The sequence below is a fragment of the Helianthus annuus genome, chromosome 4, assembly GCF_002127325.2.
Source record: "Helianthus annuus cultivar XRQ/B chromosome 4, HanXRQr2.0-SUNRISE, whole genome shotgun sequence".
NCBI lineage: Eukaryota > Viridiplantae > Streptophyta > Magnoliopsida > Asterales > Asteraceae > Helianthus > Helianthus annuus.
Window position 1 is genome coordinate 21,194,552 of NC_035436.2, and position 60,070 is coordinate 21,254,621.

A 60,070-nucleotide genomic window follows, 5' to 3' on the forward strand; every position below is an offset into this window, starting at 1 on the left:
TAGATTAAGCGGAGACCGGGATAGAATGTGATTTATACCCGACAAGCTTGGATACTTGTATAATATGGGTAAACTAAATACATTCTGGAAAATGAGAAACAAATGATAAGGTTAAGCCCGTTTCAGTTATTTCACGTAAACTAGTCACGTAGACCGATCCGAACGCGTAAATGCGTAACGGGTAACCAATTAAATTATATACAAGTCTTAATACTCATTATGCTCAAAATATGTTAATATATCAGTAAGATATTAACATGTATGACCAAAAAGTAATTTAAACCAAAATAAGTCCCATAAGGGCATTTTGGTAATTTTAATGCTTATAAAAGGGTTTATTTATAAAACTGAGTTCCAGGTCTGATTAAATTAGTAGAAACATGTATTTTAATAGGTTACATCAGTAGGATGCTTAACATATGAGAAATATACCTTTTATAACCAACTATGCACCGAAAGGGCATTTTGGTAATTTTACATAAGCTTTTAAAGGTCAAAATAGACTTCTGAGTTTAAAAACTTTAGCTTACTGTAATATTACATATATTAGTTTAAAACATCAGTAGGTAATGGGTTTTATAAGCCAAATATAGTTTTGACCCATACTAGGCGCTAAAAACGCTTAAAAACCGATTTAAAGGGCTATTTGGGTAAAAATAGGAAATCTGAGTTTTTGATCAGTTTATAAGATTTAAAATATTATATTTATCATATAAAATCAGTAGCAAAAAGTTTGGCATTAAAATGTTATGTAAAACTCATTTTATGTATGAAAAGGGTAAAACCGACAATAACCGAAATTAGGCTATAATCCTATGTTATGCTCAGCCTAAAAATAAATAAAAATCTTTAAAAATCCCAAAATATTATTTAACATCAGTAGGTAGAAGGTTTGGTGTCAAAAATCGGGTTTAGATAGGCTTTATGTTAATTACGCCTTTTAATTACTAAGAAGCTCCTTAATTACGCTATTGGGCATAACTCCCATTCTAGACCTCAAACTGATATCAAATTTTCGGCAAATATCTAAATATCAGTAGCGAAGGTGTTAGTCCATTCATATTGCTAAAAATCTCGGTTTTATCCAAAAAGGGTGTTTTAGGCATTATTAAGCATAATCACGATCAAGTGCATATAATTCAAACTATTAGGCACCATGCAATATAACTCCAAAGGGTCATACTACTATGTATTGTGGTCCTAATGGAAGCTTAAAACGTGGAAGAATTAAGCTTGAACGGGTCAGAACTGAAAGTCAAAGCAAAAGTCAAGCTTTTGCGACTTTCGGTTATAAACTGACTTTAGACTATTAATTGTCGGATTGGGACTGATAAAACATGATTAAATATTAATTACCAAGTCATTAGAAAGTTAAAATATAATTTAGAATCCCTGGTTTATTAATTTTAATTAAATTTGCAATTTCAGTCCAGTTTGACTTTTTGTCAAACGACTTTGACCCGACAATTAACTGGTCAAACGAGATAATTAGGAGACACCCTTTTAAGGGTTAATCACCTATACTAATGTGGTTCTATAACCACTTTCAATTTGATCAGTGGTTAAGCCACATGTAATTAAAACGAAAGTCAAACTGATTTTATAAAAAGTTTGACTTTATAGTAATTAAGCTAAATTAAACAACTAAGCAAGTAATTAAAGGCTTACTAATGGTCCTTAGCTGTCTTTTCTACACTTGATATCCTCTTCTTACTGATGTAAGCTCCAGAGCAAGTCCCTTAAGTGAAATTGTTGCAAGTGTGTTTATGAACACAAGAGGAGGCTCACTTAAATAGCAATTCTCATGAATCTTGATCACTTCCAGGTGTATTTGGGGGCCCTAGGATCACCCCAGGTGTCCTAGCTAGTTAATTAAACTGACGTATAGCTCCAAGGGTCGTCACAAACTAGGTAAAGGCGGTGGAACAGGCCAAACCCGCACCTGGCACAACTTTTCTGTTACTGGCACTCTCTCGCGGGCCGCGTAAGCCATAGAGAAGGCTTACGCGGGCCGTCAGGACCGGCTTAACTGACAAAACAAGTTTCCTTGTTGGCAGATTCAGTCCCTGAACGTTTTTAACCCCTTTTTACCTTATTTTTGACACATAAGGCCCTTGTAGTTAGTTTGATAAAGCTCTAGGATGAATAACCAAACTTCGTTAGGCTCGGTTTCGTTAAATATCTTCATGTTCGCAAGTTTCATCAAGTTGACCCTTTTATCCTAAAGTTTGGAAAACATGCTTAACGATCTCGGAATCACGTGAAATTTTTACCACTTATTCTCGGGAGTATATTTGAATATTTCGAAGCCTTGGTTTCGTTAAAAGGTCACTCAGAGGTCAGAATTGACATATTGACACTTTTAACCCTTGTAATTTATAATCTCTTGATTATTTTCACAAACGGCTTCTTATACCCAATCAATCACCCATTTAAAAATATTTTCTTCACATGTGGTCATTCAGAGGCCCATGTTTGGCATGTTGACACTTTTAGTCCTTCTGTAAGCATAGTTTCACTGTTTGTCCACTTTAGTCCTTCAAACTCAATCTTTCTCACAATTAAAGTTTAGGACACGTGTCTATACATAATTGGACACGTTTTTACGTGGTGTTACATCCTCACCCCCTTAAAAGAAATCTCGTCCCCGAGATTTACTGGAACAAGTGAGGGTACTTCTGTTTCACAGTGGACTCGACTTCCCAAGTATATTCGGGACCTCTACGAGCGTCCCATTTAACCTTTACAATAGGTACATACTTTCTTCGGAGCTTTTTTACTTGTCGATCCTCGATTGATATAGGCTTCTCAATGAACCTCAAGCTTTTATCAACCTGCACGTCTTTATGAGACATAGCTAGAGATTCATCGGCTAAGCATTTCTTGAGATTACAAACGTGGAACACATCATGAATTCCACTCAGCTCCTCAGGCAATCTTAGCTTATATGCTACACTGCCGACACATTCGATGATCTCGAATGGTCCGATATATCTAGGGCTCAGCTTGCCCATTTAACCAAAGCGCATCACACCTTTCCAGGGTGACACTTTTAATAAAACTTTATCGCCTACTTCAAACTTTAGAGGTTTTCGCCTCTTGTCAGCATAACTTTTCTGCCTATCTCTGGCAGCTTTTAGGCGATCACGAATCTGGACAATCTTGTCCGTAGTTTCAAGGACTATATCAGGTCTTGATATCTGGGCTTCTCCTACTTCTGCCCAACAGAGAGGCGTTCTGCATTTCCTACCATATAATGCCTCAAAAGGCGCATCCTGAATGCTAGTATGATAACTATTGTTATAGGAGAAGTCGATCAATGGCAGGTGGTCATCCCAACTACCACCCAAATCAATAACACATGCACGAAGCATGTCTTCCAAGGTTTGAATGGTACGCTCACTCTGTCCGTCAGTCTGAGGATGGTAAGCAGTACTAAAATTCAAACGAGTGCCTAAAGATTGTTGGAAACTTTTCCAAAATGAGAGGTATATCTAGTATCTCTATCCGAGATGATAGCTACCGGTACACCATGAAGAGCTACAATCTTATCAACATACAACTGGGCTAACTTATCGGAGCTGTGAGTCTCCTTAATGGGTAAGAAATGTGCTGACTTCGTCAGTCTATCAACAATAACCCATATGGTATCATTTCCATGCCTTGTTTTAGGTAACTTGGTTATGAAATCCATGGTTACCATCTCCCATTTCCACGTAGGGAGTTCTGGATGTTGTAGAAGACCTGATAGCTTTTGATGTTCAGCTTTAATCTGAGCACACGTCAGGCACTTAGCTACATGGGTGGCAATAGATTTCTTCAAACCTATCCACCAATAATTAGCCTTCAAATCTTGATACATCTTGTCACCTCCAGGGTGAACCGAATACTTAGAGTTGTGGGCTTCCTGAAGGATCACATCTCGAAGTCCTCCTTGAATAGGAACCCAAATTCTTCCATTCATTTTGAGGATTCCATCCTTCCCAGGTGTTAACTGTTCAGCAGTCACACCTAGCTTTTCATTTGGAAAATTAACTTCCAAAATAGCATCTTTTTGTGCAGCTAATAGTCTTTCATTCAGACTATTCTTCAACTCAATACTCTTGGCATTGATCCTAATTGGTTTAACTCTTTCCTTTCGGCTTAGAGCGTCAGCAACCACATTCGCCTTACCCGGACGGTAGCGAATTTCGCAATCATAATCATTCAAAGTTTCCATCCAACGGTGTTGTCTCATATTGAGCTCTTTTTGGTTGAACAGATGTTGGAGACTTTTGTGGTCCGAGTAGATTACACATTTTGTTCCATACAAATAGTGTCTCCACAACTTTAGTGCGAATACAACGACACCCAATTCCAAATCATGGGTGGTGTAATTCTTTTCGTGCACCTTTAGTTGTCGCGATGCATAGGCAATTACTTTGCCCTGCTGCATAAGTACACACCCCATGCCAGTGTGTGATGCATCGCAGTATACAACAAACTCTTCAATTCCTTCTGGTAAGGATAAAACCGGAGCATTGCTCAATCTTTGCTTTAGAGTCTCGAAAGATTCCTGCTGCTTGGGACCCCAGACAAATTTTACATTCTTGCGGGTTAAGGAGGTTAATGGTGCAGCTATTCTTGAGAAGTTCTCAATGAACCTTCTATAATATCCTGCTAAACCCAGAAAGCTGCGAATTTCTGTAGGTGTCTTAGGTGCTTCCCAATTCATAACAGCCTCTACCTTGGCAGGATCTACTTGAATACCTTGTTCACTGACAACATGTCCAAGGAACTAGACCTTACGAAGCCAAAATTCACACTTGGAGAATTTGGCATACAACTTCTCCTATCGAAGCAGTCCTAAAATACACCGAAGGTGCTTTTCATGCTCCACTTGGCTACGTGAGTAAATAAGTATGTCGTCGATAAAGACAATGACAAACTTATCTAAATATGGCTTGCAGACTCTATTCATGAGGTCCATAAATGCTGCAGGCGCATTAGTGAGCCCAAAAGGCATCACTAAGAACTCGAAGTGTCTATACCTTGTTCTGAATGCCGTATTTGGAACATCTTCAATTCGAACCTTGAGTTGATGATACCCAGACCTCAAATCAATCTTTGAGAAATAACTTGCTCCTTGGAGTTGATCAAAGAAGTCATCGATCCTGGGTAAAGGATAACGATTCTTAATCATTACCTTATTCAGTTCGCGGTAATCAATGCATAAGCGCATTGATCCGTCCTTTTTTTTCACAAACAGAATAGGAGCTCCCCAAGGCGAAGAGCTGGGCTGAATGAAACCTTTTTCCAATAAATTATCCAGTTGAGTTCTGAGCTCTTTCATTTCGGTAGGCGCTAGACGATACGGAGCTCGTGCAATAGGCGCAGATCCAGGGAGGATGTCTATCCTGAATTCTACTTGCCTCTCAGGAGGTAATCCAGGTAACTCGTCAGGAAAGACATCAGGATACTCTGAAATGATTGGAATGTCTTCAATCTTCGGCTTTGGATCATTCACTGTCACCTGTGCCATGTAAATGACACATCCATTTTTCAAGCACTGAGATACTTTGAGAATAGACACATTGCTGGGTAATCCGTACTGTGTATCTCCTTGAATAGTGACTGATTCACCAGAAGGGGTTTTGATAATGACAAGCTTTTTATCGCAGGCAATTTGGGCTTGGTTATGCGACAACTAATCCATGCCTAAAATTATATCAAAACCAGCTAATTTCATTGGCAGAAGGGATAGTGGAATAGAATAATTCTTAATGGATATGGAACACCCATCAAGAAGAGTTGAGGCTGATTCTAAGGTACCATCGGCAAGTTCTACCTCATACTTTATGTCTAGAGTCTTAATAGGCAAATTCAATAACTTACAGAACTTATGGTCTACAAAGGACTTATCAGCACCGAAATCAAATAAGACTCTAGCATAAATATTATTGATGAGGAAGGTACCTGTTATGACGTTCTCGTCATTCACCGCTTCCCTTGCCTGCATCTGGAACACTCTGGCGTTGTTCTTCTTAGCCTCCTCAGGCTTCTTCGCATTCTTAGGGCAGTTGGTTTTGATGTGCCCCTTTTCATTGCAACCGTAACAGGTTGCATCCTTAATATTCCGGCACTCGACAGACTTGTGCCCCTTTTTCTTACAGATCCCACATGGTTTGGCCTGTGGGTCTCGGTTGCACTTACCAAAATGCCTTTTGTGGCAAGTTTTGCACCTGGGCTTATCGCCAGATTGCCCCTTCTTGGAACCAGAGTTCCCTTTACCTTTCTTGTTTGACTGAGAAGACTGATCATCCTCTCTCTTCCTCTTCCCTTCTTCAGAAGTCTTCCTCGCCCGACTCCTCACAACATCCAATGTGAGGGACAATGATAGATCTACAGCGGATCTATAGGTGGCTGGCTTAGAAGCCTTTACATTCCCCTTCACTTCAGGGGCCAGACCACCAATAAAACGCGCAATGCGTTTGGGCTCAGGAGTGACTAGATATGGTACAAGTCTTGACATGGAGTTGAAACTAGTCACATAGGATCTACAGTCCAGATCCTTCATCACTAGGGTGAAGAAATCGGTTTCTATACGCTCAACTTCATGCTGAGGACAATAAGTGTCCTTAACCAGATCTACAAACTTCTCCCATGAAAGATTATACAAATGAACTTTCCCGGTGGATTGTACCAGCGCTTTCCACCATGTAAGGGCATCACCCTTAAAAGATTGGGATACAAACATGACCACATCCTCCTTAGCGCAATCCGCTAATATCTATCACAGTTTCCATCTCATCTAACCACTTCATGCAGTCTATCGCCCCCTTTTCTCCTATAAAGTCTCTTGGCTTACAGGATACAAAGTACTTGTAGGTACAACCCTTGGCGTGCCTAAGGGTAGGCTCAAGAATTACCTGCTTTTTGGGTCCACTACCCTGGTTAGACGAGTGCAGGGACTCAGTCTTCTTATGAGTGTGAGGTTGAGAATGGGTTTTTGAGTGAGTTTGAGACCGAACAACACTCGACTCTTTAAACTTAGCATCTACCGCTTGAGAAACTGCCGCGGTGATTAAATCTTGCAATTCGGCACCATTAATATTAATTCTGGTGTTGCCCTCTGCTGGATGACTATTTGCTTCATCTGAGCCAGCCATTTCTGAATACTATAGCAAACAATAATAATATTCAAATTATATATATAGATTCATCGCATTGATGATCAGATGGTCATGGTATTATTTAAACCATTTAGACCATTTTAAATAGAAATTTAAAATCAAAATAGAATACACTATTATTTATGCTATTAAGCAGGGGAAGATAGAATTTCCACAACTGCAAATGTCATGAAAGACATTTTATTTATCATTAAGCTCGTCTCGAAGGACATTTAAATAGCTTAGGAAGCTTGCCACAGGGACGACTTATGATCTAATCACCGATCTCTTGGATCAATGATCTTTTAAGGGTCGAACAAAGTTCATAGCCTTATTGACAAGAAGTTTATAAATTGAATTTCGTTGTCATTATTACTCCTTAGTTTATAAGCATACATCTCCTAAGGATGTCTTGGTGTACACATCCTATTGATGTTTATTAGCCATGATTCGCATTGATCATATAGGCTATATGTAACTTGGAAGGATCCAAGTACTTTTTGGGAGCTTGTGTGGTTTCTCGTACCGCACAGCTAGGAATGTCAACATATTTTCAGATGTTAACAAAGATTTGTTATCTTAAAAAGGTTGTACCATCATAGCCAATTAATACTTTGGCTAGGTTATACCTCTAAGAGTTTTCTTTGGCGGATCAATTATAAATTGAAAAGATATATCAGGGTGTAATAAAATACACAATTAAAACCAAAGTTAAAACTTCATTAAACTGAGAACAAATACAACTGCCCTAAACGGGACTTAGAAAAGACAAACTTCCCACGCAGGGGCCTACAGAAAGGAAAATAAGTCCACGCAGGGACTCGATACATAAACCAAACAAATGTCCTCGCAGGGACACGATTACAAACAACTAAGAAAACTAACATTCTTCTACTTCTTCTTCCCTTTGATAAGGTTTGCAAGGCCTTTCATGAAGCTATTATGCTTTTCCTTGTTTTTCCTAGACTTGTGTTCAACCTTATCTAACCTCTCCAGGATTTCCTGAGTCTGATGCTGTTGCTGCTGCTGAGGAGGAGGTTGTTGGTATGGTGGGTACTGATAACCCGGTACTGGATATCCAGTTGGAAGAACTGGAGGGTAAGAAGAAGGATAAAGGTGGTGATACTGCGCAGCCGTAAGGTACGGGTCCTGAGATACATATTCCGAGGGGTACCCCGATGGGTTTTCAAAAAAATTATACCCAGAAGAACCTGGGTAGGTTGGGATTGGGTTATCAAAACCCATAGGCGGCTCAGGTGGTGCATAAGTAGCTGCCAGAGGTTCAATCTCCGGCGCCGCATTCGAGGGCCCACCCATCTGGGGGTCCTCCGGAATAGGGGGATAAGAACTCGAACCCCGGGGAGAACTGAAACATGGTCCCCCCCGTACGGACATATGCGCGTTCCTCCTTTGCCTCGGAGGCTCGGGAGGTGGCTGCGGTGGCTGCTACGGTGGCTCCTCTACCGGAAGTGGTGGCGGCGAAACAACTTGGAGTTGCGGATCAACCAAAGGTGGTTGGGCTGGAGAGTTATGGTATGATGGGGTAAAGAACCAATCATATGTGGCCATTTTCTCCTGGAACGAGTCAGGCCCATGGTAAGGTGATCCCTGAAATGCGGATCCACTCGATATGCTTATGGGGTGACCCGGCGTTCCGGTCTGCATCTCCGGATCTGGATCATCGTCTGTTTCCATCCCCTGAGAGAAGTGGTCCTTAGGGCCCAAGGGGTTGTAACCAAGAAAATCATTAACATAGTCGTTTGGGTTAAACTATCCCGGGGAGTAGAGGGAATCATAGTGATGGAACGAATGGGATTGCAAAGAGTGGTGTGAATGGTAAGACTCGTGAGAATGGTGAGATTGCTGAGAATGGTGAGAATGTTGAGGTTCATCAGGAATGAGTGGCCCAAAGGACGGGTGGAAAGAAGGCGATGAGCTTAGCGAGACTGAGTGTCTTGCCGGCTCAAAAGGTTGACCCCACATATCATGAGAGTCGGAGGTGGAAAAGGACGCCGATGGAGTGCGTCTATGAGATGGTCCTGCTGACGACGGTCCCCCACGCATGGGACCCTTGCCTCGACCTCTTACTCTTGGAGGCATGTTGATGATTCCTGTTAAAACAAGGAAACAAAATGAAATAAAACATAATAATAGCAAAGGAAGTAAGAGCTATATCCTAGGTCATTTGCCTAGACTCGAGAGTCTAAGGAATGTGCTTATTGTGTCATTGAGATTAAACACAAAAGGTTAGTGTTTAATTCACTCAATGTTGGCTCTGATACGAAGCTGTCACACCCCAATATTCCACGTATTACCGGTGGGCCCGGCGGGGAGTATCGTGACGTAGTTGATATCATCATAGTCAATACACACAATAACATAGCACAGCGGAAGGCTGGGTAAAATAAACTATTACAAACCATAACGTCTGAGCGTTCGAGTTTATGAATGTACAGACAGGAATGTAATAAGATCCACAGGCGGATCATAATGTACAAAGAAACAAAAACTACAGACTCCGGGTATCTATTGGATTTGCAAGATCCTCTATAACACCCTACAGCTCCAGCCTATTTCGGGAAGTACCTGTCAATCAATCTTTAGGAAAATACGTCAGTTTACACTGTTAAATACAATTTAACTGACTCGATTTGAAAACATTTAAGAAAATTGATTTAGGTGCACAAGGCACAAATCATTTATAACTTGGGACAATTTTAATAAAATCTTGTATACAGTTTTACATGCTTGTCATACATGTGGGGCCGGTTTGTAAGTCGGACATGATTAACTGACTCACCACTTATATAACCCACAAAGGAGTTATCCCCAACTTGTGGGTAATTAAATATTTAGCATTTGCATCTGTCGGGTGCATGCCTGCACCCCGTGCATAGGTCGTGGCCATTAATAACTTAAATGAGCCGAGGATATCCAGGACACGGTCGTTAACCCCCAAATGTTTATGTTATCAAACAATACAGATTAAAACGGGTTATGCGGATTTATTAAATCACAATCCGACAAAATAATCCCATACCCGACCAAGCGGTATCATTATACCGTATCCCAAGCCCGTATAAGGAAAATAAGTTAAAAGTATTTACCTGGTGATAGCAGTAAATTCCTAAGGTTCTTGAAAGGCACTTTTTACCGGAAGCTATTAATCTGTATAGAAGGTTTAATTAGCCTATAAGGATGCTAACGGGTCTTTAATTAGTCAAGGACTTAGACCGGCTAGCTAGAAGGAAACCTTACGGTTCTAAATGCTAGATTAAGCGGAGACCGGGATAGAATGTGATTTAGACCCGACAAGCTTGGATACTTGTATAATATGGGTAAACTAAATACATTCTGGAAAATGAGAAACAAATGATAAGGTTAAGCCCGTTTCAGTTATTTCACGTAAACTAGTCACGTAGACCGATCCGAACGCGTAAATGCGTAACGGGTAACCAATTAAATTATATACAAGTCTTAATCCTCATTATGCTCAAAATATGTTAATATATCAGTAACATATTAACATGTATGACCAAAAAGTAATTTAAACCAAAATAAGTCCCATAAGGGCATTTTGGTAATTTTAATGCTTATAAAAGAGTTTATTTATAAAACTGAGTTCCAGGTCTGATTAAATTAGTAGAAACATGTATTTTAATAGGTTACATCAGTAGGATGCTTAACATATGAGAAATATACCTTTTATAACCAACTATGCACCGAAAGGGCATTTTGGTAATTTTACATAAGCTTTTAAAGGTCAAAATAGACTTCTGAGTTTAAAAACTTTAGCTTACTGTAATATTACATATATTAGTTTAAAGCATCAGTAGGTAATGTGTTTTATAAGCCAAATATAGTTTTGACCCATACTAGGCGCTAAAAACGCTTAAAAACCGATTTAAAGGGCTATTTGGGTAAAAATAGGAAATCTGAGTTTTTGATCAGTTTATAAGGTTTAAAATATTATATTTATCATATAAAATCAGTAGCAAAAAGTTTGGCATTAAAATGTTATGTAAAACTCATTTTATGTATGAAAAGGGTAAAACCGACAATAACCGAAATTAGGCTATAATCCTATGTTATGCTCAGCCTAAAAATAAATAAAAATCTTTAAAAATCCTAAAATATTATTTAACATCGGTAGGTAAAAGGTTTGGTGTCAAAAATCGGGTTTAGATAGGCTTTATGTTAATTACGCCTTTTAATTACTAAGAAGCTCCTTAATTACGCTATTGGGCATAACTCCCATTCTAGACCTCAAACTGATATCAAATTTTCGGGACATGTCTAAATATCAGTAGCGAAGGTGTTAGTCCATTCATATTGCTAAAAATCTCGGTTTTATACAAAAAGGGCGTTTTAGGCATTATTAAGCATAATCACGATCAAGTGCATATAATTCAAACTATTAGGCATCATGCAATATAACTCCAAAGGGTCATACTACTAAGTATTTTGGTCCTAATGGAAGCTTAAAACGTGGAAGAATTAAGCTTGAACGGGTCAGAACTGAAAGTCAAAGCAAAAGTCAAGCTTTTGCGAATTTCGGTTATAAACTGACCTTAGACTATTAATTGTCGGATTGGGACTGATAAAACATGATTAAATATTAATTACCAAGTCATTAGAAAGTTAAAATATAATTTAGAATCCCTGGTTTATTAATTTTAATTAAATTTGCAATTTCAGTCCAGTTTGACTTTTTGTCAAACGACTTTGACCCGACAATTAACTGGTCAAACGAGATAATTAGGAGACACCCTTTTAAGGGTTAATCACCTATACTAATGTGGTTCTATAACCACTTTCAATTTGATCAGTGGTTAAGCCACATGTAATTAAAACGAAAGTCAAACTGATTTTATAAAAAGTTTGACTTTATAGTAATTAAGCTAAATTAAACAACTAAGCAAGTAACTAAAGGCTTACTAATGGTCCTTAGCTGTCTTTTCTACACTTGATATCCTCTTCTTACTGATGTAAGCTCCAGAGCAAGTCCCTTAAGTGAAATTGTTGCAAGTGTGTTTATGAACACAAGAGGAGGCTCACTTAAATAGCAATTCTCATGAATCTTGATCACTTCTAGGTGTATTTGGGGGCCCTGGGATCACCCCAGGTGTCCTAGCTAGTTAATTAAACCGACGTATAGCTCCAAGGGTCGTCACAAACTAGGTAAAGGCGGTGGAACAGGCAAAACCCGCACCTGGCACAACTTTTCAGTTACTGGCACTCTCTCGCGGGCCGCGTAAGCCATAGAGAAGGCTTACGCGGGCCGCCTGGACCGACTTAACTCGCAAAACAAGTTTCCTTGTTGGCAGATTCAGTCCCTGAACGTTTTTAACCCCTTTTTACCTTATTTTTGACACATAAGGCCCTTGTAGTTAGTTTGATAAAGCTCTAGGATGAATAACCAAACTTCATTAGGCTCGGTTTCGTTAAATATCTTCATGTACGCAAGTTTCATCAAGTTGACGCTTTTATCCCAAAGTTTGGAAAACATGCTTAACGATCTCGGAATCACGTGAAATTTTTACCACTTATTCTCAGGAGTATATTTGAATATTTCGAAGCCTTGGTTTCGTTAAAAGGTCACTCAGAGGTCAGAATTGACATATTGACACTTTTAACCCTTGTAATTTATAATCTCTTGATTATTTTCACAAACGGTTTCTTATACCCAATCAATCACCCATTTAAGAATATTTTCTTCACGTGTGGTCATTCAGAGGCCCAAGTTTGCCATGTTGACACTTTTAGTCCTTCTGTAAGCATAGTTCCACTGTTTGTCCACTTTAGTCCTTCAAACTCAATCTTTCTCACAATTAAAGTTTAGGACACGTGTCTATACATAATTGGACACGTTTTTACGTGGTGTTATATCAGAGTTAGATGAAATAGATTGCTCATTACACATAACGCTAAAACTGTGACAAGTATTTAAATAATGAATTTCATTTCATTGTTAAAGAGTCAATTACATCGATTGAAATCAAATACAACAACTTGAAACAAAGAATTACATTACATTAAGTATACAAATTTTAAAATGTGTTTCTAGGCATCTTACTACGTTCCATGCATCATCAACATCATCGTTAAACCTGCAACATGTTTTGAAAGCATAGTTTAATACAAACGTATTGGCGAGTACACTAGTTTTAGACACATGACATAAGTATAAAAAGTATTTCTCAAATCCAACATGGCGATTTGGTATAAAAGGTTAAACTAGCGTGCATAACTAAAAGTCAGACCCAAGTGTCCACAAGAATTATAAGTGTCCACATGGCGATGTGGGGTAGAGGTGAGGAGTGGTGGCAGCGGTTGTGAGAGAAGGGAAGGGATGGGCGACTGTTGTGAGAGGAGGAGAGGGAGGATCCGGTTGTGGGAGGAGATGATGGGTGAGAGCAGATGGGGTGAGAGAAAAGAAGGGGTGGAGGTCGCCAACGACAAGAGGAGGAGAGGGGAGGAGCAGGCTGCGGGAAGAGAGGACGGGTGAGAGGCGACGGGTTGACGGGTAGAGAATTCTAGGGTTTGAAGTGGTTAGAAGTGGGAAGTCCACATCTGCTGGAATAAGACGACGCGCATATGTTTTTAAATGAAATGTATTCTAAAAAAACAAACGCTATGCAGAACACAACGTCAGCGCGTGGTCTGCGCGACGCATACAAAAGAGGTCAGAAAGATCTTTTAAATAAAAACAAACATGTATGATTAGGACTTTAAAAGGTGTGTGAGTTAGTTGGAGGTTTATCAACCGGGTTCAAACTCTAAAACAATTCGAGTTATACTGGTTTGGGTTGGTCGGCAAAAAGACAAACTACATTGAGTTTTAAAACCGGTTTGGGTTTTGCCGGGTTTTAGCAGTTTGACCGATTTATTTACAGGTTAGGTTCAGGATAACCAATTTCAAATGAGAGGATTATAAACCAGTTAGAAACCTACGAGTTGTACCGGTTTCGTTTCCGCTTCGATTATGGTTCAAATAAAGGTTTTTTTAAAAAAGAATCAAAGTATAACTAGGACAGGGTCGACCCAAGCTCAAGTTAAACAAAGCTAGGGTTTTTTGGCCCCCAATACATCAGGGCCTCATTTTTTTAATTATATGTGAAATATGGGCTTATCATCACGGTATATGAACAATTGAACAAAGGGGTGACTATTTAATGGAATACTTAATACCATATTTGCGTTGCAATTTACAAGAAATTGAGAGATATAGAGAGTCCCATGATGCCATGATGAGAGAAGTAGAGATTATAGAACACTAACATCGAGTGATGCTACATAGACTATAGATATATAGCCTGACAAACAAAAAGACTTTAGTATATGTGAATATAACCCTTAAGACCGGTGAGTATGAGAAGGATAGTCTCTTTAGAGACTACCTGTCACGTAGGCGCCACGTAATTACGGGAGGAGGATAGTCTCTTTGGGGACTACCCAAGGGTGTGGGGACTAGCCAAGACTACCAAACCATTAATAATATATTAATATATATATATATATATATATATATATATATATATATATATATATAGGGTGGAGTTATTGTAAAAAGACCAAAAGTGTGAGAAAAGGTAAGAAAGAATCTCAACCATTAGATCTAAATTAATTGAAAATGTTATGATTGTAAATGCATTAACAAATTCAAATATGATAATCCTTGATTTAAGGATTTGGAGAGAGAAAATCCTTGATTTAAAGAATTATAACCGTCCATAACATCATTCATTTTAATTTTTTTTGCATCATTCACAGAATCAGAGCCATGTTCATGACATGGTGTTTTAAAAAAATTCATAGTTCAATTCATGGTGTTTTTACGAAATAATATAACACCATTCAGTAAACAAAAATATAACACCATTCAGTACACAAAATAACACAATTCAGTACAAGATATAACACCATTCAGTAAACAAAAAATAACACCATTCAGAAACAAAATAACACCATTCAGAAACAAAATAACACCATTCAGAAACAAAAACAAAACCATCCAGTAAACAAAAAATACCATCATTCAGTAAACAAAATAACACCATTCAGTAAATAATATAACACCATTCAGTACAAGAATATAATACCATTCAGTAAATAAATATAACACCATTCAGAAAAAGAAAATAACACCATTCAGAAACAAAATAACACCATTCAGAAAAGAAAATAACACCATTCAGAAAAGAAAAAATAACACCATTCAGAAAAGAAAAAAAAAACACCATTCATAAAAGAAAAAAACACCATTAATGAAATAATATAACACCTCTGTATCATCTTCTCCACTTCCGGCGCCGTTCGATGTAGATAGAAAGAGATCGCATGACCACCACCACTGCCAATTCCGGCACCACCACCGCCGCACCACCACTGTCGATCCAGCACCACCACCGCCGCTGCCACTCGCACCAGCAGCACCGCCGCTGTCGCTCGCACCACCACCGCCGTTGCCGCTCGCACCACCACCGCCGCCGCTGCCGCTGTCGTGTTTGATCTTCCGATTGGCCGCTGTCGTGTTTCTTCTTCAGATTGATTATGAGAGAGATCTTTGATCGTAGATGGAGATCATCTGGAGAGAGAGAGATATTGTAGGGATTTTGATTTACAGTTTCCATTTTTTGAATGGATATAAAGACTTTATGACCCCTAGAATTTTTAATTCAGTCCAAAAAATAAATCAAATTTTACAATTTGGTCCCTATTAATCTCAACCATTAGATCAAAGATCTAATGGTGTAGATTCTTTCTTACCCTTCTCACACTTTTAGTCTTTTTTACAGGATCCTAACTCCCTCTCTCTCTCTCTCTCTATATATATAATGTAAGTATCTATAGAAAACCCACTTTAATTTAGAAAACCCGGGAAACTCAAAGCTCCCTATGTTTTTTTTTCTTGAAAAAATTTACACATGTTATATACATGTTTTTAAGGGTTTTGGGCAAAAAAAAATCAAAAAAGCGCCGAGTAGATATTTAAAAAAAAAAAAAACAAGTTTTGGTGTAACACATGTTACAAATATGTCAGATGAATGTAACATGTGTTACACCAAAACTTGTTTATTTTTTTTAAAATATCTACTCGGCGCTTTTTTGATTTTTTTTGCCCAAAACCCTTAAAAACATGTATATAACATGTGTAAATTTTTTCAAGAAAAAAAAAACATCGGGAGCTTTGAGTTTCCCGGGTTTTCTAAATTAAAGTGAGTTTTCTATACATCCTTCCCCTATATATATATATATATAAAGGAGGAGAGAGAAGTCAGACGGGGGGCCCACCACTTAGCCCCGTCTCCATCGTCACAATTGTGACTGAAGTGCCGAGCCGGGCCCCTAGGGGGCGTTGTGCGACTGGCCTAAAGGGGGGGGGGGGGACGGCCCTGTGCCGAAGCCCATACCGAATGGTCTAACACTCATCCGCTACTAACATTACTTGAGCAATCTAACTAGCTGAAAGAAACCACAAACCATCCAACTACCCCCTTTCTCTCCATGCAATCCCACGTACATTAATGGACATATGTGTTAGGATCGCTAGGATTGAATACACACACGAAACTGAACACACACACACGAAAGCAATAAACGACACGAAGATTTAAAGTGGTGCGGTCAGCTAACCTATGTCCATTGTGCTGCAACTAGGGTTTCTTTATTATTCAGGTACTCATGGAATTACAAGTACAATGATATCAATATATAGAGACTAATATAGGGTTAGCAAACTTGATCCTCAAGTTAGGCCCAAACCCACATAGAGATAACAAGAGCCAGCTAAATTAAAACCCTAATTTAATAGCCAAATAAAGACGTGTTGGCCAATCCAAAGTTATGGTCGGGATGTCCTTAAGCAACAACTTAATTACCGATTTGTTTGTCATTAGTAACACAATTTCTGTTTCTCGCCAAGTTTCTTTGATGCACAAATACTGTTGGTAGCCTAAGTTACTACCGATAGCGTTTGTTATTAATTCCACTTGTTGTTAATAGCCAAAAGTTGATGATGAGTGGTACCTGATGATCAGTTATCACTAATAATGTGTTCCGATACAACTCTCCTTCAACTATACAGGTCCAAACATATGTTAAAAAAACCATACAGGTCCAAACAACTTCCAAAGACTTCTAGCTTTGAAATTCAAATTTCAAGGGCCCAACTATTTGGAGGCCAGGGGCATCACCCCTATTAATCACGAGGTTCCTATATGCCACAAATCATAAACGAAACATGGACATACACTACACATCACCTAGCTCGTATTATTCTTTACTTAACAATGTTTCAATCTTAAACAAATATAACAACTAAATTTAAAATAAACAAGTTTCATTCATTATAGAGTTGTTGACTTGAGTGTAAACATTTTAAAATATTTAAAAAAAAACCATCACTAAGGCTCTAGGTGACCACGGATATTTAAGTTTCCTCTATGGTGGACCCGAGTGAGTTTTCCCCTCCAGGTCTCAGGTTTGAGTCTGGGTGATATGAGTTTCTCATTGAGTGGTTTAAATTGGGGATCTATTGTGCGAGAGAGCTCTCTAGCGCGAACCCGATTAAGACAACGTATGCTAGACCTCCCGACATTCGCGAATAATTCACACCTTTCTGAAAAAAAAAAACATTTTAAAATAAACAAGTTTGATTCATTAGGCTATAGGGTGTCATGAGTCATGACCACCATGACCTTCCACGTCAGTACCATGTCACCCACCTCTAATCCACCATCCAAAACCAATACCCTAAGGGGACCGGGGGTGGGAAGCTTTTTTAGCGTGATGGAGAAGTTCAACGAGTGATGGGAGGAAAGGAACCACCGCCACCAACATATTCAACGCGTGGAAGTTTGGATCCCGTGATAAAATCAACGAGTGATGGGCTGTGAGTGATAAATGGATGTGAGGAGGTGTGAGAGTTTATTGTTGGGTGTTGTGACTGATGACCATTGCCACTACAAAAGGTTGTGAGTGATGGAATAATGGTTGATGACATGACGGAACTTGATTGGATGTTGTGAGTGATGGAATTTTTGCAAGTGATGACCACCCCCTCCCCCCTAAGCGTGTGGTCATGACCCAAACCACCATCCTCTTAATTATTTTAATTTATATTTGTCTAAAGAAAAAAGAAAATAATTAATGGAAAGGAGGACCATGGTTGCCATGATTTAATCCATGCAAACCATGGCGGTTCATGCAAGGGGTGTTGTAGCCTTCCATTCATGTTGTGGGGGCGGGAGGGGGCGGCCGACCTCCCTAACTTTTCATTTGTTAGTGGAGAGTATGTAGTTTTCGTATAGAAATTTTTGGGCATATACGTTTTTGACCCTCGGTTTTATCTACGTTTTCTACCTCTCTGTCGAAAATCTCAAACTATACCACTGCGAACCATGACCCCACATGTTCCTACGTAAACATATATATATTCGAGTGGAGTGGAAGAAAAGTGTAAAACCCTCCCTGGCATATATTCCAGAGTAGGTGGAGCTTTCCGCCATTATTCTTCACGCACATACAATCGTGCAATTCTTATGCAGAATTTTCCATTCAGTATTCGATTACCAATCGTTTTGGAAATTAGGGCACGCTAATATCAATCCTTTTACTCCCATTGTAACAGGCCAGCATTCTTCGTATACTTTTAGCTTAGATTTGGTTTTGGTTTTGGTTGTTGTTGATGTATGTATTCTGGTTGTGTAATTAATGTTAAAAATTAGTGTACATGAGGATGAGGATTGAGGTCTAGTCGCAGTTGTAGTGAGTAAAGGCTTTATTGTTGGTTTGATTGTAGCTATTGCAGGCTATTATTGTGTTTTCTAGGATATTATTGTTGCTCATGATCTGCTCTGCTCTGCTGTAGTAGTTAATTCTCAAAACTCTTTATTTTTTTTTTTATTTTTTTTTAGAATTGTGTTAAGGTTGATTTTTCACAATTGAAGATATTAAATGGATATGTAAGCAGTGAATGATTTTACATGTGAAACTAGGAAAAATGTTTTTTTTTTTAATTGAAGAGTACACTAAGTAATCTTATATGATCACATCTGTGGGAGAGATTTTTCCCATGGTAAGATTTGTATGGCAGCACGTAAGTGATTGGAACTCAATGTTTCCACTTTCCACAATCAAATGTAAGGTTCAGTTTGAATTAAATAGAAATGGAAGAGACCGACCTCACGGGTCTTTTGTGCTCTTTTTTAATGGTAAGAGATTTACATATGGAAAAAAGTTCTAACTTTTTACCTTTATATCAGCGATCATTGTCATGTTTAAGGGCATTTTGGGATGAGCGGAGGGCAGGCCAAAACTAACTTGGAAGGAGCGAATTAGGTAGGGCATGGTCAAGGATAGGACTTAGGAGTTCGTGGGACTAAGGTTAACGGCTTTTAGGAGGATGGTACCCTTTTGTATTAGATTTCTGCTTAGGAGCTGAAATTTTTAGTTTATTTTGATGCCCTGTGCATGTTATGCTTGCTTGTGTGTCTTTATGATGTGTTATCTGTCTCTAGCATTCGTTTTTAACCAATTTTCTGTTTAGTATCTTACTTATAATTCTCTCTTTTTGATATCACCACACTTGGTTTCATCACACGTATTACAGCCAATGGACTATTTATAATTTGTTTTTATATATATATCATCTCAGAGGCGTTTAAACAGCAAGACGATAAATGGCTTCCTTTCGAGCATTCCTGAACAGTCCTGTTGGGCCTAAAACTACCCATTTCTGGGGTCCTGTAGCCAACTGGGGATTTGTTGTTGCGGTGCGTTTTTTTACTACATCATTAATAATTCTATAACAGGTTTCTATGATACTTGAAATAATTTAATTTGCATTATGACAAGAATTTTCTCATTGAACTTCTTGATTTATGAAATATTGCAGGGGTTGGTAGACATGCAGAAGCCTCCAGAGATGATATCTGGCAATATGAGTGCAGGTTGGTCATCATCACTTGTTTTATAGGTGGCAATTTTGACCCCTTTACTTAAAATGTCTCTTGCGGGTCAAACAAACAAAAAAAAAAAAAGCTTAAAAGAAAACAAGTCAAATTGGTTGAACAGGTTGAAGGTGAACCAGTGTGTTTTTAGCGTACAAAATCTCATGTATAATTTAATTGAAAAGAGTAAATTGCCATTTTCATCCCTGAGGTTTGACCACTTTTGCGACTTTCGTCCAAAGGTTTGCTTTTCCGCATCTGGATCCAAAAGGTTTAAAATCTTGCCATTTTCATCCGACTCGTTAACTCTATCCAATTTTAACGTTAAGTCAGGGGTATTTTCGTCCTTTTACCTATTTGTTAATGTTTATAAGAGAAGTCATAACTAGAAAGTTAACAGAGGTGGATCTTTATTTCTTATAGTGTTTTTTATTTTAATAAAAGACGTCTAAAAAGACAGAATTACCCCTCATTTAACAGAGAAAAATGGACGGAGTTAACAAGTCAGATGAAAATGGCAAGATTTCAAACCTTTTAGATCCAAATGCGAAAAAACAAACCTTTGGACAAAAGTCGCAAAAGTGACCAAACCTCAGGGACGAAAATGGCTTTTTACTCAATTTAAAATTTTAGACTATCACTGAGATGGATTAGGTCATTAGGATCCAGATGTGAGAAGCAGACGGATTCACGAATTTTTTTATGATTCACAGTCTTACATATTTGAGCAGATTTGTGAATCTATTTTACAAAATTATCGTCTCAAGTCTGCTTTTCAATCTCTCATGTATATTTAGTTTCTTATTTCATCCTGATTCTTATTGAAATAATATAACGTTATCTAAAACACTAACTGGCAATAAAACCGTTATAATGGGTAAAAAGTGTTTCAGGTTGACCAAAAGTTTTGACCTACAAAGTTGATATTTTTGGATAAAACTTAAAAAAGTGTTGTAGGTCGACCTGACCCGTTTTAACCTGTTTTTCAGCCTGCACAACATTTTGCCACTTGACCTCAGTTAAATGAATGTGATTATTGTTAATATGATGCTCATTTACAATAACATGAGGTTAAACATAATAACCAAACTATAACCCTCTCATTTTTGGTGCAGCTATGTGTGTGTATTCTTGATTATTCATGAGGTTCGCATGGATGGTGCAGCCGCGTAATTATCTACTTCTAGCGTGTCATGCATCAAATGAAACAGTTCAGATGTATCAGTTTTCACGTTGGTTAAAGCATCAAGGGTAAGCTACTTTTGCTGCAAAAAAATAAAAATAAAAAACTATTTTTGTTTATTATTGTTATTGTTATCTTTTATAATTTTTTTCAATATGGTTGTGTGATGAAAATGCAATACTTGACTATGCTTTAAAATGCTCAAATCTAACATAGTGTTTGTTCAAGTTTAAAATAAATAAAACGGTTTGGTTTCAGTTTTTAACCAAACTATGTGGACTTAACCGAACCAAGAACCCTACTCCACATAGCTGGTAGGGGTGTAAATGATTCACAAGCCAAGCTCGAGCTCGCTTAATTTAAGACCACTCAAGATTGTAATTTTTCAAGCTTGAGATTGGCTCGGCTCGATTTATCTATCATTTGATAAGTACTTAATTATTTTATTTATATACGTATATAATTATTTTTATGTAAATTTATAATTATGATTTTATGTATAATAAACTATATTATTAAGTTATGTTATCTTATTTTCATATATAGTATTTGTGTATAAATTATATAAATAGAAATAATTATATTTATATAAATAATAGACTTGTTTCGGTTCGCGAGCCTAGTCGAGTTCTGTATATGATGCTTGGGCCCAAGCTCGTTTATCAAATGAGCTCAAATATTGGCTTGGGTTTGGGCTCGAGCTAGCTTAAGCTCAGCTATATACTAGCTTTGAGTCAATCTCAAGTAGCTCACAGGCGGGGCGGCTCGGCTACACCCCCTAATAACTGGTCTTGGTTTGGTTCTCTGGTTTTATTGGTTTGAACCGAGTTCTGTACACCTCTGCTTACATCTTTAACCTTTTTCCTTGGTTGTAGGAATCGCTAGTCGGCCGGTGGGGTGGGGTGTGGACTAGCGATTAATCGGGGATTAATCGGAATTAATTAAAATTAATCATGATTAATCGAGATTAATCAGTGATTAATCGGCGTCTAGTCGGGATTTTTACACCCATTAGTTTTTTGTTTGGTTTCACTGTAGGTATTTGCAGCAGGACGACAAGTCTGCGTCAACTTGAACCGAAGCTTTATTTTATGTGTGATAATCTTCATTTATTGTTTTATTTGCTTCTTTGAAGTTCAATATAATTGTTGATTTGAAAAACGAAGCCGGTTTAGCAGCTGCATTGTTGTCTTTCATTTTCTTATATAATAAAATTCAACATTTCTTGATTTCAAATTATAATAACTAGTGGGTTACCACCCGCGCTTCGTAGCGGGTTCAAACCATAGATAAAAAAAACAATCGCGAATGGACATTTTACGTAAAGGTAAAAACCCACATCACGATGGTATATTCGAATGTCACAAAAAATTATCGGTTCAATTCATTATGGTATCGACACTCGTTATAACCATAAAAAAGAATACTTGCGACATGTTCGAAACGTGAATAAAATAACCTACTTAAGACGGTACATACGAAAGTTAGAAAGACTTTACCTTGAGAAAAAAACTAAAAAGAAACGACAATAAATAAGTAAAAGGAAAAATATCTAAAAGTTTAGGGTCTAATCAGTAATTACAATAAAATGTAAAGGGAAAAACTAAAGTTGAGGGTCAAATAGTGATTGTAATAAAGTGTAAGGGTTGAAAATGAAAAAATCAATTATCAAGATTAAAGGCCTAAACATGTTATTACTAAAGTAGAGGGGTGGTATTTTTAAACTTATTAAAAATGAGAGGGTAAAATGAAAATTCTATTATAGTGGCATTTTTGTAATCTATATATCTATATATATTCTAAAGTTTAGTTATATGTACTATTTTAAAACCAAAATTTATGGTTGTTTTAAATGAGGTCATTTACATATATCCCCCTCCTAAGATCATTTATTACATATATACTCAACCCATAAAATCAATTACATATTTCCCCCTTTTAAACCATACATATTACATATTTACCCATTTTATTAAAATTACTCCTATTGAATTACTATTTTACCTTTAATGAACTTATTAAACGATTATTACATTTTTCCCCCTTCCTAATACCATTACTTACATATTTTATGATTTAATGTGTAATATAATTGTTTACAAATAAGATATTAACCTAATGATATGAATTCATTTTTTTTATAAGCCCTGCCTATTTTTTTATAAGCTTCTGCCTCTGTTATGTGAAAATTGAAAGTTTTGCTTATATATAATACGTCATAGCTCTTAAGCATTATTTTTTTTAAAGAGAACAGTCATGCGACCATGGTTTAAAAATTTACTTTTGCTGTAAAACAGTTTTTTCAATATTATTTTGAATGTTTTTAAAGTCAAAATTTATGATGTTATAAATTCAACACTTAAAACAATATTGATTAAAAAATATATTCCAAAATCATAATCTAAAAGTTTACAAATAATGAAATAGAGGTAAATTAGAAGTCTTTAAGTTAAAAAATATTAAATGGAATTCAAAGAGAAGTAATTTACCTATTTAACTTTAACATTAATCCCTGTTTACCCTTTTTTCTCAATAACTCCTTGAAAACTAAAGAGTTTCCTACAACTTGCAATTGCAATTGAATCGTTTACTTTTAATTAAAATTTATTTATTTATCAATTTATCAACTATTATTTACTTCCTTTTCACATTCGCATTCACATAACACTACATCTACAAAGTTAGATACATCCAGGGTTAAAGAAAGAGAGAGAGGGGGGCCTGGAGAGAGAGTGGACGGTCGCCGGCTACATTACCCGGTGATCATCTGTTACTCAGGAGATGACGACGAGGGTGATGGGGGTAACATCACCGCTCAAGGGTGACATATAGTGACGATGGTGACGGTAGTTCACCGGTGGTCAGCAGCCACATCTTTGAGTGACGACTAGGGTTCCGAAGAACGAACCGGGTGATGTGATGGGGTAACGACTTCAGTCAAGGTAAGGTAACGGAGGATCGAAGGTGGTATACGAAGTGTCATCCGCATTTTCCGCCTGCTCTTCTCCTCTACTCCTCCGGCAAGGGACTCCTTATCACTTTTCGAGGTGCGGTTGCTCTATTCCCTGCTATTTCTCTCACCTGGTATGTTTTTTTTTCTTTTGTCTTTATCTGATTTAGAGCTTCATACGTCTTTAATAATTGGATGGTTTTAAAAAAGTTTCATGCAAATATATGTATTGAATATGGTTATATGCAATTCCTTTAACTGTTTTATGTATTTTGGAATGTTACTTTGATGAGCAATTACGGACCATCTGAAAGATAAAGAAAGGGTTCCGGCCACGATTCTGACCGGATGTCGCTTATATGGAGATAGTCGTGCACGATTAGTTGGTTTGTTTGTTTAAATACTCATATACATCTCGCCTCTGATTGGGTTCAGATCGTTTTTATTCGTGTCATAGGTCTGATTGCAAGGGTTTTTTCTTTTCGTATTCTGATTTGGTTCAGGTACGTTTTTATTTCCAGTTTGTTTAGTCGCATTATTTTGAGTTTTGATATAGAAAGAGTTCGTGGAAATAATAACATATTCGGTGGTGTTACAAATGGATATTTTGCTTTCACTAAGCAATACCAGTAACCGTGTGGATACAGGTGCATTGCCTCCATTTCAGTTCAGCTATTTGAGAAATGTGAGTTTCATACTTTCATTGGTTTTCATTTTATTTGATGTATATGAAAAGAATGCATAATCATAATGTTTTAGTTACTAAATTTGTGGTCTCTTTGTTCTAATTGTGGAAGAATTGTTGTGCTCTGCTATTTCTGGTCTAATTTCTTCTTAATTAGTTGTCTTTTTCCTTGCCTGCAGAGGAAATCATTATCTGAGTTTTGGCGGGATTGTCCTATTGTGAGTATATATTTTAGCTTATTTAATGATTTGTTTATTTTGTGTTGATTTATTTCATGATTTCATCCTGTTTGTGGCCTTTTAATGAATGAGAGCTTTTTTGTTGAATGTGTTAATGAATGACAAAGAAGATTGTTACTAACAGATCTTTTCATTTTTTTGAAGCTGGCTGATAATTCAAAGGAGCATAATTGCATGCCTTATGAACATTATACCGCAACATTACTTGCAGTATGTTCATATTATCAGTATATTTGTATTCTATCTTCAAGAAATACAAGCAACTAACTTCGCTTACCATTATGTTCATCATTTGTAAACTGGCTTAAAATAATCAGCAAAAAGGCCTTGAAGGAGAACCCACAAATAGGAGTTTAACTCACACTTCATGGGTATCTCATCAAGCAAAGGTCGTGAAAGGCAAGGATGGCATCCTACGACGGCCAAATCTACAAATTTGTTGTTGCTACTCCCATTATTCATTCAATGGTCTCATTCACACTTGATCACAATAAGGTTGCAAATCATACTGCTATAGTGCTATACTATGCCAACTCTACAATATAAATTTTTTTAAGCAAATAAGATGAATAGCTTTTGGTATGTACACTTTGACACCATATATCTTTCACTCATTGTTGCATTCTAAATCTTAGGTGGTTCATGACGAGTGCCCACCTACCGAATAAAAGAAGCAAGTTAGTACACAGAGTCTTCCCTCGCCCAATTAACCTGCTTTGCTTCGCTCGCTTCCATTTTGTTTCTATACTTTATTGGTCTTATAATACCTTTTGTTTATATTCATGGTAGTTGTTGATATTTTTACTTAGCGTTAAAGTTTATGTATAAGAAATCTATGATGTTAATAATGGCAGACTGGTTGTAATCTATTTTGTTACTGTTTCATGTTTCTTTACGTGCATACTGCAGTCGCTACACTCATAAGTTAGTTCACTTAAAAATTTGTTTATGTGTGTTCATTTACCTTCATTTATCTATGTTTAAGTTCGTTTAATAGTCATTTCAAGTTTTTAGGCAGTTACAATTTAGTCTGGTTTTATTTAATTTATTGTAGCATATTGTAATATGATTTAAGGTTTTCATATGGTAGTGAGTTCTCTCAATGATTTTTATGGGTTAGTCATATATGGAGAGTCATGCGTGCACATATGTTAAGATATTTGATTTGACTAACTCATAGCCGTTGCTTATGTTTACTTGCTTAAACCTGTTGTAGACAAGAAACTACTAAGGGGAAGGGCGACTACATGGGCATGCATTAGCGGCAGAAGATTTCGTGAATTATTGAATAAACCGGAAGCTTTATGAACTCCTTTAAGTTTTTTTCCTGTAATGTATGTTTTTAGACTTGGCATACAAGTTTGTTCTTAAACACATTCCGCAAACAAAGTTTCCTGTGCTACGCACGCCTTAAATTTTGTGTGGCTGGCTTATGGTACAAGCTCTTATGACGTTTTGTATGGCTTCTCTTACATTGTCTTTTGGCTAATCACCTTTTATCCATGCATAAACATTTTTCCCGAACGCACCACAAAATGAAGGACACTAACTGTTGGTCATGCCGTGCATCGCACGGGCCTACCCTCTAGTTAAACCTAAAAGTAAGAACGTTTTGTTTACTGTAGCTAATGATGTAAATTAATATATAGTATAATAACTAAAAAGATAAATATAAACAATTAAACGAATCTAGTATAATCTTACTTACAACAGAGCTATTAATACGGTTTGAAGAGGATGTGATGAGGCTAAACCTTACCTTCATTTCAAGAGATAGAGAGTTTGCTCTCGCTTAGTCCTCCGACTCTAGAAACCTTTTTTTTCCTTTACGTCTACATATATAGCATAGTAAATTAATCTAGATAGCATAACATACAAGAATCCAAACCATGCAAGAGTACTTATAATGAAAGTTAGTAAGACCATGGTCATGGGTGTGGTTTCAGACTCCATTGTAGTGGACAATGTCATATCAACATCATATCAAATCTTATTGTCTCCATAGTTTTATAAGATCAATATACACTTCAAATGAAAACAAATACATAAAATACCAAAAAGTAGATATTTAGTCATCATCGTTGTTAGTAGTCGAAGTGCGTAAATATGTTTTATTAAAATACAAGTATGTAACACCTCGTAAATTCGTGTCGAGTTATATAATGACACGTGTCCATACTCTCAAATGAGCCTAATATTGGACGAGAGGGACTATTTTTGTCAAATATTGAAAGTATGAATGTGGAGGGACTAAAGGTGTCAACATGCAAATTTTATGCCTCTGAGTGACCCTTTACGGACCGTAAACTTTGGTGCTTACGGACCACAAACATTATTATTTTTTAGTTATAAATGTCGGATATGAACTGCAAAGACTTATGTCTTACGGTCCGTAAGGAAGATGAATCTGTGTACGCCAAGGAGGCTTACGGACCGTAAGCCTAAAGGCCATACGGTCCGCATACAATTGCCAATGGCCATTTTGTTTGCTGCCCAAGCATCTCTGCAACAATGCCACCTATTCGAAATGATGAGCCTTCTAGCTACTTGTGCCACTGTCACACCCCAACCGACGACGGAATCATCAGGGCGCGGCACTAGGCGAATCAGATTGCTCAAGAGAATCCATAACAACTATATTGCGACAGTATTTAATGCGTTCATTATCTCATACTGATAAACCATACAATCACATAAGGTATCACAGATTTCTTGTCCTCTCGAACAATACAAATCCGACAACATAGATTTTTAGGTGAGTTTCTAGACTTCCTAGCTTGATTTGATGTAGACTGTGACTAAACCTGCAACATACGTTAAAACGTCAATACAAAAGTATTGGCGAGTATACAGGTTTTGATAGAGTAGCGTAAAATCGTTAAAAGTGCTGCGAATTACCAAATACATAAACGAGATACCTCAACATACATGCATACAAGACTGATACTACCAGCTAAGTCACTCGAGCTGCGATTGCGATTGCTATTCATCCTAACTAGACCCCGTCGGGTGCTATAGTACTATACTGGTTAACGCGGGACCTCGCGAGTATAAGTCCTAACACATATGTAACTAGCATCACGTATAAATATGCATAACAATTATTCGCACGTGATAATAGTTTGATTGAATAATTCGTTTCGATATATTTGATTTAAATAGGAACGTATGTTACACCCAAAATGCGATAAAAAGGGGTTCGAGTATACTCACAGTCGGTGCTCAGCAAGCAAACACAACTTGGTTGGATTGAAGGGGGAGCGTCTGAGATTAGCCTGATTCCAGATCAATAGCGTAAGTGTTGCATAGCGCGTTAATTAGTGCAAAGTGTCAAAGGATCGGACAGTACTCCGATCGGATGGCAATTCGATCGAGTGGCCGGTCGATCGGGTGACAATCCGTTGGAACTGATGTGTGATGAGGATTTGTGAAGCGTTTAAGTGTTGAGGATCCAAAAGTCAGCCGATCAGATGGTCGTTCGATCGGACGGCAATCCGATCGGACGGCAATCCGATCGGACGGCAATCCGTTCGTTGTTCAGATCCTTGAATGTTTGAAAATTGTTTAAATCTTGACCCCAAGTGCAACCCGACCGGGTTGCAGGTCGATCGGGTGCCAGTCCGATCGGACGACAATCTGATCGGACGGTAACCCGTCCCGCAATCTTATCGTTTTACATCTTGGCTATTTCGTTAAGTTTTAGCGATTTGATTGAGACGTTACGACTACGAGCTAAACAATGGAACTCCACCAGGTCCGAGTCACCAGATCAGATGGGAATCACCCTGTCCGATCAGTTAACTGTTCTCGATGGTTATTCGTGTTTAACACGACAAGCCGGTCATCTCGTCGATAGGAACCAGTTCTCAAACCGACACTTCACTATAGGAAAAGTAGAAGGTCTGTACGAGCTCTGTTGCTACCGGTTTCGAGTGATAAGTTAGGAAAGTTTGAAGAAAAACTTAGAAAACTTATATTTGACTTAGATTTAGGTGAGATTTGTGTTTATACATCGTGGAATCTATCAGATCTGGACTGTTCTTGATGAGATGAGGTCGCACTTCATTGTTCCTAAGAACTCCATGATGACATCACCTTGGAACAGCTCAAATTCGAGGATTTAACGGTGAAAAAGTGAGATTTGATGGTGAAAAAGATGAAGGAGTTCGTGTTGATCGTCGAAGTACAAGATTTAGGGTGGAAACTTACAAGTATCGCGAGAAATCGGGCGAAAATGGCGAGAAAGCGTCTGGTCGAGAGAGAGCAGTCACATCAACTGTTGTTGATGTGACAAGTGGGGTATTTATAGGCAAAGGAGGAGAAAGGCGGTGCAGTGCATCGGATCAGATGGTTGTCCGATCGGTTGGCTGTCCGATCGGATGGCTCTCCGATCGGATAGCCATTCGATCGAAGTGCCGTTCGATCAAACGCCTCCGGCGAGCTGAGTTTTGGCGTTCCGTTTCGATTGTTAAGCGTTGCGATAGTCTGGTTACACATTCTCATCCACATTTTCATATATTTATTATAATTAGCCACGTTGGGTCGTATATACATATCCATATTTCAAAGTTGCGATACAATAACCGGGTTTCGTTTCGAATGTGCGATACTTTGCGATGCTTCACGGTCATCGAGGAGGGTAGAATAGGTCCTCTCTCAATGTCGTCGTGAACGTTAATGTGTGTGATGCGATGTGCGTTCTGAGTAATGAGTTGCACTGCGACACATCACGGCTATCAAGGAGGGTAGAAGTGGTCCTCACTCGACATCTTCGTGGTTGTCAGGAAGTACAATGTGATGTGATAGCGATAAAATATGCGATAATATGCGAAAATATTGCGATATAGCGATGTATGCGATATAGTTACATTATGATCCGAATCTTTGGTGCTAGGCTTAACGAGTATAATGAGTAGTAACAACGCACGAACGTGCGGGTTGTTACAGTCTCCCCTGCTTTAGGAAATTTCGTCTCGAAATTAATCCACAAGAAAGGTCGCGAGAGTTGATGCGAATGAGCGTAGCGATTAAAAGTGACGAGATAGCGAGCGATAGATAGAGAATTAACGCGTGAGAGCATTGCGAAGGCTAAGCGAGAGCGACAAGTTAAAGCGATTCGTATGGTCAAAGGCGATAACACACATAAGAATGCGATCCCAGAGCGTTTTAAATTTTCGAAAAGACGATTTAATTAGGAAAAACTTGTTTATGAAAATCTTCTCACGGTGCAGTGTTAACTGTATTGATGTCCATACCAGTGCTATGAGAAGTGTTTTGGTTAGGTTATGAAAAGATCTAAAAAGTGTCTCAAACTCTTTTACGAAATTTTCTCGCCCCACGGCGTTAACTTGCGTCGATTGTCACACCAGTGTTACAAGAAAATCTTGTTTTGTACAAAGGTTTTCGGAAAAAGTTTTATAGGAAAAGTTTTGTAAGAAAAATTTGTTTTCACAAAAGTTTTGATAATATCAAAATTTCAATTTAAAGTCGGCCCCGCATGGCACTTTCCCACGAAAATTCGACAATATGGCTAAAACACTTATATATAGGAAGTACCAGCGGCGTATCCACCATGTTTTAGCCATATGGCTTCCGTCCCGTGAGGCGGTGTCATGCGTGTCGACATAGTACCGATAGATTTCGATCCCCTTGGTCCAAGCGAAAGGTGGTCGGACCAAGTGTAAGAGAAGGATTAGCAAACTGAGCGATGAAGTCGTTTTCGAACTCAGTTTAGCGACACGAGCGAGTGCGAGAAGCGGTAAGCGGTACGCGATAATTGATGACGCAAACACCAAACACCAAGCGTAGTAAAATGAAGACGGCGGCGATGAGCGACAACCGTCGAGCGATAGGCGACGATCGATGCGTTGCAAGCGATAGAGATATGCGATTCGATTGAGTTGGACACACCACAAACAGTAACCCCACATGGCCTTTTTCCACGAAAGTCTGCTAATACGGTTAAAACACCACCATGTTTCAGCCCTATTAGCTTTGTCTCGTGAAGCGAGGTCGTGTGTGCTAACATAACACAGATAACACGAACAGCGATGAGCGATAGCGATAGGTGATAAGAGTATCGAAGCGATGAGGTAGGCACGAAGTGCGTTTAAGCAAAAAGCGGCGAGTGATTAGCGTTACTCGTCTAGCGATCCACGATAAGCGATCCACACCAAACGATACCCAGTAAGTGATTAGCGATAGAGCGATACAAACGTAATAAGCGATGCATAACAAGTGGTTGATCGGATTGTCGCGCTCCGGTCAAAGATAAGATTTATAAGCCCAAATTACCCTTAACAAATAGTTAGTGGTAGTAAGGGGTCGAACCACGAAGAGTATGTGGTTTGCGTATGGATTTGATCGAATTATAAAAAGGTGTCACAATTTATGAAGCTTGCTATGATATTCTTGTATTTTTGTTTTGTTGGAAGATGTGAATTTAAACTAAGTGAATTGGTTTAATTGAATAACAACTACTACTTAACAATTGCAATAAAGATTGATTACTAAACAATAATAAGAAAAAGGATTCACACCCGGTTTCGGTAATTGCCAACCTAAGGTTTCTACACGTTTTTAGATTCAACTCAATTGCATACGATTAGCGGATTTAGTGTACTGTGACTTAGGTGCCAATAACTATCAACGTCCCGAAGAACGGACAAGAATGCACTTTGTAATCAACACAAGTAAAACCTAACTATGATAATGCACAATTACATATAACCATTTCGTAAAGTCATAACTTTTAACATCGTTCGACAATTTACGAATTCGCAACAAATGTAACACTATTATCAATGGTTTCAAAAATCAAACACAATTTGTCACAAAGTTGAAGCAATAAACAATTCAAAACCCTAAATTAAACAACTACCTACGCCGGGGTGAAACCGAGATGATTAGCCGCTCATGGTTGAAGAAGCTTGATCACCGGATGATTGGAACTTGATAAAGATCATCTTGAAGCTTGAAGGATGGAGGAATGGTGGATGATTAGGGATTTGGTAAATGATGATGATGATGATGATGGAACGATTAGGGTTTGTGGATGATTGATTGGTGAATGATGATTGATGATGATCTTGATGTGATTCGGGTAATGGTGATGATCGATCGAATGGTGATGAATGGTAGGTGGTTCTTGGCTCCAAGAATCAGGTTCAAACTCTAAACAAAGTGTAACCTCCGAATTGAATGCCCCCCAGCCAATTAGACTCGTTCCCAACACCTAAAGCAATGAAATTCACGTTTCTACAAACCAGGACACGTCGCCGACGACCTTGACCCCGTCGGCGACGGCCTCTCAAAGTGTGAAAACCGGCCGACGGCCTAAACTGCTGTATACGCGCGAATGGTGACGACGGGACTTTCTAGAGCCCGTCCGGGACGGCCCTATACCCATCGCCGACGACCTCTAGTTTTTCCTGTTTCGTCCGAAACTGTTTTCTTCATAACTTCTTTGTTATAGCTCCGTTTTACTCACCGTTTTCGCCCACATACTCGTAATTCGGCGCTCTATCATGCCATCTTCCAATATATTAATTATAAATCCATTAACATTCCCAAAACACATCCAGTCTTCGTGATTAACTCGGTTTTGTTCATTTCACATCCCCGGTCGATCCGATTCACATCCCGGTGCTCCGTTTAGCTCCCGATTAGCTCCTTAAACTCTTTTAGACCTATAAAACACGAATCCCATTAAAAGTAGGCTATTCAAGATTAAAAGCTATGTAAAAACATTAGCTTAAGCACAAACGATAACCAGTTTTCGACCACGTATCACATCCCCACACTTGTCTTTTGCTTGCCCTCAAGCAAATCTGTTTTTCACGTTCACGTGGGTCGAACAAAGAATACACTCCCCATTTCCGAGACGAAGGTTAAGGTCAATTGTCATACTAAAGTTCAAACTCTTTACAAATTTCAACATATTTAACGGTGAAGTGACTAATCACAAAAAATGGTTATCCAAGATTAACCCGCCTGTAAACTAACAAGTCATGCACATCCCTCACAATGTTCTCTCCACTCGGCTTATAAATTAGCTAATGTGTATAATGTATTAGCACTTCAATCAATTAATCGCTCAAAACCGATTAGAACACGTACCCGCATAGGCTTGCAACTCAATCATTCTCCACCACCGATCACGAATACTAAGCACAAATCATAAGGTCTTTGTAAGGGTTGTAACGAGGCTAGGCTAAGGGTAGGGAATAGGATATTTTAAAGTGGCTAAGGTGATGAAAATTTGATTTTTATTACAAACGCAACTATTCTAAGCTCAAGTAAACTATAAACATCAACTATAGGGCAATGATTTTAGCCTTTTATTTCTCAAACTAAGAACATATATTTTTGTTCTTTTCACACAATTTTCTATCTTTTTCATACATTTTCTGATTTTTGATTTTTTTTCATATATGCAAACAAACAATTACAACTATACAAACTTCACTCCTATAATCGAATTTCCATCACACAGGTTTAAAAGAAAAAGGTTTTAAGGTTATGGGCTAAAGGGGTAGTCAAACGAAAGGATTAGGCTCAACATTGGCTACTAGGGGATAATTTTTGGGTAAGGATATAGAAATGGTGTAAAAGGAAAAGGTTTACCTAATGCCTTAATCATTCTCGTGCTTGTATTCGGTCTATGGTCTCGAACGTATCCAAAGTTGCAAGTTCTACAATACGCGACTAATGGTCCACTCAAACAAAAAAACATGTATATGTAAATCTATGATATAAAAGTGGCTCAAAATCTCACGTATAAGGGTATGATATGTGATATGCATAAATGCTAGTTCCTTAGGCGAATTATTCCCAAATAACCACCCGCTAAATACCCGTTATGCTTATTAATTTGAACTTGACCATGACGAAAGACCAAATGGGTTGTGCCATCCCTCGTTGACTTAGTTACTTGTGCTTTTAAGATCGCTTTTGAAACAAGAAAATTTTGAAAAATTTTTGAAATTTTCCCCCATCCCCACACTTGAGGTAGACATTGTCCTCAATGTATAGTGTTTAAATGAACAGGTCAAAATCGAAAACTTTTACTACTCCCCCATCCCCACACTTGAGGTAAACATTGTCCTCAATGTGTAAGAACTAGAGTTTGAAAACGCATAAGGGATGTGACACGGCTAACCTTCCCAAAATTTCACCCCGAAAAAATAAAGTACAAAATACAATCCACTTATTACTAAACTAAGAATCAAGGTAAAAAGGAAATGCATGCACCTGATTTTTGTCGCTTAATGCCCATATCTTCTTCTTCTCTTCATAAAAACGGTAGTCTCTCGAACATCATATACCTACAAATTCTAACCCTTGTGTAGAAGCATGCTTCTCACAACCATTGAAATTTGTTAGGTGGTTAGTTCTATCATTTTTATAAAAGTGTTACCAAATCATGCATTAAATTACCTTGATTTTTGTGGAAAAATAAGTTACAACAATAACAAGCCTAACTCACTTTCGTAGGAATCACGGTTGCATTTAGCTTATGCAACAAGCCCTTTTAAACCCCCCAATAGCTTGGGAGGACGAGAGGTCTCGTGAGGGTTATATAGGGAACACACCCACAACGTTCATTTAACTACTAAAACGAAATAACAAAATTGTACAACAACAACAATACTAACTAGACTACAGAGAAAACTAAAACGAAATGTGAAATAAAATATACAACAACAATTGACTTACCACCTCATGGTGGTCGAATGGCGTGCTTGCCGTCCACGAGCTCCTCGAAATCACCCACCCGTGATTCGTACCATTTGTTGCCAAACGGTCCAAACTTCCTCACCTCCTCTTCCTTCTTCTTTTCTAGAGGTGACTTTTTTGCCTTTTTTTCTTCTTGACCGTTTTCTTCTTTGTTTCTCCAAACCTACCAACTATAGCACACACCATTTTGTTTGGATTTATGTCCTTTTCAGGACACTTATCCTCACCGAGTGGGTTAGTAAAATTTGGAAAGACATTTAAATTTAATTCCCGGTCCCCAAACTTCATGCTTACCGTTCCTGTTGCACAATTTATTATGGCATTAGCTGTTGCAAGGAACGGTCTACCCAGTATGACTATCGGTTGGGTGTCCTCAACACATCCAGCATAATCTACTACCAAAAAGTCAACTGGGTAGTAGCAATCATCTACCTTAACAATCACATCTTCCACCATCCCTCGTGGATGCGTGGGAGTCTGATCGGCCAATACCACGGGAGTATCAAATTTTTTTAATGGACCAAAATTGTATTGGTCATACAAACTCCCGGGTAAAATGCTCACACAAGCTCCAAGATCGAGGAGCGCCCTCTCGATTTTAAATGTTCCAATTTGAATTGGAATAAGAGGGTCTCCCGGATCTTGGGCTTTTTGGGGAAAGGCACTCGATAAAACGACACTCACATGAGATATCAAATCAACCGGTTTGGGTAATTTGTTGTGTCGTTTTTTGATGCTTAACTCCTTTAAGCATTCCACATGAGCCGAAACCTTTTTAATGTCATCTAGTAACGGTAAATTAATTTTTGCTTGTTTAAAATTTTCCCACCCCTTGTCCTTCGGTGGGTACCGTTCCTCAACTTGTGATGCATTAATTGGTTTAATTTGATTTAAACAATTTTCACAAAAAGACTTTTTATTCATTTTCTCAATTTTAACTTGTGAAATCGTTTCTTGTTCATTTTTATTTTCCGACTCGTCTCTTGTATGTCCCATTACACCATCAACACATTGTGGTGGTGGAATGCTTTCAACACTACCACAAACCTCATCATTTGAAAGAAGACTTACCGTGCTAATATGCACATTCCTCACATTGCCCGTGCTTGAACTTTGATGTTTAGGGTTCACCGTGGTGTCACTTGGAAGCTTTCCCATGCTTCCCCTTATTTGAGCCATTTCCTCCGCGAGTTGGCCCACTTGCTTTGCCAAAGCCTCATGTGCTTTGTCCCGAATCTCGTTTGTCTTCTTTATCTCCTTAACGTCATTGTGAGATTCTTTTTGCATATTTAACAAAGCATCCATTTTGGCACTCAAATCATCACCACCGGTATGATTGTTCGACCCGCTTCCATTACCGCCTTGATTGTTGTAATTCCTTTGGTACCCACCTTGGTAATTGTCACACCCCTAATTTCCACGTGTCACCGGTGGGCCCGGTGGGGGAGTATCGTGACGTAGTTGATATCATCATAGTCAAACAACGCGAATTATAATGCACAGCGGAAGCATAAAGATAGATTTATTTCAACCAAACAAAGTGTAATATTTAAGTATCACATTGTAGCTGAAATAGATCCACAGGCGGATCAAATTAAAAAGGAGAAAATGTTCAACAGATAATGGCATCCAAGCTTGCAAGACTCTAACGATGCTAAGGAGTGGCCAACCTATTACGTGTAGAACCTGCACTTAATCTTTTTGGGGAAAATACGTCAGTTTACACTGGTAAATACAATTTAACTGACTCATTTTGAATACATTTTAAAAATTGATTTGAATGCACAAGGCACAAACTTTTATAATCTTGGGGATAATTAATCAAATCTAATCTTGTAAAAGAATTACATGTTCGTTATGCGTTCAGTCGCCCGGTTCGTGCCGGGTTTAAAGTTAATTGACACGCCACATAGTATAAATCCGCGGCGGGAAGCCAACGGTTATACCTTAATAAATATGGACACATTGTCGGGTGTACGCCTACACCCGCGTGTCAAGGTCATGGCCATTTCGTAAAATGATGCCAAGGATATCCGGGACATGGTCATTAAACTCCCAAAGGCGTAAAACAAACAAAACCAATTTTTAAACGGGTCACATTGATAATACCCAACTACTAATGAGTAGGGGTTAATTGCCCGACCAAGCGGTATTTTATATACCGTACCCCAAGCCCGTATAAGGGAAAATAAGTTAAAAGTATTTACCTGAGCAAGTAATAACCACAACAAGCAAGTGCAAGTATCTTTTACTGGGTCACCTATTCTGGAATGAAGGTTTATAATAACCTATTAGAATCCTAACGGGTCTTTAATATAGCCTAAGCTTAGACCGGTTAGTCTCGAAGGATAAATACGGTTTAATCGCATGGAAGGCGAAAACCGGAAGGGAATGTGATTTAGACCCAACAAGTTTGGAGACTTGTATAATATGGGTAAACTAAATACATTCTGGATTTTGAGACAAAGATGATACGGTTTGACCCGTTTCGGCTAATATGCGTAAACTAGTTACATAAGCCGATCCGAACGCGAAAGTGCGTAACGGGTAACCATATAAATCATATACAAGTTTCCTGAGATTATATGCACCAAATATGTTGTGATATCAGTAATATATGTCCAATTATGTCCCAAATGATTTTAAACTCAAATTACGCCTCATAAGGGCATTTTGGTCATTTTAAAGGGTATAAAGGAGTTGAATTAGCCATCTGAGTTATATATCTGAATAATTCAGTAAATATACTTAGTTTATCATGATATAACAGTATAGTATCAAATATATGTGAATTTTATTAACTATAGCCATCCTATGCACCGAAAGGGCATTTTGGTAAATTCACATAAGCCTAAAAGGTCAAAACTAGAAATCTGAGTTTCAAACCTTAGTTTACTGTCATAATATAAAATTTTACTGAATATATCAGTGGATATCAACTCTTATATATATATATATATATATATATATATATATATATATATATATATATATATATATATATATATATATATAAACTAGTTTTGGTATATACTATCTCGTAAAAATGCCTAAAAGGCGATTTGGAGCCATTTCCGGGTTCTTAAAGAAAAGCTGATATTTTTATAATTGCAGAAGGCTCAAAATAATATATTTATCATAACAAATCAGTAGAAAAAGGTTTGAGGTCAAAAGGATTTATAAAACTCATTTTATAGCCTAAAAAGGCCATAACCGGCAATTACCGACATAAGCTTAGAACTCTAAGTTATGCTCAGCCTAAAAATAAATAAAAATCTCTAAAATTCCTGAAATATTATTATATATCAGTGGGTATAAAGTTTTGATATAAAATTTGGTTTTAGTTAGGCTATATGCTAATTAATTACTAAGAAAGCTTCTAATTACGCTAATGAGCATAACTCTTAATCTAGACCTCCAACTGATGTCAAATTTTAGATACAAGTTTATATAATCAGTAACTAAGATGTCTACCCTTTTATATTTTCAAAAATCTCATTTCATTGACATTTGGGTATAATGGTCAACATATGGGCATTTAACGGAAACATGTATGTGAATAAGATACCTAATGAACCAAGTTGTATAATCATAGGGGAATATACTAATAGGTAAATAGGTTCAAAAGAAGCTCTAAGGCAATTCTAATCTTGACTAAAACGGGTCAGAACTGAAAGTCAAAGAGAAAGTCAAACTATGCGACTTTCGGTTCCAAACCGGGTCTAAACAGAATGTTGTCGAGTTGAACATGTTGGGACATGTTCTTACATTAGTTACCAAGTTATATTGATGATCAAATAGGTTGCATGTATCCTACATTGCTAATTATGAGTTAATTTGGATTTAAGCATTCTGTTGACTTTTTAAAGTAAGCTTTGACTCGACAATTAACATGGTTAGAGTGGGAATCTGGAAATACCCTTTTAAGGGTTTGTTACCCACATAATTACCTACTTAAAGGTATTTTTAATTCGAGATATCACTGAGTAATTATGGACTAATCTCGAAGTCAAACCTTAATTACGATAGTTTGACTTTTAGCTAATTAACTAAGCTAAAATGGATTAAGGAGCTTAAGATCAAGACATGGAAGTCTAGGATGGTTACAAGATCACCCCAGGTGTCCCTAATAGGCTAAATACTGCCTAGCAAGTCCCTTGTTTCAAAAACCATCCATTTAAGTTGGTGTAACAGGCTGAACAGGCAGCTGTCCAAAACCTGATGCCAGCGATAGCCTTACGGACCGTAAGCCTAAGCTCTTGCGGTCCGTATGCTTCTCTTGCGGACCGTATGCTGAAGCAGTTACGGTCCGTAACCGACCCTTGCTGAAATCCCCAGGTACCCTCCTTACGGACCGTAAGCCCTGGGCCTTGCGGTCCGTATCTGATGACCAGAGGACAAAAATTTTGTAAACTTTAAGCTTTTGACCATGCACCATTTTCTAATCCGAATCTCATGCACTTTCTGCAATGTAGGGACCATCTTGCTCAGCCTTTGCATGTCTAGCATGCTCTTATAACTTTGGCATCTTGTAAAGACTTAAAGTGACGGAATTACCAAGAACAAGTCTTGGATTCTCATAATTTAAGATCTTGCTTAATTATATTATTTCCAACTTCCTTTTACAAGGATTTAATTCAGGACCCTTCTTGTAGTAACATTCTTAATAATCTAATTTCCATATAAAGGATGGAATTTTATTTATTTAGAAACAACCGGTTAATATATCAGATGTTTATCAAACGATTTAAGGATCTTGGGATTTACAAATTTGGGTCGTTCAGAGGTGTTTTAATAACATGTCACCCTTGGGTCGTTCAGAGGTATTTTAATAACATGACGCCCTTTTTAAAATCCTACCATACATCTTTATATTGATTCGGGTTCCTGACACGTTTGTCCCACATGACACGTGTCTTTATTTTATTGGGCAGGAATTTTCGAGGTGTTACATCCTCACCCCCTGAAAAGAAATCTCGACCTCGAGATTTATTGAAATAATTGAGGGTATTTTTCTTTCATTGTGGATTCTAACTCCCACGTATAATCGGGACCTCTACGGTCGTCCCATTTGACCTTGACAATAGGCACATACTTCATTCGAAGCTTCTTTACCTGTCGATCCTCAATTGACACAGGTTTTTCCACAAATTTCAAGCTCTCGTCTATATGTACATCTGTGTGTGGTATGACTAGTGATTCATCAGCTAGACATTTCTTCAGATTGCAGATGTGGAACACATTGTGAATACCACTGAGCTCTTCAGGTAAGTTCAACTTATAAGCCACTGATCCTACATATTCGATGATCTCGAATGGTCCTATATATCTTGGGCTCAACTTACCTTTCTTACCAAATCGCATCACCCCCTTCCAGGGTGATACTTTGAGCAAAACTTTATCACCAACCTCGAACTTGAGGGGTTTTCGCCTTTTATCCGCATAGCTCTTCTGCCTATCTCGGGCAGCTTTCAGGGGGTCGCGAATCTGGACAATCTTGTCCGTTGTCTCAAAGACTAAATCAGGACCTGATAATTGAGTGTTTCCTACTTCTGCCCAACAGATGGGCGTTCTGCACTTTCTACCATATAGTGCCTCAAAAGGCGCAGCCTGAATGCTAGTATGGTAGCTATTGTTGTAAGAGAACTCGACCAAAGGTAGATGCCTATCCCATCTACCTCCTAAGTCAATCACACATGCACGCAGCATGTCTTCCAAAGTCTGGATAGTACGCTCACTCTGCCCATCCGTCTGAGGATGATAAGCTGTAGTAAAATTCAATTGCGTACCCAGAGACTGTTGGAAACTCTTCCAAAAATGCGAAGTGTATCTAGTATCCCTATCAGAGATAATAGACACTGGTACCCCATGCAGAGATACGATTTTATCAACATACAGTTGGGCCAACATGTCCGAACTGTAAGTTTCCTTAATGGGTAGGAAATGTGCTGACTTAGTCAGTCTATCAACTATCACCCAAATAGTGTCATTTCCCTTTTGTGTCTTAGGCAACTTGGTTATGAAATCCATCGTCACCATTTCCCATTTCCAGGTGGGAATTTCAGGCTGTTATAGCAAACCTGACGGCTTCTGATGCTCAGCCTTGACTTGAGCGCATGTCAGACACTTGGCTACATGGGCAGCTATAGACTTCTTCAAGCCTATCCACCAATAATTTGCCTTCACATCCTGGTACATCTTATCCGCACCAGGATGAACGGAATATCTGGAACTGTGGGCTTCCTGAAGGATAACGTCACGAAGACCTCCATAAAAAGGAACCCATATCCTTCCATTTAATCTCAGAATTCCGTCTTTGCCGTAGGATAACTGTTCTACAGTTACTCCTAGCTTTTCGTTAGGATAGTTAGCTTCTGACACAGCTTCCTTCTGTGCAGCTAACAATCTTTCATTCAGACCGTTCTTGATTTCAATGCTCTTGGCATTGATCCTTATTGGTTTCACTCTTTCTTTTCTGCTCAAGGCATCTGCGACTACGTTGGCCTTGCCTGGATGGTATCTTATTTCACAGTCATAATCGTTCAGAGTTTCCATCCAACGTCGCTGCCTCATATTTAAATCTTTCTGATTGAACAGATGCTGAAGGCTTTTGTGATCAGAATAGATCACACACTTAGTTCCATATAGATAATGCCTCCATAGCTTTAGTGAAAATACAACGGCACCCAACTCCAAATCATGGGTGGTGTAATTCTTTTCATGCACTTTTAACTGTCGTGAAGCATAGGCAATGACCTTGCCTTTTTGAATTAACACACAACCCATCCCGGTGTGTGATGCATCACAGTAAACTACAAATTCATCAATTCCATCAGGCAATGTCAGTACAGGAGCATTGCTCAACTTCTGCTTTAAAATATCGAAGGATTCTTGCTGCTTAGGCCCCCAGTTAAACTTGCTATTCTTGCGAGTGAGAAGAGTCAGGGGTGCTGCAATTCTTGAGAAATTCTCGATGAATCTCCTGTAATATCCTGCCAGTCCTAAGAAGCTGCGAATCTCCGTAGGCGTCTTTGGCTCCTGCCAATTCATGACAGCTTCAACCTTAGCGGGATCTACTTGGATACCACGCTCACTGACTACATGTCCAAGGAATTGGACTTCTCGTAGCCAAAATTCACATTTAGAGAATTTGGCATAGAGCTTTTCTTGATGAAGCAACTTGAGAATACATCGAAGATGCTTCTCGTGGTCAGCTTGGCTTTTCGAGTAGATGAGGATGTCATCGATGAAGACAATGACAAATTTATCCAAATAAGGCTTGCAGACACGATTCATGAGATCCATGAATGCGGCAGGTGCATTAGTGAGCCCAAAAGGCATCACTAGGAACTCGTAATGACCATAACGAGTCCTAAATGCAGTCTTGTGCACATCTTCATCCTTGACTTTCAATTGATGATAGCCTAACCTTAAATCGATCTTAGAAAAGTAGCTCGCTCCTTGAAACTGATCGAACAGATCGTCGATCCTGGGCAAAGGATACCGATTCTTTATAGTAACCTTGTTAAGCTCACGGTAATCGATGCACAAACGCATCGAACCATCTTTCTTCTTGACGAACAAGATTGGTGCTCCCCATGGAGACGAATTGGGTCTAACAAAACCTTTGGCTAGTAGATCATCTAGCTGTGTTCTCAATTCCTTCATTTCCGTTGGTGCCAATCTATATGGTGCTCTTGCAACTGGTGCAGCTCCTGGAATGACGTCGATTCTGAATTCCACTTGTCTATCTGGTGGCAACCCAGGTAGTTCCTCCAGGAAAACTTCAGGGTAGTCAGAGATGACTGGAATGTCTTCAATCCTGTGTTTTTCCTCACCAATGGTTACCTGTGCCATATAAATGACACAACCCTTCTTCAAACATCTGGATGCTTTGAGCATAGCCACCTGCTCAGGAAATCCATGCTGAGTATCTCCCTGAATGGTAAGTGGTTCACCAGACGGAGTCTTGATCACCACTTGCTTCTTGTTGCACACTATCTGAGCTTGGTTATGCGATAACCAATCCATGCCTATTACTATGTCAAAACCAGCTAGCTTAAAGGGTAACAGGGACAAAGGAAAAGAGTGGTTCCTAATGGATATGACACACCCATCTAACACAGTCGAGACTGTTTCCATAGTTCCATCAGCTAATTTTACCTCATAATTTACACTTAAAGCTTTAACAGGCAATTTTAACAACTCACAAAACTTACTATCCACAAAGGATTTATCCGCTCCAGAATCAAATAATACTCTTGCGAATACATCATTAATGAGAAACGTACCGGTTATGACGTTGTCGTTCTGGATGGCCTCTTGAACATTCATCTGAAAGACCCTGGCATTGGTCTTTTTCCCATCCTCAGCTTTCTTTGCCAGTTTTGGGCAGTTGGTCTTGATATGCCCTTTTTCATTGCAACTATAACAAGTTGCATCCTTTAGTTTCTTGCACTCAAGAGTCCTATGCTCAGAGGACTTACAGATCCCACACGCCTTCGGCTGGGATTTCTGTTCATACCTGCACCTCCCGAAATGGTGCTTCTTGCAAACCTTGCACTTGGGCTTATCGCCCGACTGTTGATCACCCTTCTTGGTCTCAGACCCCTTCTTGTGGTCACGGTTCCCCCTATGCTTCTTGCTTGACCGACGTGAATTATCATCTTCACGTTTTATTTTCTCGGTGTCAGCATTTCTCAGTGATCTCTGTCTCACTGCATCCAGAGTAAGAGACAAAGATATATCAGCTACAGATCTAAATGTAGCGGGCCGAGAGGCCTTTACGCTAGCTTTGATTTCTGGGGCCAGACCCCCAATAAAGCGCGCGATCCTTTTGGGTTTCGGGGTTACCAGGTACGGAACCAATCTGGACAGGGTGTTGAAACTTGTGAGATACGCCTGGCAATCCAGGTTCTTCATGACCAGCGATAGGAAATCAGATTCTATCTTTTCAACCTCGTGCTGAGGGCAGTAGTTTTCTTTGATAAGAGCAACAAATTGCTCCCAAGACATGTTGTACAAAGCAACTTTTCCAGAGGCTTGAACCAATGACCTCCACCACGCTAGGGCTTCACCCTTAAATGACTGGGATGCAAACTTTACCATGTCCCTCTCAGCACAACCACTAATGTCCACAACAGTGTCCATTTCATCCAGCCAAGTCATGCAGTCGACTGCCCCTTTCTCCCCAGTAAAATCCCGGGGTTTACAAGACACAAAATATTTATACGTGCAACCCTTAGCACGTGGGGCATCATCAAACACAATCTTCTTGGGGTGAACACTGTTCTCATTTGAAGAATGTCTATCATCATCCTTCTTAGACTTGGGTTGGACAGAGGGTGGCTTGCTGTGACCCCCCGAATGAGTCTTTGGCTTGGCGTGCGGTGTAGACAGAGTCCTACTGCGAGTCTCACTATACTCACTGTTCTATCGATCCAAGGCCCTTGTAACTGCATTATCCACTAATGCCTGAAGCTCCGCTCCAGTTAACTGTATTCTGGCATTTTCGTGGTTTTCCACCGGATGGCTATTCACTTCATCCGACCCAGCCATGTAGCTTCAATTGCTACATATAAATAATGGGCAAGGTTTTATATAAAGGTTTTTTACAGTATTTTATATTTTATTAACCATGGTTTTAAATTGCCATTTTAGGTTAATTTGTTAAAATTTTAGGATCTTTATTATTATTACCCTAAAATATATTAATAATAGCACATAAGGCCTAGTCACAAGGACAATTTATTTTAATTATAAACCAGGAATTTTCAAAATCCCGGTATTCAGGTTTGAATCACAGTTCATCACCTTTTATCAACAGGGAATCATAAGCTACCACTGTTTTTTTAGTCCCAGAGGACATTTAATTATTGCCCATAGGCACTTCGCCTTTAAGAGGTGGTTATATAATTAAGGGAATTTAAATTAACCCTTTTTAAAGGTTGGCCTGTGTGACTTTACTGATTCACAGTTTGCCAAGAATGTTAACACACTAACAGATGTTAACAATAATTGGAATCTATTATGTGGGTTCTACCATCTTGGCCATGTCTGCAACAACATATAGGCTAGGTTTTACCTCTAAGATTCTTTTAATAATTAACGCAGAATAGTCCTAAATTGAGATGTTAATATGGATCTTAATCTAATTATGCAACTACCATCTTGGCCTTGTTTGATGAAAACATAGGGCTAGGTCCCTGTTCTTTTTAGATTTTACCATTTTAATATAATGGCAGATCTTTTATTATTTTCATTTATTTCATGTTTTGCACACATAATTAATAATAATAATTAAAATGAAAATTAAACTAGAACATCTCATCAATTGTTTAAACAAGTACATCATTTGCCCTAAACGGGACTTCTACGAAAATAAATGCCCACGCAGGGGCGGAAAAACAAAACAAACCCACGCAGGGGTCAGCTAAAAGACATGCCCACGCAGGGGCAGAATACAAAATGACAAGCCCACGAAGGGGCTGAGCACTGAAGCAAAAAGTCCACGTAGGGACTTGATTATATAAAAATAAAATAAACAAAGGTCTTCAATGACCCCTTCTCTTGGACTTCCCTTTGAGTAGGTCCGACAGACCCTTGAAGAAGCCCTCGGTTGCTTTCCTGTACCGTTCGGATTTCCTCTTCACAGTGGTCCAATCTATCGAGGACCTATTGCTGGCGCTCCGGCGGGATCAGCTGCGGCTGCGGCGGCTGATACAGAGGTTGAGGAGGTGGCGGATGCTGGTACCCATAAGTTGGGTAACCAGTGGTCCAAAGGCCTCCATAAGGTCCCTCTGGGTGACGGGCATTGTAGTCCCATGCCTCCTGGTATGGGTCCACATTGGCGTAGTCATAATGCGTGTGAGCCGGCTGATCAAAAGGGTTGTACGCCGAAGAACCGGCGTAGGCAGGGATTGGGTTGTCAAAACCCACTGGGGGCGCCATAGGCGCAGAGTTGATCTCTTGAACGGGGTTTGATTGACCCCTTATCTGTGGTTCTTCTTCTTCCTGTAGTGGCGGATAGTGACTGCCACTCGATGGTTAGGGTGTGCTGATGCGGACACCCCCTTGCACGGACATCCGTGCGTTAGACCTTCTCCGCCTCGGTGGCTCCGGAGGCGGCTGCTGTTCCACTGGTGGTGGTGGTGGCGGAGTGACTGCCACAAATCGATGATCCTCGAAGGGATCCTGCTGCTGCTGCTACTGGTATGGGGACGAGTGCTCCGAGGGTGTGAAATACCACTCGTACTGGGCGAACCTCGCCTGGTAGCTTTTAGGACCGCAGTAAGGCGATCCGTGGAAACATGACCCATCGGAAATCTCAATGGGGTGGTTCGGTGTTCCGGACGCAGGCTCCACGGGATCCGTGTCTTCGTCCATGTCGTCCGCATGATCCCCTGAGAAATGATCCTCGGGTCCTAGTGGGTTAAAACCCACGGGTTCTTGAAAGATATTAGCCGGGTTGAACCGGCTCTGGATGACAGGTGAAGGGTCACCATAAGAATGGTGAGAGTTCGATCTTTGCAAAAGTATAAAAGAAGGTGGTTGGTTGTTGGGCTCATTCTCCGAGTGGGGCCCAAATGAATGCAAGTATGAAGGTGAAGAACTGAGGGAAACCGACCGCCTCCCGGGTTCGACGTAGATCCTCCATGGCTCCTGCGGGCTCGTACTCATGGTAATTGACGGCGTTCGCCGGTGCGATGGTCCGGCCTCGTGATCATGACCCGTAACTGGGCCTTTGCCTCGGCCTCTTAAAAATCTCGGCGGCATATTTGACCTGCAAGCATGGTTAAGATAACGACCAATATATAAATAAATAAAAGACCGAACAAATCAAAAATAAAACAGAGTTTGTCCTATGTTCGTTGTCTAGACTCGGAACTCGAGGAATGTGCAAATTCGTGCACTGAGATTAAACACAAAAGGCTAGTGTTTAAATCACTCAGTTTTGGCTCTGATACCAACCTGTCACACCCCTAATTTCCATGTGTCACCGGTGGGCCCGGTGGGGGAGTATCGTGACGTAGTTGATATCATCATAGTCAAACAACACAAATTATAATGCACAGCGGAAGCATAAAGATAGATTTATTTCAACCAAACAAAGTGTAATATTTAAGTATCACATTGTAGCTGAAATAGATCCACAGGCGGATCAAATTAAAAAGGAGAAAATGTTCAACAGATAATGGCATCCAAGCTTGCGAGACTCTAACGATGCTAAGGAGTGGCCAGCCTATTACGTGTAGAACTTGCACTTAATCTTTTTGGGGAAAATACGTCAGTTTACACTGGTAAATACAATTTAACTGACTCATTTTGAAAACATTTTAAAAATTGATTTGAATGCACAAGGCACAAACTTTTATAATCTTGGGGATAATTAATCAAATCTAATCTTGTAAAAGAATTACATGTTCGTTATGCGTTCAGTCGCCCGGTTCGTGCCGGGTTTAAGGTTAATTGACACACCACATAGTATAAATCCACGGCGGGAAGCCAACGGTTATGCCTTAATAAATATGGACACATTGTCGGGTGTACGCCTACACCCGCGTGTCAAGGTCATGGCCATTTCGTAAAATGATGCCAAGGATATCCGGGACATGGTCATTAAACTCCCAAAGGCGTAAAACAAACAAAGCCCATTTTTAAACGGGTCACATTGATAATACCCAACTACTAATGAGTAGGGGTCAATCGCCCGACCAATCGGTATTTTATATACCGTACCCCAAGCCCGTATAAGGGAAAATAAGTTAAAAGTATTTACCTGAGCAAGTAATAACCACAACAAGCAAGTGCAAGTATCTTTTACTGGGTCTCCTATTCTGGAACGAAGGTTTATAATAACCTATTAGAATCCTAACGGGTCTTTAATATAGCCTAAGCTTAGAGCGGTTAGTCTCGAAGGATAAATACGGTTTAATCGCATGGAAGGATTTTGAGACAAAGATGATACGGTTTGACCCGTAACGGGTCTTTAATCGCATGTGATTTAGAATCCTAACGGGTCTTTAATCGCATGTGATTTAGACCCAACAAGTTTGGAGACTTGTATGTTATGGGTAAACTAAATACATTCTGGATTTTGAGACAAAGATGATACGGTTTGACCCGTTTCGGCTAATATGCGTAAACTAGTTACATAAGCCGATCCGAACACGAAAGTGCGTAACGGGTAACCATATAAATCATATACAAGTTTCCTGAGATTATATGCACCAAATCTGTTGTGATATCAGTAAGATATGTCCAATTATGTCCCAAATGATTTTAAACTCAAATTACGCTTCATAAGGGCATTTTGGTCATTTTAAAGGGTATAAAGGAGTTGAATTAGCCATCTGAGTTATATATCTGAATAATTCAGTAAATATACTTAGTTTATCATGATATAACAGTATAGTATCAAATATATGTGAATTTTATTAACTATAGCCATCCTATGCACCGAAAGGGCATTTTGGTAAATTCACATAAGCCTAAAAGGTCAAAACTAGAAATCTGAGTTTCAAACCTTAGTTTACTGTCATAATATAAAATTTTACTGAATATATCAGTAGATATCAACTCTTATATATATAAACTAGTTTTGATATATACTATGTCGTAAAAATGCCTAAAAAGGCGATTTGGAGCCATTTCTGGGTTCTTAAAGAAAAGCTGATATTTTTATAATTCCAGAAGGCTCAAAATAATATATTTATCATAACAAATCAGTAGAAAAAGGTTTGAGGTCAAAAGGATTTATAAAACTCATTTTATAGCCTAAAAAGGGCATAACCGGCAATTACCAACATAAGCTTAGAACTCGAAGTTATGCTCAGCCTAAAAATAAAATAAAAATCTTTAAAATTCCCAAAATATTATTAGATATCAGTGGGTATAAAGTTTTGATATAAAATTTGGTTTTAGTTAGGCTATATGCTAATTATGCTAATTAATTACTAAGAAAGCTTCTAATTACGCTAATGAGCATAACTCTTAATCTAGACCTCCAACTGATGTCAAATTTTAGATACAAGTTTATAATTCAGTAACTAAGATGTCTACCCTTTTATATTTTCAAAAATCTCATGGACATTTGGGTATAATGGTCAACATATGGGCATTTAACGGAAACATGTATGTGAATAAGATACCTAATGAACCAAGTTGTATAATCACAGGGGAATATACTAACAGGTAAATAGGTTCAAAAGAAGCTCTAAGGAAATTCTAATCTTGACTAAAACGGGTCAGAACTGAAAGTCAAAGCGAAAGTCAAACTATGCGACTTTCGGTTCCAAACCGGGTCTAAACAGAAAATTGTCGAGTTGAACATGTTGGGACATGTTCTTAAATTAGTTACCAAGTTATATTGATGATCAAACTGGTTGCATGTATCCTACATTGCTAATTATGAGTTAATTTGGATTTAAGCATTCTGTTGACTTTTTAAAGTAAGCTTTGACTCGACAATTAACATGGTTAGAGTGGGAATCTGGAAATACCCTTTTAAGGGTTTGTTACCCACATAATTACCTACTTAAAGGTATTTTTAATTCGAGATATTACTGAGTAATTATGGACTAATCTCGAAGTCAAACCTTAATTACGATAGTTTGACTTTTAGCTAATTAACTAAGCTAAAATGGATTAAGGATGATTAGGATCACTTACAATGGTCCTAAATAGGATTAGAGACTTAATGAGATTTGCTTGCTGTCCAGAAAAGCTCCAGAGAATGCCTTGAGTGCAAATGAAAATGAACAAGTTCTTGTGTCACAACTCAAGTCCTTATATAGTGAACAAAGGAGCTTAAGATCAAGACATGGAAATCTAGGATGGTTACAAGATCACCCCAGGTGTCCCTAATAGGCTAAATACTGCCTAGCAAGTCCCTTGTTTCAAAAACCATCCATTTAAGTTGGTGTAACAGGCTGAACAGGCAGCTGTCCAAAACCTGCTGCCAGCAACAGCCTTACAGACCATAAGTCTAAGCTCTTGCGGTCCGTATGCTTCTCTTGCGGACCGTATGCTGAAGCAGTTACGGTCCGTAACCGACCCTTGCTGAAATCGCCCAGGTACCCTCCTTACGGACCGTAAGCCCTGGGCCTTGCGGTCCGTATCCGATGACCAGAGGACAAAAATTTTGTAAACTTTAAGCTTTTGACCATGCACCATTTTCTAATCCGAATCTCATGCACTTTCTGCAATGTAGGGACCATCTTGCTCAGCCTTTGCATGTCTAGCATGCTCTTATAACTTTGGCATCTTGTAAAGACTTAAAGTGACGGAATTACCAAGAACAAGTCTTGGATTCTCATAATTTAAGATCTTGCTTAATTAGATTATTTCCAACTTCCTTTTACAAGGATTTAATTCAGGATTCTTCTTGTAGTAACATTCTTAATAATCTAATTTCCATATAAAGGATGAAATTTTATTTATTTAGAAACAACCGGTTAATATATCAGATGTTTATCAAACGATTTAAGGATCTTGGGATTTATAAATTTGGGTCGTTCAGAGGTGTTTTAATTACATGTCACCCTTGGGTCGTTCAGAGGTATTTTAATAACATGACGCCCTTTTTAAAATCCTACCATACATCTTTATATTGATCCGGGTTCCTGACACGTTTGTCCCACATGACACGTGTCTTTATTTTATTGGGCAGGAATTTTCGAGGTGGTACAGTAATTGTTGTCCCGACCTTGGTACCCTTGATTGTAATTACGTTGGTAACCCCCTTGGTTACCACCTTGGCGATTTTGATATGATGACCCGCTTTGATTACCCGGTTGAAAATTTGGGTTCATTTGATTCGCGGCATTCCCATATCGGAAGTTGGGATGGTTTCTCAATCCGGGATGGTAAGTGTTCGAATTCATGTCATTATTCTTTCTATCCCCAAACACTTGATTTACTTCCTCGGTGTACTCACCCGACCCCATTGGACATTGATCGATCCTATGGCCAATATCCCCACAATCTTCACACACCGCGAATTAGACCGCATTCACCTCCTTCTTTTTCATACGAGCCATTTCCCGTTCTAAAGTGGAAATTCGATCTTTAGAATCAAGATCGGGAAGTGACCGGGAGATGGGATGTTTCTTGGCTCTATCGGCCGATTCCTTCTCCTTCGACCGCTTGCTCATTCGCTCGAGAAACTCCCAATCGTCATCTTCATGATTGCTCAAGAGAGTCCTGTTGCTTGTTGACTCGAGGCGGTTCCATGTATTGTCGTCTAGACCCCGTACAAAACACTTGACTAGCTCCCACTTCTCTATTTGATGATGTGGGCACTTTCGCATCAACTCCTTGTATCTTGTGAATGCTTCATGCAACGGCTCACCCGATAGTTGGCGAACACACCTAATTTCATCACGAGCGTCATCGGTCTTCGCCATCGAATAGTATTCATCAAGGAAGGCTTGTTGCATTTCTCCCCATGTTCGTATACTATTTGCCGGAAGTGTAAGGAACCATTGCTTCGATTTGTCCTTTAACGAAAATTGAAATAGTCAAAGCTTAACTTCCTCCAATGCGAAATTGTGCCCCCCTATTGTGTTACATATTGATGAGAACTCCGCCAAATGCGTGTATGGTTCATCATTCGACCTTCCATTGAAATGAGGGAGTATATTGATGTAATGGGGTTTACAATCAAACATCCTTCTTTCACAAACAATTGGTGAATCATTCTCGGTGACCACTGGCCTAAAACGGTCATTCACTCCCCATGGAGGTTGTTGACGGCGATGTGGACCATTAACTTCTTGATCAATCGGTCTTCGGTTGTCCCTTTTATCCCCACCTTGATTTCTACTTTGATTACCTTGTTGATTACCTCCTCCCGCGAAACGAGGAATCCAATTAGGGTTGATATTGTTGTTGTTGTTGTTGTAAAACCCGTCATTTCGGTTCCTTTGGTTGTTGTTTCTTGGTTGACGGTTGTTCTCGTAACCGTCATTTCTCCTATCCCCGTACCCATAATCATCATTCCCCACATAGTTGGCATTTTGATAGCCAAACTCCTCATCTTCATACCCTCTTGCATTGTAGATATTGCCCTGATTCACATACCCCCAATCTTCATCATCATTAACCCGATCATCATAGTAGCCCCCGTCATCCGAATTTTCCGTATGAACACTAACATGCTCCGGCAATTGATAACCGAGAACACTATGCGGTTCGTCATCGGGGATGGCGTTCCTCAAATCGTCTATGTTGAAAAATGGGTCTTCATTCGCGGGATTGCCACGATCTCGGTTGCCCCGACGGTCGGAATTGACATCCCGGTCATCAAGGTTGAGGGGTAAGGAAGTTTTTCTATGAAGATTTTGTTGTTGAGGTGTTCTTTGGGTGTTGTTGGGATTTTGGTTTTGGAAAGGTGGTGTGGGTGGTCAGGTATTGTTATTACCACCCGGTCGCTCTTGAGGTATAGGTTGAACATTTTGGGCGGGGTGAAAGGTTCCTCGGGATTGGAATTGGTTTTGATTAAGGTTTGGGTGATTGGAGTTTTGGTTTGCCATTGAATCGGTTTCAATGGATGGTGTGGATTGTGGTGTTTGGGTGACTTGGTTAGAAACAATGGTTGCTTCTAACCGGCTTGCTAAATTCCTTCTTGCGACTCTTTCAATTTCCGGTTCGTAGACTAATGGTGAAGTCCTCCCGAAATTCCTTGTATGCATACACTACCTGTAACATGCACAAGTAACACACCCGCGTAACAAGGAAAAAGACAAAGTGCAAGAAAAGAAACTATGCAACTTAAACAGATAATCACACAATTCAAACAATATCCAAACACAAAGCGCACGCACTCCCCGGCAACGACGCCAAAATTTGATCGGATTGTCGCGCTCCGGTCAAAGATAAGATTTATAAGCCCAAATTACCTTTAACAAATAGTTAGTGGTAGTAAGGGGTCGAACCACGAAGAGTATGTGGTTTGCGTATGGATTTGATCGAATTATAAAAAGGTGTCACTATTTATGAAGCTTGCTATGATATTCATGTATTTTTGTTTTGTTGGAAGATGTGAATTTAAACTAAGTGAATTGGTTTAATTGAATAACAACTACTAATTAGCAATTTCAATAAAGATTGATTACTAAACAATAATAAGAAAAAAGATTCACACCCGGTTTCGGTAATTGCCAACCTAAGGTTTCTACACGTTTTTAGATTCAACTCAATTGCATACGATTAGCGGATTTAGTGTACCGTGACTTAGGTGCCAATAACTATCAACGTCCCGAAGAACGGACAAGAATGCACTTTGTAATCAACACAAGTAAAACCTAACCATGATAATGCACAATTACATATAACCATTTCGTAAAGTCATAAATTTTAACATCGTTCGATAGTTTACGAATTCGCAACAAATGTAACACTATTATCAATGGTTTCAAAAATCAAACACAATTTGTCACAAAGTTGAAGCAATAAACAATTCGAAACCCTAAATTAAACAACTACCTACGCCGGAGTGAAACCGAGATGATTAGCCGCTCATGGTTGAAGAAGCTTGATCACCGGATGATTGGAACTTGATAAAGATCATCTTGAAGCTTGAAGGATGGAGGAATGGTGGATGATTAGGGTTTTGGTAAATGATGATGATGATGGAAGGATTAGGGTTTGTGGATGATTGATTGGTGAATGATGATTGATGATGATCTTGATGTGATTCGGGTAATGGTGATGATCGATCGAATGGTGATGAATGGTAGGTGGTTCTTGGCTCCAAGAATTAGGTTCAAACTCTAAACAAAGTGTAACCTCCGAATTGAATGCCCCCCAGCCTATTAGAATCGTTCCCAACACCTAAAGCAACGAAATTCGCGTTTCTACAAACCAGGACCCGTCGCCGACGGCCCTGACCCCGTCGGCGACGGCCTCAAAGTGTGAAAACCGGCCGACGGCCTAAACTGCTGTATACGCGTGAATGGTGACGACGGGACTTTCTAGAGCCCGTCCGGGACGGACCTATACCCGTCGCCGACGACCTCTAGTTTTTCCTGTTTCGTACGAAACTGTTTTCTTCATAACTTCTTCGTTATAGCTCCGTTTTACTCACCGTTTTCGCCCACATACTCGTAATTCGGCGCTCTATCATGCCATCTTCCAATATATTAATTTTAAATCTATTAACATTCCCAAAACACATCCAGTCTTCGTGATTAACTCGGTTTTGTTCATTTCACATCCCAGGTCGATCCGATTCACGTCCCGGTGCTCCGTTTAGCTCCCGATTAGCTCCTTAAACTCTTTTAGACTTGTAAAACACGAATCCCATTAAAAGTAGGCTATTCAAGATTAAAAGCTATGTAAAAACATTAGCTTAAGCACAAACGATAACCAGTTTTCGACCACATATCAGTGGTACACACACATAAGCGATTAAGAGAGAACACACCAAAAGCGATAGCGATTCACACAATAAGCGATAACCAGCGGTAGAGATTGCGAGATACGCACAATATGCTATTGCGATTTCGAGCCACATAATAAGCGATTTAGATTGCGAGATAGATTTCAGTGACAATGCGATTGCGAGCGTGTTGACTTATGAAGAGTCTTTGCGAGTACACGCTTGAGTTGCGATTAGATTGTTATGCCTTGCGATGTAGTATAGTGTGTCGAAAATAACCACAATAATATGATATGTCTATGTTCCAACTCCACATGGCACTTTCTTCACAAAACCTTGGTTAGCATAGCGAAACACCGTCATGTTTCAACCATACGCCTCTGTTCCGTGAATAGGTGTCACACTTTGTCAGACATGGTCAAGACGCTTATATATAGGAAGTACCAGTGGCATATCCACCACACTTAACCATGCCCTGAACGTTAAGGCATCATTGAACCTCACTACGATCTCCGTGCACTAACCGAAATAATCCCGTGTGCACCCGTGATTAATTTGATTCTTGCACGTTTATCGTACCGTATCTCAAGAATGCATAGTAGGGGTAAAATACATTATATAGTACATAGTGCTAGCGTTAGATTGTGCGCAAGTATAAGAGAGAAATAGAATCCACATGCGTCGAGAGATAGAATAAGTTCAACACATAAAAGAAATTAACGGCGAAAGTCGTGGCATTACAACAATATTGGAAACAAAATAACGTTGCTGTGGAGGATTTCTGCGGAGACTGCGGTTGTTGCTGAAAATCCTCAAGGCTGCGGTCCTGTGCGACAGTGCTGCGTAAGATGACCGTACCAGTTGCAATTCGCGCAATAGTGACAGTTAGCTTCTGGCGGGTGATGCTACGTACACGTATAACACAGGGGATGAGTTCCGTTGTAGGCGCGTTTCAAGTGAACTGGAGCTGCTTGGAGAGGTTCTGGTTGTAACAGTCCAGTTGTTGAAGAGTCTGGGCTCATGGTCTTTCGTTTACGGCTGGGCTGAGCTTCCTGAGATGATGCGGTGTCGTCGGCGGATTCGTCTGATGATTCGCTGGAGATATCGTCGGAGGAATCTTCAGAAGAATCGTTGGTAGATTCATTGGAAGAATCTTCAGAAGAATTGATGATTGCTTGATGAGCTTGTTTGACAGGATTCTTGGAGAAGAATCCGTCCAAGACTCGTTTGTCGTTGATCTCTACGGCCAAGCGGTAGGTTTCTTCGATAGTAGCAGGTCTTGCAGCTTCGACAAAATCACCCACACACTCAGGCAAGCCGCAAATGTACTTCGTTATGACTTTTTCTGAAGTGTTAACTTGACTTGGGCAGATTATGCTAAGCTGTTTGAACCTTGCGGTGTAGCCAGGATTGTCACCTTCGACTTGCTTGATTTTCCAAAATTCGTCTTCGAGTTTCTGGACTTCGTGGGGAGGGCAGTACTCTTTCTTCATGAGCTCTTTCAGCTCATCCCAAGAGAGAGCGTAGGCTGCGGAGATCCCGCGTTTGTTACGTTCGGCTGTCCACCAGTCGAGTGCTCGCAATTGAAATACTCCGGTAGCGCAAGTAGTACGAAATCCATCGAGACACCCACTCTGACGAAGGGTAACTTCGATAGAATCGAACCACTGGAGTAGTTGGGAAACACCTCCTTCACCTGTGAACTCCATCGGGTCACAGGCTTTGAAGTGTTTGTAGAGGAAAACAGATTGCGGCGCTTCCGTCTTAGAGCCTTCCGGGGTTCGAGAGTTGCTTAGAGAGTGCACTTGAGCGACAATTTGAAGAATGACCTTGGCCACTTCCTTGGTTACAAGCGAGGCAATCCTCTTCTCGATGCTTCGTTTGGCTCGTCTCCTAGCTGTTCGTCTCGAGGTAGCATTGTTGGAAGACATCTAGACAGAGAGAGATTTGGAGTGAGATTCGATCATAATGATTTTTTAGTTTTGCGATGCGATTGAGCGCGATCAAAACTTGTAGCGAGTAATATAATAGATTTCACATAGGAGCCACATAGGAGACACGAGATTCCTAAGTTCTCATACAATTGATTCGTTTTATACATATAAATAGTTGTAGTTTATGCTTACCCACATACATATCGGTGTAGATTGCGCGAGGACGCGGTGAAGGGAGAGGGAGCGAGAGCGAGCAATTAGACATTAGTTTTGTTGCGAACATTCGGTTTTCGTTTTAGATTGTGATGGCTGTGCGACTTGTGCGTTTTACAAAACCAGGGAGCGAAAATCGATAATTCGAGTAACCGATAAAGCCTAAAGTTTTAAATTGTAAACGCATAAGCGTAAATAGGTTCCATAAAGCGTAAAATCGGCGAGTCGTATGCTAGAAAAATAGTTAGAGTGCCTCGGGTGTTTAGGCGTCGACTACCCAAGGTAACCCATCTATACCCAACAAGTTCGTGCACGCGCGTGGACCTAGAAGACTTATGCTTCCACTGGGATGCAGCTCATGGCACTCATCCTCCTAGTCATCGCGTGGCTCGAGTCGTCGTTATAGTCCGGTCCTTGGTGAGAGCTTTTTGAAAACTATTTTAAAGAGTGGAACGGATTATTAAGATTCGGGTTTCACCCCTAACTTAACGGCTTCGTTCCTAATTGTGGTTGTGCTCATCGAATAAATCCGAAAGTTCCACTAGAATTTCGAAATGGAGACCTTTGTCGAGATATGGATGTCACTCCTAACTCAACGAAGGGTTCTCGTGCCAGAAAATGCGCTGAGTGAGTAATCTTATCGAGAGTTCTTGGTTTTCACACCTAGTCTAAACAAGATTACTCGGTTGTGATATGCGAGTATTTTCGAAAACGTGTGTATTGTGTCAGCCTTAGGAAAGGCTAAGTAGTATTTCGGCCTTAGGAAAGGCTTCTTCGTGTGAAGCTGTAATACGCGGTGTTCACACAAAGTTGTAGTTTTTAGCAATTTCGATCGAGAGTATCAAGTAGGCCCATACAAACCCTACTGGGTTCGTACGAGTCGGCCTGTTGGTACTTAGACTATAGACTAGCTCAATTTCTAAGACGTCGACCCGGACTAGGTCGAGTCACCAAATTTTACCTAATTCCCTTAGAAAACTTAGATTTGACTTAGATTTAGGTGAGATTTGTGTTTATACATCGTGGAATCTATCAGATCTGGATTGTTCTTGATGAGATGAGGTCGCACTTCATTGTTCCTAAGAACTCCATGATGACATCACCTTGGAACGGCTCAAATCCGAGGATTTAACGGTGAAAAAGTGAGATTTGATGGTGAAAAGGATGAAGGAGTTCGTGTTGATCGTAAAAGTACAAGATTTAGGGTGGAAACTTACAAGTATCGCGAGAAATCGGGCGAAAATGGCGAGAAAGCGTCTGGTCGAGAGAGAGCAGTCACATCAACTGTTGTTGATGTGACAAGTAGGGTATTTATAGGCCAAGGAGGAGAAAGGCGGTGCAGTGCATCGGATCAGATGGCTGTCCGATTGGTTGGCTGTCCGATCGGATGGCTGTCCGATCGGATGGCCATTCGATCGAAGTGCCATTCGACCAAACGCCTCCGGCGAGCTGAGCTTTGGCGTTCCGTTTCGATTGTTAAGCGTTGCGATAGTCTGGTTACACATTCTCATCCACATTTTCATATATTTATTATAATTAGCCACGTTGGGTCGTATATACATATCCATATTTCAAAGTTGCGATACAATAACCGGGTTTCGTTTCGAATGTGCGATACTTTGCGATGCTTCACGGTCATCGAGGAGGGTAGAATAGGTCCTCTCTCAATGTCGTCGTGAACGTTAATGTGTGTGATGCGATGTGCGTTCTGAGTAATGAGTTGCACTGCGACACATCACGGCTATCAAGGAGGGTAGAATTGGTCCTCACTCGACATCTTCGTGGTTGTCAGCAAGTACAATGTGATGTGATAGCGATAAAATATGCGATAATATGCGAAAATATTGCGATATAACGATGTATGCGATATAGTTACATTATGATCCGAATCTCTGGTGCTAGGCGTAACGAGTATAACGAGTAGTAACAACGCACGAACGTGCGGGTTGTTACAGCCACGTCCTAAAATACCTGGAGACATCCTAGATGAGCTCCAACACCTGTCATGATCCTAGATCATGCTCCACAACTATAAATAGGACTTTCTTGCAACCATTTTCCTTGCACCGTTTCTTTCAAACATCTATTCTCCCTCTCTGGAAGTTCCTGATCTTATAGGAGCATCCTACTGAGTTCAAAACATTCTAAGGATCACTTGTAAGTGTTCCCACATGGAGCTTATTAGAGTTATGGTTAAATCAAGGTATAAAGATACACAGGCTGACATCAGGGGCATCAAAGAAGCCCTTGCAAAAACGACTCGCACTACCCCTGCACCTATCTTAGAGAAAAATGATGATGATGATGATGATGCCAAAAAGGGGGAGAAAGACTCAATGAAAAACTTTGGTAAACCTACGCATAGGAATCAACCAAAATAACAGCCAGAGCCTGCTAAGAAATCTTCTGCAAAATTTTCTGGAAAATCTGAAACTGGCAAGAAAAAGGGAGTTGATGATACCCTTAACAAGCAGGCAGATAAGGAGATTGAAGCAAAGCAGATAGAAAAGATACTAAAGAGAGTAGACAAGATGTGTTGAAGCAGGAGTTAGAGAAAAAGGTGAAGAAAGAAAACAAAGTGCTTCAAATTGAAACTTCAAAAAGGAAAAAATCTTTTAAACACAATAAACCACCCATTGCTACATTTCCTAAACCTCCTTCACCATCACAAAAACCAGCCACTGATCCCAAACCTAAAACCACTGATGGTTCCAAAAAGCCAAACACTGACACACCCAAATCAAAATCCTCACCACAAAAACCACCTCACAAAAAGCATAAACCAAATCCCTCATCACCACCACCAATCTCCATTGAAACAGATGTTGATGCAACAAAAGTATCAACAAATGTTAAGACAACAACGGTTGAGACACCAGATGTTTCAACAGTTGTTTGTCAATCCACTGATTCCACCCAATTTCAATTTCCATCACAATCAACCCTTACACCCATCGCACATTCTTCTTCAAAAACTCCCCCTACTCCAAAATCTGTTTACACAAGAAAAAGAAAATTCATGGTGCATGAAGAAGAAAAGGATAAAAAAGATATACCTGCACCTATTCCCTTATCATCTACACCATTCATTCAAACCAATCCTACCCCATTCACACCACCACCATCACCAAAAACCAACCCAACCAAACATCCACCCGCTGGTTATACTCCACGAAACATTCCATTGGCAGTAAATTTCCCTCTGGAACTGCTTGCAGTTCAAGATGAAATGATACAATTTTACACAGAGGATGATCCATCCAAAAGAACCTTCCCATATCTTCATGGCTTCAAAACTCCAAAGAATATTGATGGATATCTGAAGCTAAAAGCCAAGCAAGCAGAATATCAGGCAAAAGAAGAGAGTAAAGGGCTAGGAGACAGCAACTTACAAGGTCGTATGCAACATGGGCTTAGTAAAGTCAAGAAGTTAGAAGACTTTACTAGAGACCTTAGTAAGAAAATATCAAATCTGCCACCAAATGCTGAGCTTCAAAAGACATTGAGGGATGATTTCTTGAACATCATCATGGATACAAAGGCTTTCAAAGACTGGCCTCTTGAAGCTCTTAAGGAGGAAGTTGATATAATTGAAAAGATGAAAAATGATCCTAAAATGCGAAAATCTGCTCCCAAATGGAAA

General features: G+C 39.3%; 2 protein-coding genes, 2 long non-coding RNA genes and 1 pseudogene across 7 annotated transcripts; 3 read left to right on the forward strand and 2 right to left on the reverse strand.

Annotated features, from left to right (window-relative positions):
* Nucleotides 1-8,042: 8,042 nt before the first annotated feature.
* LOC110933022 (annexin A11-like) lies at nucleotides 8,043-8,468 on the reverse strand. Its single transcript, XM_022176265.1, has one exon. It carries the CDS (start codon nucleotides 8,466-8,468, stop codon nucleotides 8,043-8,045), a length of 426 nt encoding a protein of 141 aa, XP_022031957.1.
* Nucleotides 8,469-18,589: 10,121 nt separating this feature from the next.
* LOC110935894 lies at nucleotides 18,590-21,359 on the forward strand (annotated as a pseudogene).
* A 2,786-nt stretch (nucleotides 21,360-24,145) lies between these two features.
* Nucleotides 24,146-25,578, forward strand: LOC110935893. Of its 4 annotated transcripts, none has more exons than XR_004891790.1 (6): nucleotides 24,146-24,334; nucleotides 24,695-24,740; nucleotides 24,868-24,922; nucleotides 25,102-25,140; nucleotides 25,306-25,371; nucleotides 25,479-25,578. It is a non-coding gene; the product is annotated as an uncharacterized LOC110935893 (long non-coding RNA). The 4 variants fall into 4 exon arrangements; XR_004891791.1 differs by having other exon boundaries at nucleotides 24,885-24,922; XR_004891789.1 differs by lacking the exon at nucleotides 24,146-24,334 and adding an exon at nucleotides 24,423-24,623.
* Nucleotides 25,579-25,596: 18 nt separating this feature from the next.
* LOC118491663 lies at nucleotides 25,597-26,030 on the forward strand. Its single transcript, XR_004891792.1, has 2 exons — nucleotides 25,597-25,656; nucleotides 25,797-26,030. It is a non-coding gene; the product is annotated as an uncharacterized LOC118491663 (long non-coding RNA).
* Nucleotides 26,031-34,882: 8,852 nt separating this feature from the next.
* LOC110933021 lies at nucleotides 34,883-36,204 on the reverse strand. The gene is made up of 2 exons (XM_022176264.1): nucleotides 35,194-36,204; nucleotides 34,883-35,062 (listed from the first exon to the last, which is right to left on the reverse strand). Exons 1-2 carry the CDS (start codon nucleotides 36,202-36,204, stop codon nucleotides 34,883-34,885), a joined length of 1,191 nt encoding a protein of 396 aa, XP_022031956.1.
* Nucleotides 36,205-60,070: the final 23,866 nt, after the last annotated feature.

What these genes read in the sequence shown, in the direction of transcription:
- LOC110933021 (XM_022176264.1), bottom strand. Translation starts at nt 36,204, where the DNA reads ATGGATGCTTTGTTAAATATGCAAAAAGAATCTCACAATGACGTTAAG. An exon ending in TAAATTGTGCAACAGGAACG is followed by an intron (nt 35,063 to 35,193) that starts GTAAGCATGAAG and finishes TATAGTTGGTAG; the next exon opens with GTTTGGAGAAACAAAGAAGA.
- LOC110933022 (XM_022176265.1), bottom strand. Translation starts at nt 8,468, where the DNA reads ATGGGTGGGCCCTCGAATGCGGCGCCGGAGATTGAACCTCTGGCAGCT.